We start from the raw sequence: 72,089 nt of genomic DNA, 5'->3' as shown, positions 1-72,089 counted from the left end.
GTACGATATTAACGTAACACGTTTTAACTGTAACTATCATTTTCGAGAATCTTGCTTGTATGTACATGTAATTGCGGCATTCCCACCTTATCGTCCTTGAAACTCAAGTTCATATTTATCCATGAAAGTGTCTCTTTCATGGGACCCTTTTACAAGATAACGTTCATTAGGCATAAGTACATGATTAGCTGGACATGGAAATATTTTCGTTTTCCCATTGAAGAGTGTCGGTTTGATCATAATTTGTGAGTTCTTTCGTTAATCATCTGTGTCAACTAAAACTCTCTAATTGTATGTAGCCATTGTTTTTTTGGGCAGTGTTTTAAAAACCGGGTCGGACCTATGGTCAGATTATAAATGTCGACCTGATTTAATGAAAACCAAAATACTGTAAAGAACTGATCGGTTTTTATAATGAATAAGGTTCAACCGTCCAACTCAATAGACTTAAGAACCGTTGGATGCTAAAAAGTAAAAAAAGTAGAATATCTAGACAACATCATCATTTATCTTGTTTTTTTCCGACAGGTGTCGGCCTTTTTTGTTTTTCTTTGAAGTTTGAACTTTAAACAACTTACAAAACATTAAGGTTGTGTTTGGAGTGAGAGAAGTGGAGAGAAGAGAAAATCAATTTCTCTCCATCATGTCTGGATTGGTAGGAGAGAACCTAGGACAACTTTAGAATTTTAAAATATCTTAAAAGAGATTTAGGGGTAGAGTTGGTATTATAAAATATTTTAAAAGGATTTCTCTCCATTTTTCTCCTCTTCTCTCTAATTCTTTTCTCTTCTCTCCTCACTTAACAATCCAAGCAGTAGAAATTGAGAGAAATTCATTTCTTTTCTCTCCATTTCTCTCAATCCAAACACAGCATAAATCATTAATATTTTTAAGGATATTTAAAAAAAAATCTTAAATTGAAGGATGAATTTAAAAACTATGAAAGGTTTTCTTACATAAATTGTAAGTTGCAAAAATATGAAATTATTAAATATTCTCTTTTCTTGATTGATGTCTATTATTTTTTAATCAATTGCTATTTATAAAATAATATTGAAAATTTTAAATCTTTATTTATTTTGATAAATTTAATTCTTTAATTCTTTGTTTTATTTATGAAATATATTACTATTTAATAAATAGAAATCAGTCCAATGGAATTTAACCCCGGTCAGACCTTGATTCGACCAATTAAGCAAAATTTCGATTTAATTATCGCTTCGGCTTTTAAAACATTGCATTTGGGTACGATTGGGGGACTATTTGCTCCACTTGCAACAGATGCTTCACCATCATTGAAATGTGTCTCTATCAACCTGTATACCATGTGGTCACAGTTACTTTTGGTACAAAGAAATTTTTTTTATTTTTTTTTGGTGGTAAGCTGGACTTAAACCACGACCTCAAAGTTAGTTTGCAAAGTGTCAGACCAAACATTGAGTCTAAACCATGGTACAAATAATTTTACTAGAGAGGTAAACTAAGCATTGAGTCCAATGGGTATTGGATTTCATGTGCCACACGTTTCCATATTGCAATTCAGTTTGAATGGATCCTAGCCAAGAAAAATAAAATTAGGATATTTCAGATTTGTGTTCGAGCTTGATGTATTAGGGGTCTTAATCGTTTTTTGAAGCCCATTGAAATATGGAAAAAAAATATATTAATATCTAGAAAAGTAGGCATTGAAATTTACTTCAATGAAAATAATAGAAATTGAACTCAATCAGAAATCAACTAAGTCTTAAAATAAAAAATAATTTCCTAATTTTTTTACTAACCAAATCAACCATCAATTTATAATTTACTTCAATGAAAATAACATAAATTAACTTGATTTTAGATGAATAACATTCCCTCGTATATATAAGCTAACATGGATTTCACAACCAAAAATGGATGTTTTAAAGATTATTAAAGGAAAAAAATTGGTGTCCCAAACAAATCCTTCTGAAGAACCACAATCAAATAGACCCAAACTCTATACCATAACCAGAAATTTCCAACCCCTATATATTTTCTTTTTCTCAATTTATCAAAAATCATTAAAACCCATCAATTTCTAATGGAAATAAACACCATCCTTAATTTTTAAAAACAACCCAATGTGACAGTAATATAATACTATAATTTTTCAATGAATTGCCCAACAGTCCTTCAAAATTCAGGGTTTCTAGAGTGTTTGAGATATTGAAATTTGAGGATTTTTGTTTTTGTTTTTTTTGTTTTTTTCATTTTCATAATCTAGGCAATATATGAGTTCTTTTCTCCTTTGCCTGTAGAGAAAATAGCTCCTCATTTAATCATAAATGATATAATTCATGAGCTGAAATAAAAGAATATCTCTCTCTAAATTAAGCTAAAATTTATACCTCATGAGAGCAAATCCAAAGAAAAAATTACTTGATTGCATAGGACTCCCCAAATCGATTTATAGTAAAATCAGTAATAAAAAGAGACAAATATAAAATTGATACCTTAATTGGTCGTTAATAGCGAAGAGTTGCGACAAAGGGAAAGATGAGAGAGGCAAGTTGCGACAGTCGATCGTTTGAGCGAGGCACTTGGAGATGAAGATGAGAAACGTAAAACGTCCCTCGATTTCTTAAAACGTGAGGGAAAGATGAGAGGGGAAAAGGAATCTCGACTGTAGATCGTTTGGACGAGGAACTTGCAGGAAATGAAGATGAGAGAGGCGAGAAGGATAGCGACAGTCGATCGTTTCGATTTAGGCTATATTTTGGTTGGAAATTTAATTAAAGGTGGGGGGCATTTAGGCAATTTCACTTGAATTGTTTTTCGGTGACTGGCTTCGCGCAAGAGCCTTACAAAGAAGTGGGTGTGAGGCGACTCAAAAAAATAGCTATTTTTTTTACTTTAATTAAAAGTTGTTGGAGTCAAAAAAGTCCAAACGAACATTATTGATCTGACTTTTTAGGCTTAAAAGCCAAAAAAGCTGACTTCAAAAGCCCAAACGAATAAGCCCTAAAATTCCCTTCATTTCACATGTTGCTAACATGGACGTGCACACACCACTATGAAAAGAGTCATGATTTTTGATGCCCCTGTAGACCTGTGAAGAGGAGAGTATAACAGAGTAGAGACAGTCTAAAGAGAAAAACTGAAATGAATTGAATAGAACTAACTTGATACATAAACAAGGAAACTGATCCTATTATATAGGATCTGATACAGACTCCTATTGTAACTAAACAGCTACAATTGTGGCTTAAAGATTGCCATGTTATTGGACTAGTTCAACTTGTACTCCTACTGACTTGTTCTTCCTGAATACTAGCTCAGACTCTAACAATACTAGCTCAGACTCTAACAACTGAATACCATTCTAATACCCTCCCTTAAACTGATGAGAAAAAAACACATTAGTTTACGAAGCCTTGACGCAAGACCCTCCCGTAAGTGTGCAAACACCTAGTAATGATTGAAGCTTCTCAAACACATTAATTTTCAGGGCTTTGGTGAAAATATCAGCCACCTGATCTTCACTCTTGCAGTATTGGAGAACTATTGTTCTATCTTTGACAAGATTGCTCAAGAAATGGTAGCGCACATCAATATGCTTGCTTCGTCCGTGTTCAACTGGATTTTTAGACAACTTTATCGCTGAGCTATTGTCACAATACACTGGAGTGCTCCCCTCTTGATGAAATTGCATCTCGCTTAGCATTCTTCGAAGCCATATAGCTTGACAAGCGCAATTGGCTGCAGCGATGTACTCAGATTCTGTGGTGGATAGGGAGACAATACTTTGTTTCTTTGACGACCAAGAGATAGCTCCTGTACCCAGCATAAAAGCATATCCGGAAGTGCTCTTCCTATCATCCAAATCTCCGGCATAATCACTATCTGAAAAACCAATCAAATCTGAAACGATTCCACTCTTGTATATAATACCAAGATCAGTAGTACCACGCAAGTAGCGCAGGATTCGCTTGGCTGCATTGAGATGAATTTCTTTCGGATGCTCCATATACCTACTGATGAGGCTAACAGCGTGCATAATATCTGGTCGAGTTGCAGACAAGTACATGAGACTTCCTACAAGCTGCTTGTACAAAGTGCTATCAACGGCATTTCCAGGAGGATCCTTTACCAATTTAACACCTATTTCAATTGGCGTTCGAACTGGATTGCAATTCTGCATCTCGAATCGCTCCAGTATCTCACGAGCATACTTCTTTTGTGAGATAAATATCCCTACATCAGATTGGATCACCTCAATACCAAGGAAATAATGCATTAAGCCCAGGTCTGACATTTCAAATTCCCCGATCATCGAACTTCGGAAATACTGGAACATGGAAGGGTCATTCCCCGTGTAAATCAAGTCATCTACGTACAAGCACACAAGTAGAAAACTCCCTCCTGATTCAGTTTTAACAAACAGAGTAGGCTCATATGGGCACTTCTGGAAACCAGCTTTGATGAAGTACGACTCTATACGGCTGTACCAAGCGCGTGGGGCTTGTTTCAGTCCATACAAGGCCTTACGGAGTCGATATACCTTCCCTTCATTCCCCTTCTTCACGAAGCCAGGGGGTTGATCAACGTAGACGGTCTCCTGGAGATCTCCGTGTAAGAACGCTGATTTGACATCCATCTGAAAAATTTGCCAAGAATTCTGGGCTGCTAAGGCTAGGATCATCCTTATAGTTTCTAGTCTTGCAACCGGGGCAAACACCTCTTCATAGTCAATGCCTTGCCGCTGCTTGTACCCTTTTGCGACCAACCTGGCTTTATACTTGTCCACGGTGCCTTCTGTGGTTAACTTGGTCTTGTATACCCACTTCACACCTATCGGTTTCTGATCACGTGGAAGATCGGTTAACTCCCATGTCTTGTTCTTCTCGATAGCATGAATTTCTTCATCCATTGCATCTTTCCATTTTGGATCTTGCACAGCCTGAGTGAAGGAGACCGGATCACAGTGTCCAAGTAAAGCTACTTGAGAGAGCATATCACCTGTGAGTGAGGCATCATGATTAGCTAAGAAAGCTACATGATCAACCGAGTCTACTTCAGCAAATTTTGACACTCTATAGTCTTGAAGCCATGCTGGTTGACGCTTGATACGCTGAGGGCGAGGCTGCTGTTCATTTGGAGTTTGATCCTCAACTCTAAGGGAGCTTTGCAAAGACGAAGATGGATTTGAGAGCTGGTCTGTATCAGAAGCACTTCTATTGCTTTGAGGGCTGGCTGTAGTAAGGCTTTGGGGCTGCAACTCCTCAGAAATATGGAGATCATTACCAATGGTTGTAACTGAACTTTCACCTTCATCCATATCAAAATCAGCAAGTATTTGCTGCCCCGAAGAAGTAATACCCCAAGGCCACATATGTGCTTCATCAAAAACGACATCTCGGCTGATGATACACTTCCGACTAATGGGACTGTACAACTTATAAGCTTTAGAGTGTTCACTAATGCCAAGAAAAATGCATTTCTCACCCTTGTTATCGAGCTTCTTCCGCTTTTCATCTGGAATATGGGCATAAGCAATACACCCAAATACTCGCAAGTCAGCAACGCTAGGCTTCCTTCCGCTCCATGCTTCTTGTGGAGTCATATTCCTTACAGCCTTAGTAGGACATACATTCAATAGATGAACACTCCATAGCACAACTTCAGGCCAGAAAGTTTTTGGAAGCTTTGATGTCCTCAACATGCTATGCACCATGTTGAGGATGGTGCGATTTTTCCTCTCGGCTACCCCATTCTGCTGAGGGGTGTAAGACGCCGTGAGCTGTCTACGAATGCCGTGCTGTGCACAAAAGCTCTTGAAGGCATGTGAGGTATATTCTCCTCCGTGGTCTGATCTGAGAATTTTGATTGGCAATCCAACCTCTTTTTCTACAAGGGCTTTAAATGTCTTAAAGATAGACAAAGCTTCCGATTTTGCCTGCAAGAAATATACCCAGGTTTTCCGCGTAAAATCATCAATGAAAGTGATGAAGTATCGATTTTTACCATTGGAATGAGGAGTAATCGGGCCACAGATGTCGGTATGAATCAGCTCCAAAGACTTTTTTGCTCTCCATGCTTTTCCTTTCGGAAACTTATCACGATGTTGTTTGCAAACAACACAGTCTTCACAAAATGATGGATGGTGGTCTATCTTTGGAAGGCCTTTCACCATGCCTTTGTGATAAAGAAGCTTCAAGGAACTGAAGTTAAGATGACCATATCGTAGATGCCATAACCAGGAATGATCATCAACGATACTAGCAAGACATGGAAGATCATCAGAGTCTAAATGCAAGGGAATCAAACGATTCTTGGTGATTTGGACCTGGGCAAGAAGACGTTCTTGTGGATCTTCTATCTGACAAAAGCCATTCTTAATGATGAAAACATACCCATCCTCTTGAAGCTGACCGATACTAAGCAAATTGGTCTTCAAATCTGGGACATAGAAAACACTCGAGATAGTTCGAGTACTGTGATCTTTAGCCCGAAGTTTCACATCGCCAAATCCCATAACAGAAACCTTTGAATGATCTCCAAACTTTACAGAAGTTCGAACGGTTTCATCCAAGTTTGAAAACAAGGATCTATCTCCGGACATGTGATTACTTGAACCGCTGTCTAAGTACCACATGTTTGAATGGCTATCTTCTACAGAATGATAAGCCATTAAAAGAGCAATTTCTTCTTCTTTTTCAGCAAAATTGGACTTCTCGCTTTTCTCTTTATATACCTTAGCCGTGCAAGTTGAACGGTAATGGCCATACCTGTGACACCGGTAGCACTTAATATTGGACTTATTGCTGGATTTCGATTCCTGGGCTCCTCCATTGGGATTATCACTGCCACGTCCAGCTCCATTGCCATGACTTGCACCTTTTTCTCGTCCCCGACTAGAACCTCTGCCTTTAGAATTTTTATGGCTCAAAAACAAGGCTTGTTCGGACGTCTCATGTTGGTTCATTCTCTGCTCATGAACCAGCATAGAACTCTCCAATTCATTGATGGAGAGGGTATCCAAATCATTGGATTCTTCAATGGAACACACCACATACTCAAACTTTGGAGTCATCGACCGCAAAATCTTCTCAATGATGACAATATCTGTCATTTTGTCACCATGTATACACATCTTGTTTGCAATAGCCATCGTTCTTGAGAAGTATCCTGGAATGGTCTCTCCAGATTGCATACGAAGAGTCTCAAATTCTGAACGAAGAGCTTGAAGATTCGCACGTTTCACCTTGGCTGTTCCACGATACTTCTTTTTCATCGAATCCCAGATTTCTTTAGAAGTATCTCTTGCTAGAATCGTCTCCAAGATCGACCGATCAATGGCTTGGAAAAGAAAATTCTTAGCCTTCAAGTCCTTCAGCCGTCTCTGCTCCAACTCAGTTTTCTGAGCATTTGTCATTGCTCCTAGTGCTTCTGCATTTACTGGTTCACCGACACCAGATTCAACAATGCTCCAATACTCCTTCGACCTCAGAAAATTCTCCATGAGCATACTCCAATGGTCATAGTGACCATCGAAACGAGGAATAGAGGCTTGCACAAAATACTCTCTCTCAGCCATTGAAACACAACAAGACCGGCTGAATAACAACTCTCCTGGCTTGCTGAAATCACCAAACAAGGCTCTGATACCAGTTGTAGACCTGTGAAGAGGAGAGTATAACAGAGTAGAGATAGTCTAAAGAGAAAAACTGAAATGAATTGAATAGAACTAACTTGATACATAAACAAGGAAACTGATCCTATTATATAGGATCTGATACAGACTCCTATTGTAACTAAACAGCTACAATTGTGGCTTAAAGATTGCCATGTTATTGGACTAGTTCAACTTGTACTCCTACTGACTTGTTCTTCCTGAATACTAGCTCAGACTCTAACAATACTAGCTCAGACTCTAACAACTGAATACCATTCTAATAGCCCCTCTAACATATGCTCCCTAATGTGGCGTGGGCTAGAACCATAAATTTCCTCGGGATGCACAATTGTACATCTCCATTAATATGTGGAGTTGTGTAACCCGAGACAAAATCTATGGTTCTAGCACATGTCACGTCAAGGAGTGCATGTCAAAGGGGATGTCAGAAAATTATTATTCTTATGAAAAACATCTATGGTTCTGTATTCACATCCACGTCAGCAATGTGTGAAACGATTTGAATTTAAGTCGTGCTGGGGTGACATGGGATTTATTGCAGTTTTTTACATTTTTAACGTGGAGGTGTGCACATAACCGTAGATGATGTTTCCTTGTGATATAAATAAACACATCTACAATTATGTGCACACTTACACGTCAGAAATGTAAAAATCACAGTAAATCCTATGTCACTCCAGCATTAGTGTTTGAATTTTATTGTCTCACCAGTATTTTCCTATTTTCATTAGAGACTAATAGTAACGGGTGACAATTCTGTAGGTTCAAAGTGAAATTGTTACTTTAAACTTGGGAAATAGCCAGTTTAAAAACCTTCAAATTTGTTATCATTCACATTTTGGTAATTAATATGAACATGGAGCTGGAATCGTAAATTCATCAAAAATTGATCACTTTTTCGCAAATATCTCAATCGTAATAGAAGGCCAAAGTCAAGGGGTATGTCATCAGGTTGAAAGCAAGTGGAGGGTTCTACTATTCACTTGCGTATGTCTAAATCCAGTTCATGTTCGGTTGAATCGTGACTCACTAATGTACTTATAATAAGAAGTGGATACAAAGTCCTTGCTCAGTGAGGGAACAGCGAAATACGGTTGCACTGTCAGCCTTTGTTGTTATTTCATTTGACCGAGTACTGTGTATTGTCAGCCTGCCTACTTCAAGGATCACGACAGCCATTAATGGTATATAAATGATGTGTTGCGTAAAATCTTTTGATTTCTTGTTAAGGTCAAGCATCTTGAACCATTTAGAGCAGAAAAACTCCACACTAACTTTCAGTAATGCCACACCAATTCCTGAATAAATCACCAAAAAATTGCATATTGTTGGTGTGGCGTTAGCAACTCTCAAAATTTACTCTACTCTATGACCTTAAGGGCATGTTTAACTGTAGAGAAAATATTGTCGGACAAATCATTTGTCTCACAAATCAAGCAAATCCTTTTCAACTGTTTAAGCACATCATGAAAATTTCGGGGAAAATTATTTTCTATTATTTGAGTGGCATAGAAAAACAACATAAAAATATATATTATATTCATTTGATTTTTATAACAAATATATAAAAATCATGATCAAACCATTTAAAATTGCATGGATTTTTTGTGATAAATTTAAAAGAATATCCTTTTCTAAAATGGCAAATCCAACACCACATCCCTCTAGATTTCTTGGAAAAAATCATATCCAAAAGCAATTGAAACCCACAAATCAATCCCAAGTTTTTGAAAACATGCACTGTTGATTTAGTTTTCCAAAATCTAAGGTTTTTAGGTTGTTAGAAAACCTTTACAGAAATCTAAGACTATTAGAAAAGTATAAAAATCTCCCTACCTTGGTTCCTGCATTGCTATGACAATGAATAGGGTTTTGAATCTTGAACTCCTTGGCTCAACTTGTTCCAATAAAAAACTTATTCTGTTCGGATTGAAGATCTCTTTGCCGTAGTTATATTTCTCTTCTTGTGATGTCTTGATTCTTGTTCATTGGCCTTTGAATCCTTTTCTGAAGTGATAAGGTCTTATTAGGGTTACACTTATTTCTTAGAGTAGCAAAGAATTAATATGAAAATTCTAAAAATTCTGACCTAAGTTTAGGACTTATACTATTAACCATTAGGCTTTTTCGAAATTGAAAGGGAGGCCAATAATATTAACATAAAACCCAAAATTTCTAGAGGTAACAGCTACATTAGCAACGGCGTTTGCAATTGTATTACTCTCTCTAAAAGTATGTTGAACTCTCCATGAAATCCTTTCGTTGCCACATATGGTTGATGTTTTGGAGTAATTGTAAGGACGCTGAGAATCCAGAAAGGTTCTTGCATTGCTATAATGATGAATAGAGTTTTCAGTCTAAGTTCTGTATTTTCCAAGTTCTCGGCATTTTTCTCAAGATACATTTAAAATTTTCAGAGTAGTATGCAAACCACTAAAACCAGACGAATCAAAAGATGCTTTAAAAATGAGTTTCGATCCCAGACTCAATTTTGAAACTTTGGGGTCTGATTTGACCAAATCAAACCAATTGGTTTTGTCCGGGTCTTAACCATTAATTAACAGTTAATTTTGTACTAGAGTATATACATATAAAAAATTAAAATATTATATATATAGTTAGATGTATGATTTTATAATAAAAATAAATAAGTATTTTATAAAATAAGAAGTTTAGGATGAAATTAGATCATTATTTTGATTAAAAATAGCATCAAACAATTTCAAACAACTTTGAAAGATACATGAATTTAAAACTTTTATAAAGTCTAAAAATCAATTGGATCCTATTAGGATGAAGCTTTTTCTTAGCCAACCTAAATCGAATGAGGGCTCAGTGTTGGTGTAAGTTATAACACACCTCTTTAGGATAAGCCCAGGAATCATTTAAACCTGACTGCATTGGCAGTCCTACATATATATACTTATCATTATTTGTCCTCCTTTATAAGAATCTAATTAATCTTTCCATGTCTTTTTTTTTACTTTTTTGTAGCTTGCTTATATCTTCTGTCTTAATAATTGTAGGAAATATCTAAACTGACTTCCTATAACACTACCCCAACAATGCGCTAATGTGGTGGTGTGCGCAGAACCTTAACCACTTTTCCTCGAGATGCAAGTGTTGAACATCTTAAGAAAATCCATGGTTTAGATTAGTCGAATCCACTGAAAATAAATCATCTCATCAGTTTATTTATCTTTTTGTCTTGATCCAATCAGCCATCTAAGATTGTTGGGTCGGAAGATTAACTCTATTAAACCCAACTAACAAATCCAAAATCTGTGATTAGACTTAATAAGATAAAGTCAAAAGACTAAATATAGTATCCCTAACAAAGCATGATTAAATTGAATTTATCTAAGCCTAAACCATCAAACTTTAGAAAACCAGAACTTAGATCTAACGATTCATACTTAATATATCATCATCACAACTAAAACTTAAAAGCAGATGCAAATAAATTATCTGAGATAAACTTGCTCAGGCTTCATCAGCCTCTCTAATGGAGGTCTATCCAAAAATCATAGCAAGTATAAAAAAAGTAGATATTAAAGAGAACATAAAAACCGAGAGAGAGAGAGAGAGAGAGAGAGAGAGAATAAAAAAAATGAATGTTTCTTATTGATCTTTGCATGAAACTTGTATTGTCTGCTTGATTACAAAGCTTGAATAATCTAAAACCTAAAAACTAAAAAATAGAAGAAAAGTAGAGAGAAAAGATAAGAGATATCTAAATAGAGACCAGATTAAGGTTTCTATATTTAGAACTTCCGTACATCTCAAAAGAATTTAAACCCTAATTAATCATTTAAGTAATCACGTTGACATCATCATGCATGAATCGCGAAGTTGGACACGTCGCCTTCACTGCATTGCCATAGGGGTCCATCGCGCCCCGACTCTAGTGGGCCCACTAGATTTGAAATTCAGTCAAATTCTTTGGCTGTGATTTTGGAATGTGATGAGCTTCTTGTAAATATTTTTCTTTGAGCTTTATATCTCTTGTCATGATTAAATAACCAAAATTATGTTAATAATTATAATAAATCCGAAAATAACAAAAACATGTATTATGAGTGCATTATCTTTAATTAAGAGATTTAACACTTATTTTATTCCTAAAGTCTTTGTAATTAGGGCTTAAAAATAGACTTTCTAGGCCCTGATCAATACTCACCCATACACCACTAACTTGGCATGTGCGATATATATATATATATAGGGTCCCTATCCGTGGCCAACAGTTTGGCAAACATTTTGGCAAACACTTTTTCAAAACATGGGTTAGAGGTCTTGGAATGGGCTGATTTTTGGTGAGGATGATCTCTACGGTGAGGAGATCATCCTCACCAAAAATCAGCTCATTCCAAAACTTCTAGCCCCATTTTACAAGTTGAAAAATCGTGAACCGTCCATTTTTTGTAAACCATTTTTGATGAGGTTAGAAGTTTTGGAATGGGCTGATTTTTGGTGATGATGATCTCCTCACCATAGAGATCATCCTCACCAAAAATCAGCCCATTCCAAGACCTCTAACCCATGTTTTGAAAAATGTGTTTGCCAAAATGTTGGCCATTGAACGCTACTCATATATATATATATATATATATATATATATATATATATATATATATATATATATATATATATATATATATGAACAGCGTTCCTAAGACTCATATTGGGACTCACATTGCGACACACCGTTTTGTCTTATATGGGCAAAAATATTTGGAATGGGCTGATTTTTTGTGAGGATGATCTCTATGGTGAGGAGATCATCCTTGCCAAAAATCAGCTCATTATGAAACTTCTAGACCGTCCAATTTTTGTTGAAAAATTATAAATCGTCCAATTTTTGTAAATCAATTTTGATGGGGTTAGAAGTTTTGGAATGGGATGATTTTTTGCCAGGATGATCCCCTCATCACAGAGATCATCCTCACAAAAAATCAGCTCATTCCAAACATTTTTGCCCATATAAGACAAAACGGTGTGTCGCAATGTGAGTCTCAATATGAGTCTTAGGAACGTGACCCTATATATATATATATATATATATATATATATATATTTGGGTATATACAATTACTCATATTTATGGGGATATGCAGTTGTGTATCCCAATGAAAAAATCTATGGTTCTAACGCATGCCACGTTATGGGGTGTATGAAGGAGTATGCCACGTGGGGGCGACATATTATCATTATTCAAGAAAAAAAAACTCAATTAAATATTACTTCTAATAAAAGTAATAACTTTTAAAATTTACTAAAACAAACCTTAAAAGGCCACTGAATGGCTGTTTTTGAAACAAGCCACTTCAATGGCCGTTTTGCTCCCTCTAATAGAGTTTTACTTAAATGCCCTTATCCACCTTTTGCCCACACTTAAACGGTTATTGAATTGTTTTTTGCAACACGCCACTTCAATGGTCATTTTTCTCTTCTATAATTAAATTTTGACAGATTTACTCGACAGTCCTAACTGTTGCATTTTTATTACAAGAACTCCCTTGAAGTTCTGACAAGTCTAGGCAAACCTTACTTTATGGAGTTTTTACTCATCAAACCTCATTTTATCTATTTCGTTATCCACCAAACCCTAGAGTGAGGATAATGTCATAATATTCAAATTTATAGGATTAATTTGTTACTTAACATACATTGGAGTGGATTCTTACCTCAGTAATTTGTACATCCAAAAACGTGATCCGATGACATAGGATTATAAAAGACAAAATTATAAATACTTTACAAAAAACATACAAAATAAAGAGTTGATTTTCACCATTAAATTTTAATTTTAATTTTAATTTTAAATTTGGGAGTTCGGTAACCATCGTTTTCAACATCTACGATCAAGCCCAAAAAGTTTTGTTTTTAAGATTTTGTTGTGTTTAATATGATTTTTTTCCATAAAACTTAGTAGATTATGTTGCTGGATTTTTAATCTGATAATTCATGTGCACCCAATGACCTTTAGTACGCATTTAAGACTTACTAAGCTTGGTCACAGTAGTATATGTTCAAGTCTTGTAGTTGTTGATTGCAGATATGAAATTGAACAAGTACTAAAAGAAACTTTGGTAAGTAAGATTCGTTTTACAATGACAATTGTGATACAACTTTTCCTTTGAATTGAAACCAAAACAAAATTTGAAAATAGATTCTTTAAAACAAAATAGAAAATTGCAGCTAAGAAATAAAATGAAATTGAAGCAAGAATAGAGATTGGAAACAATGTAAAAGAGCTTAGAAATATCAAATCAACCTTTGTAAGTCATCTTATTGTTGAATAATTCTAATTCTAACTCAATCTACGTAACAAATCATTATTTGTAGATTGGAAGATAAATCAATTAACTCTTGAAGGTAACTAGAAAATATCAATGTGAATCCTGAATTTAAAGGAGATTATCCAACTTACATATCAAATTCATCACAAAATATGATTAAGCTTGAACTCATCTAAACATAAATCATCAAAGTTAGAATAAAAGGTACAAATTGGATGATCTCACTGATCGATTGTAAAACTTATTGAATAAATGCAGAGATAGAGATGTGAACTAAGACTTTGGGCAAGTCGAATTCGTTCCACAGGGACAGTTTGGATTCAAAATCTCATTCGGATAAAAAGGGCAAAACAGAATTAGAAAACATATTGGTTTAAAAACAGAATTGATTTGTTGCAAATTAGAAAATGAAAATTAGCAATAGAAAAAAGAAATTGAAACTAGTGAGAAAGGGCTTAGAGAGCTCAAGTCTACCATTGCAAGTCATCCAAAATGCTAATTAATTCTAAATATGACTCAATCCACGTAGCAAGTCATTGCTCGTGGATCGGAAGATGATTCAATATATCCATTGATTGGAACCCAAAAGTATCAATGAAAATCTCTGATTTAGGCAAAATTATCCGACTTATGCTTCCATTCATCACAGAGCATGAGTGTTCTTGAACTTATCTAAGTAATACTCATCAAAGCTTGAGTTAAAAGCATGAGTTAGATGATCTTATCATGAAGAGATTCACAGATTTAACATTAAATACAGAAATATATAATTGAAATAACATGAGTAGAATGAACTTGCTCCGGCATCCTTGATCTCTCTAAAGAGGATCTAGCCGATCATCGCAAGGATCATATTGCAACAATAATAAAAGTAAGAAGATGATAGATGGAGAAGAGAAGGTAGAATAGTGTTGCAACTTGATTCCTTCCTTGATGATCTCTCAAAAGAGTTACAATAAAGCTAATGGATTACTCTTGATGTTCTCACTCCTCTCAAAAGCTCACCCAAAGGAAAATTACAGAGAATTCTAAAGCAAGAAAAATAAAAAATTATGGAAGAAGAGAAGGAGAGAAGAGACCAAGAGGGACCCAAGAAGGGACCCCTTCTTTGAAATCAACCCTCAAATTTATAATGTTCGTATTCGGGTAATCGGGGTGATTTGACGGATAATTCGATTCGAATGACCCAATCAGTTACAACCACCGAAGCTTCTAGAAGCTTCTGTAAAAATCTCGAGGACAAATTCCTCGAAATGACCGTGGCGCGGTCTTGGCTAGCCGCGACGCAGTGACGTGGTGCCCAAATTCCTTGAGATTTTGTAGGATGCTTCCTTTTTACTCGCATATTATAACAGTAATTGTTACACCTTTTGTTGGTTTCCAAATATACCCTTTTCACCTGAAATTAGTAAGAAACTATTGTTTAGCTATATTAATTTGGGATTTAATATAATTTATTATTATTTTAAGGAATTAGCATTTAAACGATGATAATCTTGATGAAATTAAGGTCCCAAAATGAGATTATTGGGACCTTATCACTCACCTTAAAAGGCTTCACAAGGACATAATTAAAGTAACAATGAATAGAATTAAAATAATAATATTAAGATGAGTTCGTTCCGGCGTCATTGACCTCTCTAAGGAGAGTCTAGCTGATCATTGTGAGGAGCAAGTTACAACAAAATGAAATAAAGCAAATGTGATGGAGAGGAAAGTGAGGTAATCTATGTTGCATTCAATTCCAAGCTTGATGATTTTACAATAGAGTTACAAATAGAAATCAAAGAAGAAAGATGAAAGAAATACTTTTAATGCTCTCATTATTACAAAAATTCTCTCTCTAAAAGAAAAATCACAAAAATGCAGAGAAATTAAGAAGAACAAGAGGGACCAATAGGACCCAAAAGGGACCCCTTCCTTTAGGGACAATCCCTCAATTTATAGTTTTTCTAAGTGGGTTATTAGGTCGGATTATTTTCTTGAGTTGATTCGAGAAGAACCTTCAATTACAACGACCAAAGCGTCTAGAATGTTCAGCTCGAATCTTGAAGCATAATTCATCGAGATTATCGGGGAGCACTAGGGGTTTACCATCGCACGGTGACGTGGCGAAGATTTGCTCCGAGATTTGGTTGGATGCTCCCTCTTGACTTGTATATTGTAACAAAAATTGTTTCAAAAATATTTACCTCCGAATTTTGCCCTTTTTACATATAAATAGTAAGAAAATCTATTAGTTTCAATAAGTTGGCAAATTAATACAATTTATGTTTATTTTGGACAAATAGCAATTAGGTGATGGTAATCCTTATGTAATTACGATCCCAAAAAATAGTTTTATGGGACCTTATCAGTATAATTCATAAAGTAAGGTTTGTTCTAATAACAAAGACAAAGGAAGGGAGTTTTTGTAATAAAATTGCATCACATAGGTTTGCTCGTAAATCTCTCTTAAATTTTTTGTAACAAAACTACTATATTTTATTGACTAAAAAATCTTAAAATAATGAAATATGTTCCCCTTCCATTATTTTTCAATTGTTTAAAAAAATTAAAATTCGAATTTTGAAACAAAATTATTATATTTTAATATCAAATAATAAATAACAACATTTGTATAGCTGTTTTTCATTGCAGTTTTTTTGGTAATTTATCAAAAATGGCTCGTAAAGTATAGATTTTCATGTTAATTTGAATAACGGCATTTGTATTACTATTTTTCATGGGCTTTTTAATAATTTGTCAAAAATGGCTTTTCAATGACCGCTCAAGATTCGTTTTTGCAATTTTGAAAAAATTATAACTTTTATTAAAAATAATATTAAATTTAGGTGCTTTTTTTTTTTTTTTATGAAAAAAAAATCCCCTTAATACTGTCATTTTCCAATTGAAGAGCCGAGAACATGGGTTTAGTGACCTCTTTTATCATTAGTCATCTCTCCCAACTAAAAATGTCTAGTTGTACCCCATGTTTTTAGTTTCTTTATTTAATTTTATATTAAATGAAGACCATGAGGACCATTTGAGCACAATTGCGCCCTTATCTGCTCCACTTGCAACACGTTCTTCACTAATTCCTATCTACCTGTGTACTAGCAACATGTGGGCCAACTGATGATGATGCCTGATATCTCAGCCCAAGAAAGAAGTAACAGAGAACCAGCGTCAACGTCCACGATCTCTGCTGACTCCCTGTCCCAACTTACCTTTCGTTCATACCAAAAAAAAAAAAAAAACAAAAAAGAGAGTTGCTATTGGCACCCCAACTTTTACTTCTTGTACCCCAATTAAAAAGGAAGAAAAGGGTGAATCTCCATTTCGTGCCCTGAATATGACAAAATTTCGAGTTGGTACACTGCTCATTTTAATTCCCAAAACATGCATGATTTCGTAAATATTAAAAGTGATGAACGAACTAATTTGTAGGTTATAGAAATGACGAATGCATGTTTTGAAAATTAAAATGAACAGTACCAAAATCAGAACTTAGACATAAGTTGCACACGTTTGGAATAAAATCCTTAAAAATAATAAGTAAATAATTGAGAATAAGTAAAAGTTGGGGGTGTCAATAGAATCTCTCCCTACCTCTATTTTTCGGTTTAGGAATTTATGAGTCTAATCATAATTGTAAACAAAGAACTGAAAATTGTTTGAACAAGTTTTATAATGGTTAGTATAAGTCTCTAGTTGTACCCCATGTTTTCAGTTTCTTTATTTAATTTTATATTGAACGAAGACCATGAGGACCATGAGTCACATTTGAGGACAATTGCTCACTTATCTGCTCCACTTGTAACACGTTCTTCACCATTTAATGTATTAATTCCTATCTACCTGTGTACTAGCAACATGTGTGCCAACTGATAATGGATTGGGTGAGGCCACACTACTAATTGTCAAGTCCACACTTATTTCATGCCCAAGATTAATGCTGGTTTTAGTCATCAATTGAATGAAAAACTTCTGTACAAACTTATTCCATGCCTATGGTAATTGGTACCCTCTTTATTGTACACTACCTTCACAGAACCATAGATACTTTTCTCAGCCCGTGCGAGCCAACCAACCAACGTCTAGCAACTGTGGGCCAACAGATAATAATGCCTGATGTCTCAGCCCAAGAAAGAAGTAAAAGCAACCAGCGTCAATGTCCACGTCCACGTTCTCTGCTGACTCCCAGTCCCACCTTACATTCCGTTCATACTAAAACAGAGAGTTGCTATTAGCACCCTAACTTTTACTTATTGCACCCTAATTTTTACTTATTGCACCCTAATTAAAAAGAAGAAAAGGGTGAATATCCATTTCTTGCCCTGAATATGAAAAAATTGCGAGTTGGTACGCTGTTCATTTTAATTCCCAAAACATGCATGATTTCGTAGATATTAAAAGTGATGAACAAACCAATTCGTAGGATGTAGAAATGACGAATGCATGTTTCGGAAATTAAAATGAATTGTACCAAAACCAGAATTTGTACATAAGCTGCACACGTTTAGGGAAAAATCTCTAAAAATAATAAGTGAATGGTTGAAAATAAGTAAAAGTTGCGGTTTCTCTCTCTCTCTCTCTGCCTCTATTTTTTGGTTTAGGAATTTATGAGTCTAATCATAATTGTAAACAAAGTACTGAAATTGTTTGAATAAGTTTTATAATGGTTTGTAACGTTGAGATTATAATTTGAGCCAAACCTTTGTAAATTTTGAAGGGTGTATTTTAATATTTAATTGGGGTGTAAGAAGTAAAAGTTGGGATGCCAATAGCAGCTCTCTACTATACAAAAATAATTAGACCCAAAGTTTGAGATACGTTGGTTAGGAGAGAATGAGAAGCTTCACTGGCATGCAGTTTCCCCTCATTTTATTAGTCACTTCACTCACATTTTTCTCAAATATTTCCAATACATCTTGTATCTTTACTCCCAAACAATCCATTAAAGATGGTGAGACGCTTGTATCGAAAGGAAATCTCTTTGAATTAGGATTCTTCAGTCCTGGAAAATCAAAGAACCGATATTTGGGAATATGGTACAAGAACATCGAAAGTGAAACTGTAGTTTGGGTTGCAAACAGAGACAACCCAATTACAGATTCATCCGGAGTTCTTAAGATGGACGAAGAAGGCAAGCTCGTTCTTTTAAACCAAGAGTCCAGAGTTACCTGGTCGACGAATAAGTCCAAGGCAGCAAACCCAATTGCACAGCTCTTAGACTCAGGAAATCTTGTTATTCAAGAAGAAAACAATAATGATCCTGAGAAGTATATATGGCAGAGTTTTGATTACCCGACCGATACATTATTACCCGGAATGAAGCTAGGGTTGGACTTAAAGACTGGTGTGAATCGATTTCTTACATCATGGAAGAATGCCGATGATCCTTCTACAGGTGACTATTCTTTCAATCTAGATCCTCATGGATATCCTGAATTTTTTTTGTATAAAGGACTGATCCGGGTGCACCGATGTGGGCCATGGGATGGGGTCATATTTAGTGGTGTCCCTACAATGCCACCCTTTAATGGCTTCAATTACAGTTTCATCGTCAACCAGGAGGAGATATATTACACATTTTCACTAGATATTGAATCTGTTGTTTTGAAGTTGTTTATGAATGGAATTGGCCAGCTTCAATATCGATTGATGGGCACGGCTGGTTATTGGAAAAGTGTGTGGTATACCCCAAAAGACCAATGTGACAATTACAGGAAGTGCGGTGCTTACAGCATATGCCACCCGATGAATAACAATTTTGTTTGCGATTGTGTGAAAGGGTTTGAGCCCAGGTACCAAAAGAATTGGAATTCGGGAGAGCGGTCAGGTGGATGTGTGCCAAAAATGAAATTCAAATGCAACAAGGACGATGAGTTCTTGGTTTTGAAGGGGATCAAAATGCCTGATACTTCAAGCTCGGTTTTTAACAACAGCATAAGTCTTAAGGAATGTGAAGCAGAATGCAGAAATAATTGCTCTTGTACAGCTTATGCGAATTCGGACATTCGTGGAGGAGGAATTGGTTGTATAGTATGGTTTGGTGATCTAATTGATCTCCGAAATGTTGAAGGTGGCCAAGATCTCTACGTACGGGTGGCCGCTTCGAAATTCGGTAAATCTCATTATTATTATTATTATTATTATTAATAGGAAAGTCCAACTTGAACTCACGACCTCAAAGTTGCACTACAATATGTCAACCAATTGAACTATGGGTCTAAGCCCAATTAGCTTCATTGATAATTATCAATTAGAGTCGTGCGGGATGACATAGGATTTACTGCGATTCTTACAGTTCTGACGTGGAGATGCATACATAACCACAGATGATTTTTACTCATATCACGAGGAAACACATCTATAGCTATTTGCAAATCCCACGTCGGACTTATGAGAATCGCAGTAAATAGCCTGTGTCATTCCAGCATTTTCCTATCAATTATGTACTAGGGTCATTAATTATGGCCCTACACCCCCAATGCTCCTTTGTAGATGAAATAACTTTGAAGCTATCTTTAAAATTTTGAAGGAATCCTGTTCATTGGATTACACGTGGCACTTACAATGAGGTATTCCAAATTCTGACAGAAATGAAGGGGTGTGAAATAAATTCAGAAAACCTACACAAAGAGGATTCCTTCAAAATTTTGGAGTGACCTGCTCGCATCTAAGTCAGACTCCTTTGTAGAAGCTTGACGATGACTTTCCTTAACAAAAAGACTCGTCTGCTTGGACCCTTCAGCTTTGCTGATATTTAATATATCTCTTTATATTTTCAAAGGATTAATGAGATGTCTCCTGCCTTTGTCCTCTTATTGACCGATGAAAAATAATTTAAACAACGGAGATTTATCTTTCAAAAGTCAAGTCATTTTGAACGTATTTACTAAGATGACGATGATTGTATATTTTTCTAGTCTTGCATGCCTTTAGACCTCGGTCTTATCTTGTAGACTAATAAAAATGACCCAAAAACCCACGAATCTTCTTCTCAAAACCGGTCATCTTCATCTTCATCCTCTTGACTAAGATGATGATGACGATGAAGATAGTCATGATGTGACGATGATAATGATGATGATGAGTCGATCACAATTATGACTATGATGATGAATCATGATCATCTTATCCAAATGGTTGAAGATAATTTACTTTGAGAGAATAATTAACCCCCCCCCCCCCCCCCCCCCCTTTCAAAAAAAAATTACCACTAAAAAGGAGCATGGGACTATTATTCCTTTTAAAATATTTATGAAACGAAGATCCTTCAAAAACAGTTTTGAATGACTGACTTTTTCAAAATTTTCAACCTTGGTTTTGTAAAAGTAATTCAGTATATCGTTTTCTATATTTATTTGTTTTTATTAGAACTGGACTTAGTCATATTTACAATTCTGCTTTTTTAAGCCTTATTGCTGACTTAAATAAAACACATATGCCTTTTAACAAATTATGAAAAGTGGTAACTAAGTTGAAAATAAGGGTATAGAGGTACATTCAGTTACATGGGTATCTTTTTAGAAAGATTCGTGATAATTTGACTACCCGACATGGCATACTCAATTGACTCTCCTAACGTGACAAATTCAGGAATCGTAAATCCATATGTTTCAAGATACACAATGCCCTCGGGATACACATTTTTATGGGAAATTACAGTTTTGTATCCCGAGGCATTTAGATCTATGGTTCTCAAACTAGTTATGTCAGGAGAGTTGATTGAGTGTGCCACTTGGGGTAGTTAGATTATCACGATTCTTTTAGAGAAAAAAACAATTTATTTCTATGGATTTTAAAAAATTGAGACAAACATGAAAGTAACTCAAGGTGGTTTACTCCCTCTATTCCTGTGTTTGAAATTATGTTTTGTTGCACGTTGGGAAACTTAGACACCGTTCCAATTTTACAGGAATGGGACACCATTTAGGATCCTAAATCATCAAGAAAAAGACAAAAACATAAGTAATATTTAGATAAGTTCTAGATCCCGCTCTATAACTATTGTCAGAATCTAGAGCGCTTCTTAACAAATAATTTATCTTTTGGATATGATCTTGATTTAGCCTTTAGTTTCTTATAAGAATCTGATTCTTATCAAAATAACATGTCTATAGGACCAAAGCACCATTATTAAAATTCAGCCATTGTTAATGTCACTCAAATTTTTTTTGTTTATCCTGTTGGAGGACTTAACGAGCACTTTTACTCGGATTTAGCCCCAACTTAACAATAAAAAAAATTCACTAATACAAGTTTTTCCCTTTGTCCTTATTTAACTGAGTTAGTCCTCGTCATTTACTTGCAGCCAATCCTCCACCATCGGAGATCAACTATTCACCTCCACCCACTGTCACCCCCCATATTACTGGTAAGTCTATTTATTTTAATTATCTTCACTAATATAATGAGGGAAGGCCGAGTAAAGTGGTTTGACTCCAAAATTTGGATTTTCTAAAATGCCACTATAATATAATTAATCTTATTAATTATTAAGGTTTATTTTGTCAAAGTCAATGATATTGCAAATCGACCACTTTGGCAATCACATGGGAGAGGAGGCCAAAATTTGGTTTTCCTGTGTATACAAATGACCTTACCAACAATTATGGTCTATTGGTTAGTTAATTTTTTTTTATATTTTAAATAGAAAATTAGGAGGGGTTTCTTTCTAAATAGTCTCTTATTTTCGAGCGGTATCTCAATAGTCCATTTAGTGAATTTTTCATATTTAAATGGTCCCTCAACCTCATGTCCCATGATCAAAATATTTTTTGGAGTAACCAAACTACCCATTTTTTTCATCTTCTTCACATATTTAGGTTTTCCAACTACGATTATAATCATTTCTGATGATTTTTTTATGGTGAATGACAAATGAAGAATGATATGCTCCTAATTTTAAACATTTAAATGTATTTTTCTTATCTATTTCGACGATCTATAACAAAAAATGACATATATTTGATTCTAAATTTTTTGAAGTTGGGATTCTAATATATATATATTTTTATAATATTTTATTCTAGCATCCCTTTCACCACAATAACATAAGTATTTTGGGTATTTCGAGAAGATGTTTTGAATGACAAGGTTGAAAAAATGAAAAATCTGAATCACAATCGTAGTGTTGAGTTCAACATTTTTATTGTTTAGATCAATAGTTGTAGTGCTGAGTTCAATACTTTTTTGGGGTAATTTAGGCAACCCCACTTAAGTTTTGATCAATATTAGAGATATGCCCCTATGTTTTCAAATTGATGACATACTCCCCTTGATTTAGGTTCTGCTTGGAATACTAACAGAAAATGACCTAAATGCCATTGTCTTCAACCTTCTGCTAATTTTCTCCCCAAAATCAATCATTTCAGTCTATACTTTTTCCCCAAAACCAGTCATCTTCAATAGATGAACTTTTTTTTTTTTTTTTTTTACATCTTTTTTAAGTTTGAGATTTTGTCTTCCTGAACCTTTAAATTGCAAGAATAAGACATGATTTTTGAAGATCGATGAAATTTTGGGTAGAAAAATCAAGAGTTTCTATAACCATTGACGATGAGGTTGAAGTGGTAAGAAATTGAGATTCTAGGGTTTATCAACTTGAAGATCGAAGATATTTAAATAGGATTATTGGAGAAATAGAAGATCAAAAGAATTTTTGAATGAAAAAATTTGATGAAGATGAGGTTGTGGATGAGCTCAAAAAGTTGAAAATGGTTAATTTTTCTCTGAGAAAAATGAAGAGGTTTTTGGATTGAGGTTGAAAACAATGGCATTTAGGTCATTTTTTGTTATTCTCCAAAATAAAACCTAGTTCAAAGGGGGTATGTCATCAGTTTGACAACATGGGGAGGTATCTCTAATATTGAACAAAATGTTGGGGGACATGTCTAAATCACCATTTTTTTTGCAATGTCAACTTCAACACTTTTTATTATTGACTTCAACCCTTTTTATTGTCGAGTTCAACATTTTTATTGTTGAGAACTCCATAATAAAAATGTTGGACTCAGCACTAAAATTGTTTATCTTAAAAAAAATGAAAAAAGTGTTGAGCTTGACACTATAAATATAATTTTATTTTTTTTCGACTTCAACACTAAATAGATCTTCTTGAAATACCTCAAAGGCATATATTATCTTCGAAATAGATCAAAAAATATATTAAATGTCAAAAATTAGAAGTATATCATTACCCATTCGTCATTCACCGTCAAAAAATCGACAAAAATTATTGCAACCGCCATTGAAGAACCCAAGCATGTGAAGATGAGAAAAGGATAATGTGGGTACTCCAAAAAATATTATAAGGCGATATGAGATATGAGGTTGAGGGACCATTTAGATATATTTACTCAAGGGACTATCAAGATACCACCCAAAGTCAGCAAATATTTAGCAAGAAACCCCTCCTACAATGTTACTTAAAGTAATTTTACCTTTTAGTTAAAATTACACAAATGTCTTATATTATGTTATTTTCAAAATCTCCTTAATTAATAATTTAAATTATAAAAAAGCCCTGAATATTTACACATGCCACCTTCTAGTAGATTATAAAGGTAAAATTACTTAATAAACCCTGTGGGAGGGGTTTCTATTTAGGTAGTCCCAAACTTTTGGGCAGTAGATTGATAATCCATTTAGTGAACTTTTTCTTTCTTGATGGTCCCTCAACCTCATCTCTTTTTATAATGTTTCAGGAATACCTAAATGACTGTTTTTCTCATCTTTTTAACACATATATGTTTTCCAATGTTGATTGCACTCATTTTCGACGATTGTTTTTATCGTGAATAACAAATGGAGAATGATATACTCCTCTATATATATATATATATATATATATATATATATATATATATATAGATATAGATATATAGTTTATTTTGATGATTTATATATATAAAAATAATAATTGAAGAACGAAGTTGAGTTTCTAAAATTTTCAAAGATTTTCTCATTACTTTTGATTAGAGTGTTCATTTCGCAGTTAAGGTATATGCATTTTGGGTATTTTGTGAAGATATATCCAATATCAAAATTGAAAAATGAAAAAAAAATTAAAAATTTTGGATCCATTTACAGTGTTGAGTACACCACTTTTTATTGTCGAGTTCACTATTTTTTAGGGTAAATTATACTTTGACCCCCTTGTGCAGGTATGGTTTAATTCCATGTTAACCCCCTAATATTTTGACAATTGCACTTACTTCCCCTTTACACACTGTGTTAAAGTTCAAATGCTATTTACCCTCACATTTTATCTTTTTTTTATACATAAAAAAATTTAAATTTTGGAACTATAAAAATGGCCCTGTCTAAACATAATTCACAAGGAGACTCATTTTGTTACAATGATATTTTTGTTTATAAAAAAGAATAATATTTAAAAAAGGGTGAAATGATCTTAATAAAAGGTAATAAAGCAGTATTTTTAATGTTTGGTTGATGGCAAGTAGAAGAAAGGGGGGTAAGTGAATCCATTAGATAAATATAGGGGAGGTAAGTGCAATTGTCAAAACGTTAGGGGGCCGACATATGATTATGCCAAATCAAAGGGGGTGAAAGTGTAGCTTACCCCACTTTTTATTGTGAAGTACAAGATTTTTATTGTTAAGTTCAAAAATAAAAATCTTGAACTCGACAATAAAAGGTACTGAACTCAATACTGTAAATGTGATCTAGATTTTTCATTTTTTTTCAACTTTGAAATTGGATGTATCTTCTCAAAGACTATTGATAATCTTACGCTCTTTTTTCTAACAATCCTTGTAAGTTTCCTGATGTGGTAGTTACAAAACCATAAATCTTTTTCTTGTGTATTCCGAAGCAAAGGATATACGATTATGTGATTGAGAGCATACAAAGAGTGTCAGATTATCACGACTACTTCTCAAAATACCCAAAATACATATATCATAGTTGCGAAATGAACATCGAATCAAAAGTTACTAAAAAATCTTCAAAATACTTAATGTTTAAAATTCAGAGTATATCATTCTACATTTGTCATTCACGATAAAAAAATTGTTGGAAATTATTGCAATCACTGTTGAGTAACCGAAGTATGTGAAGAAGATATGTAAAAAACCAAGATATCATTGTATATTCACTAAAAGACAAAATGGATGTCGGTATTACTGAAAAGTGAATTTGGTAAAGAATGTTAACATCCCCATGAGGTCTTGGATGTTAACATACCCCTATAAATATATGGATTAAATGTCGATACATAATATAAACTAATTACAATTTGAAACACATTCATCATCTCTTCCTAATTTGTTCTCAATTAGTCACCACTCACTCATATTATGTTTGATGGATTTATTTCTTTTTCAACACCTGCGAATTAACTCTTTAGCTATTTACCAAAGTAGAGAGATGCTTTTCATAATTAATTTTACCAGCCAAAATTGGTTATAATTCATTATGTTACTTATATTAAAAAGAAAAATACTAACATATCATATCCTCAACGTTTGATATGAGTCATAAGATGATGATGTTGAAAATGTTAAATTTAAATGTTAAGTTAGGTGTATTTTTGGAATCTAAATTTTGGTATTGAATCGCTTCTACTCCTCCTTCTTCCATTATAATAGTAAAGATTTATTAGTGGAAAAATTTAGTTCATGTAAATACAATTAATTTATTGAAACACTTCCTCATCACAAAGTGAAAAAAGCCTATATTTGACAGCCCAAGACCCTCAAATTTCATAAAATTTGATGAACCAAGTTGTCCATTTTATTTTGATGGACCGAAATCGTCAAATTAATGGAGAATGAGAGAAATTCAACTCTAAGCTAGCCGCCAAATCTGTTAAACATAAAAAATTTCAATGGGCTAAAATTTGTGGGCCTTAGCCTGTCAAATTTGCATGTCGAATTTTACAGTTTAGTGCCTTCTTATTCAAATTGCAGGTCGAAAGAAAAAAGTTCCAAGAGTCATTATCATACCAAGCATCATATTTGGTATAATTATATTGGCATCGTCAATATTTATCTTAAGCAGGTGGACAAAGAAAAGAAAAGGTAAATTCATCTAATAGCTATGAAAAACATTTATGATGTTATACTTCCTACAAAATAGGGTCAAATAATGAGACCCCCTTAAAATTTTAGAATTATGGCAAGCATTGTTGATAATTGTGAAATTCACACTTTTACACGGATATGAATGTTGAAATCCTCCGTGAGATGGACCCATATAGCTCTTCCAGTAGTTGATCATGAGATCAATGATAATACTTGAATTCTAAATACATGCAAATTGTGTGCGAACATGAGGTGCTTTCTTTTTTAAGGCTATGGAAATTTTTTCACAAACTCACATACATATTACATTAAATGGTTGGTGTGATGGCCAAGGCCACTCCCGAAGCGGAGGTCTGAAGTTCGAAACCCTCCTTCAGGCCACCCTTATCTATTTTTCCCAAAAATTACTTGTTGCGTGTGTAGAGGAGGGGATTGCACCTATCTTGAGGATTAGTTGGGTGTTTTAAGAGGCACGGATATCTTGCTTCCAAAAAATAAAAAAAGAGATTTACTACTATTCATCCATTCCACCCTATCTAGAGCATGTCATATGTTATTGAAAGCGTTTTCATATTCATTTACACTATCATTTTATTTTTAATTTATCATTTATTGAAGCCACCCCTATATTTTCTGAAATATGATCATTTTAGTTTTGTTTTTCCTAGTCTTTTCTACTATTCATATCCCATATCCTCCTCTCTATTGTGCTCAATTTGTTGATATGATAATATTTGACAGCCCAACATTACGCTCCATAAAGCATAGTCCATCATCTTCTCATGTTATAAAACCTCTTTTTAATTTCCTCGGCTTACGTCAATCACATGCACTTTAGCACGTCCTCTTTAACTGTCCAAATATGATCTTACGGACAATGAAAGCCATCTCTTTGAGTATTTATAATGAATCAACTTTTTACTGGATACCCCATCTTGTGTGTTTGTGATAAATTTACATTCCATGTACTTGATCTTGATTCTGCTTATTCTAAAGTATTTGTCCTGAGCTCCAGCATTTCTCTCCATAATTCTAGCTTTCGGCTGAATCTTCTAGTTTCATCAACAATCATTACATCATATGCAAACAACATATGCCAAGGTACATGCTCTTTAGCATGAGCATTTACTTCATCTATAATTAGAGCAAATAACTAAGGAGTCAAGGTCGATGATACAATCCAATTGTACATAAGTGGATACGCAATCATCACCTCTCCATTTACTCTCATACCAGTCAATTTAAGTTCTCTCTTATATAAACACAGAACTAATGAAACTTTTTTTAGTGCAATCATACCAATAAAGTGCAAGGTGAATTTTTAAGTGATACAGTGAAATGATACTCAGTCATCTGCAACTAGTTGGTCTCCATTTGGTTTTTTGCTTTAACCTTTGTTCAATCACTCTTTTCTATAGTTTCATCTTATGAATCATAAGTTCAACATAAATTGATAATTAGTGCAATTTTGTATTTCCCCTTTATTGTTATATATAGGTATTTTGATCCTTTTTCTCTTGTCATTTGACATCTTTTTAGTATATCGATCTAATCAACGAAAAATAGTGTTGTTTGTATGAAATGATAAATATTTTGATGTGGGGACACAAGCACTAGATATGCAAAATGTTGGTCAAGATGGCAGGTCTTACTCCTTCCCCAAGTATAGGGGGACATTCATATAGTTTTCCATGGATAGTACCGTGGAATGTCGATTATTTATTGAATTTCCAAACAACAGGGACAAAAAGAAAAATAGAGGATCTGTTTGATCTTAGTGGAACTACCGAAAATTGCAAAGACACCACTGAGGCAGAAATACAGATAGAGGGTTCGAAGCAAGGAAAAGCCCCACATCTACCAGTATTCGACTTTGAAGTAATTGCAAATGCTACATATAATTTTTCAAATGCAAATAAGCTTGGAATGGGGGGATTTGGCCCTGTTTACAAGGTGAGGTAGTCTTTTATTTAATAAAATTTGAGGAAGTTGGCAATTCAAAATAACTGATATGAATTTTCCGCCATCTCAGGGCACGCTACCAGGAGGTCAAGTAATAGCAGTGAAAAGACTTTCCAAAAGCTCTGGACAAGGCTTGAAGGAGTTCAAGAATGAGGTTATATTGATATCCAAACTTCAACACAGAAATCTAGTCAGGCTTTTAGGGTGTTGCATTGAAGGGGAAGAGAAGATGTTACTCTATGAATACATGCCTAACAAAAGCTTGGATTCCTTTCTTTTTGGTATGGTTACTATTTATGAATAATTTCCAAAATCATTTCAACTTCTGCTAATATAGCCTAATGGACAAAAAAAAAAAAAAAAAAAATGGATCAGATCCAACTAAACAAGGGCAACTAAACTGGCCTAGACGCTTCCACATTGTTGAAGGGATCGCTCGAGGTCTTCTCTATCTACACCGAGATTCAAGACTAAAAATTATTCATCGAGATTTGAAAGCCGGAAACATTCTATTGGATGATGAGATGAATCCCAAAATTTCAGACTTTGGCATGGCAAGGATTTTTGGAGGAAATCAAACTCTAGCAAATACTAACAGGGTTGTTGGAACATAGTAAGTACTAGTTTCTTGATAGCCTAAATTTCTCCTTTGTTGGTATTGTTATCCTTCTAATTAATTAATATAGAAATAAATCAAAAAGTGTGAAACTAATCGGTTTGAACAATTTTCATTTCCTTAATCTATCCACTGAGTCCTTAATGGTAAAATGCAGTGGCTATATGTCCCCAGAATATGCCATGGAAGGGAGATTCTCTGAGAAATCAGATGTCTTCAGCTTTGGAGTATTGCTTTTGGAGATCGTGAGCGGGAAGAGAATTAACCAGTTTTATCTTCATGAACAATCATTAAGCCTTGTGGGATTTGTAAGTACATAGTATTTCATAACTTGTAAGATCCTTTTATTTATTTATGAACTCATTTTAATTATCTTAGACGATGGGATCAATATTATTTCAGGCATGGCGACTATGGAACGAAGGTAAGGAAATAGAATTGATGGACCCAACATTAAGAGACTCGTACTCTGCCTCAGAAGTATTGAGATGCATTCGTATAGGTCTCTTATGTGTACAAGAACATGCAATGGAGCGACCAACAGTATCTACTGTAGTTCTAATGCTTGGCATGGATACCACGCATCTTCCTACTCCAAGACAGCCTGGGTTTACAATAGAATCTGATTTATCTTTAGCTGGCCCAGAAATGTGCTCAGTAAACAATGTCAGTATTACAGAAGAGAGTGGCAGGTAGCTAATAGCAAGTAATAATTGCAACATTCTTTTTTTTTTTTTTCCAGGAATGTATATATATTATTCAAGACTTTAAATTTTGAATTAGTATAAATAAATTATTTACTTGAATAGATGAAGTATTAAACAATGTCACTGTTACAGAAGAAAGTGACAGGTAGCTGGTGACAAGTAAATCCAACATTCTTTCTTGTTTTTTTTTTTCTAGGGATATAAATACGTGAATGCTAACATCTAAGACCACATGAGGATAGTAGTATTCTCCAACAATTTTTGTTTTCAATAATGCCCCTTCCCATTTTGTCTTTTAGTAAAAAAAATAAGGGTATATTAGTCTTTTATATAATAAATAAATACATTTAGTTTGATACCAAGTATGAGCATTAATTCCTCAAGGGTCACCCGCGAGGGCACATCCTCACTTACCTGGTGCGTGTGATGTGTGGGTGTTGCACGTGCCCTGGGACTAGGCTTTGGACAAGGCCATTGTCTATGGACTGGGTAAACCTAGATACTGGTTCGGTCCATTGTCTATAAGGAACCCGGTTATTAAAAAAAATAATAATAAATACATTTATTATGCCCTAAATAAATACATTTATTTGGCATTGTTTTCCAAAACATTTACTAAAAAAATATATATTTAAACCAACTAGTGTCAACTGGAACGTTTTCTGGTATGCCCCAAAAGACCAATGTGACAATTATAGAGAGTGTGGTCCTTATGGCATTTGCGACACGAATAACTCGCCTGTTTGCAATTGTGTTCAAGGGTTTGAGCCCAAGTACCCACAGAATTGGAATTTGAGAGATGGGTCCAGTGGATGTGTTCCAAAAAATGAAATTTGATTGCGATAAGGATGATGGGTTCATGCTTTTGAAGGGTATGATATTGCCTTATACTTCGAGCTCGTTTGTTAACAAGAGTATGAGTCTAATAGAATGTGAAGATGAATGCTGGAAGAATTGTTCTTCGTACAGCTTATGAGAATTCCGAAATAAACGTACAAGGGAGGGAGAGGATGTCTAGTTTGGTTTGGTGATCTAATCGATCTTCGAGAGTACTCTGGTGGTGGCCAAGATCTGTATGTAAGGATGGTGGCTTCCGAATTAGGTATGTTAAATTGTTTGTGAAATCTTTAATTGCTTCGGATTTTACTAATTAGTTATCAAATTATAAATCTTATGCATAAGATCAGTTCCTGTATAAAACATCCAAAAATCCCATAAAAATTCTTTCTTGACTAGACAAAAATTCTATGACGGCATCCAATCATGTATTTCATTCTTGTGGATCAAAATACATGATTGGATGCCATAGAATCTTAAATGCAAAATTTTAAGAATTGCAAAAGTTTATAAAAACATTAAAAGAAAATATAAACTTTCACCGTTGGATTTGAATTTTAAATTTGGAGTTCACTGATGGTCAATTTACAAAACTTTTGATAAAGTCATTTCTTTTTTCCACCTAATCCAGGCCATGAAAACTAAAAAGGGCTAGGTTATTATTATTCGACTTATGTGGCAATCAATGTAGACCCAACAAGTCATTGTAAGATTAGAAGCATGACTAAGTTAGCCACGTTAGCCTAATTCAATACCAATTAGGCAGGGATCAGTGTATATCTTATCATGATTAACCCATAAATCATTCTTCGGTTGCTTGTGAATGTAAGGTAAATTCCATATAAAAAGCAAGTCACTTTTTTTATATAAAAAATAACGAAAGAAGATTGAGAATGAGCAACCCACAGATAGATATAGTTGGCTTTTATAAAATATAATAAACAATATTAAAATAGATATTATAAAGATATCATTTAAAAGATCTCCAAAATCAGTAAAGTATATTAAATAATAGTATTTCAAACAATAGGACGTCTCAAGAAAAGAAAAGTTGTTGTGGGACACAAAATTATTTTTCTTATGAATTTTTCTAAGATGAAACGAAGTTTGAAGCTATTGGACTGTTGTAATGGGAGGAAAACCACAGCTTTCCTAGAATTTGGTAAGATTATCACTTTTGATAGTTTTTAATTAAAAATTTTAAAAATGTTTTTTCTTTTCTTTGTGGAAAATCTAGTACCCCAAATGTTAAAGTGTCCACTCCACAAGTGGTGCAAAGGCGGAAAATTCGGCAATTTCCCTGGACCCATCTAAGATTCCTTAGACGACCATCCATTATAAGTCTTCCAGAAGAATGTGGCTGAACCTTTCAATTTTTTATTTAGTGTGGCTGGTCTAGTGGATTTTTTAAGACAATCCATGCATGTGGGCTCAATAAACTTTTTATTTTTTCTTATTTTTTTGGTGACGTTGGGAGTATCCCCCCACATTGATGAGACTAAGTCTTTGGAAGTTGGTGGTAAGACCACCTAGACAATGGTTGATACAGGAGCTATGCACAACTTCATTACCCCTGTAGAGGCAAAGCGCCTCAATATCTGACTCGATAAAGATTCAAACCATATGAAAGTTGTAAATTTTCGGATCACTCCTATCCAAGGGTCGGCCAAGTCAGTGTCCATCAAGATAGGCACATGAAGGGGTAAGTTTGATTTGCTTGCAGTTCCTCTCGAGAAGGCTTAGTCTCATCAATGTGGGGGGGGGATACTCCCAACGTCACCAAAAAATTAAAAAAAAATAAAAAGTTTATTGGGCCCACATGCATGGATTGTCTTAAAAAATCTACTAGACCAACCATAGTAAATAAAAAATTGAAAGGTTTAGCCACATACTTTTGGAAGACTTGTAATGGACGGTGGTCTAAGGAATCTTAGATGGGTCCAGGGAAATTGCCGAATTTTCCACCTTTTCACCACTTGTGGATTGGACACTTTAACATTTGGGGTACTAGATTTTCCAAAAAGAAAAGAAAAACATTTTTAGAAATTTTAATTAAAAACTATCAAAAGTGATAATCTTACCAAATTCTAGGAAAGCTAGGAAAGCTGTCATTTTCCTCCCATCACAACAGTCCAATAGCTTCAGACTTCGTTTCATCTTAGAAAATAATCTAAGTCATAAAAGTCTGATGACACTTTATAGTAAATAAAGTTCTTAAGGAAAATAATTTTGTGTAGGAGTGCACATGGTTCGGATTTTGATAAAATTGGAACCGAACCAAACATGATCGGTTCTACAAACTTGGAACCGAACCAATCCAATTACCCTATAGAACCGAACCAATCCAAACCAACCTTGGTTCGGATCGGTTCTCGGTTCTCATACTTTCAAAATAGAAAAACTAGTATTTTTTCTTTCAAAAGAGGAACCCTTTGGATCAGATCATAAATAATGCCTATTTTTAAAATGAAAATGATTTTATAATTAAATTTTAACTGAAATTTGTATAAATTAAAAATTAGAGGAAGCTCAATGAGACTTTAAAAAAAAATTACAATTTTAAAATTGGTATTTTAGATGGATTAGTAAGGAAACTAATCCATAAATAGTAGATTAACGAATCCAAGTCCATATTCATATAGTATATTTCATCTAACAAACATGGCATAAAGGTTATCATAAAAAAAAATCAGGAATCAAACTCTTTGAAAAAGTTTTTTCATAAATGGGTTGATCCATTTAAGAGTTGTGAGAGAGATTTATGTACATTTTTTATAAGTTTTTGTTAGAAAAAAATAGAGGAGATGAAGTTGAAGACTTTGATGAGTTACCTCTTCATAACATACTAACACAGTTGAGAAAAAGAAATAATTAATAGAAACACGAAACTAAGAAAGGGTATATATATATATATATACATACTTCGTATTAGTTCGATTCTCGGATTAGTACGGTTCTATTATATCCTTAATCCAGAACCGAACCAAATCAATCGGATTTTTTTATATACAATTCGCACCCGAACCAAAGCATGCTCAATCCGAACCAATCCAATCCAAAAGACTTCGAATTGGCTCGGTTCTCGGATTTACCCAATCCAATGTGCACCCCTAATTTTGTGTGTCCCACAACAACCTTTTCTTTTCTTGAGATGTAAATCCCTAAAATTTATAGATCTACATCACTATGGCATTCGCTCATAAATTGTCACGTTTTCGTAAAATGCTTGTCGGGCAAGGTGATTGCTTTATACATAAGCTTTTGAGTTGCAATTTTCCCAAGCCTAAAATCAAGAAGTGCATCACACCAAGTTGACATTTGGTGCAATATTATATCAAAGCATTGTGCCCACTGGATCCTATCAAAACTTTATAGTTAAACATACTTAGGCGAGAGTAATATTAGGATGGGTGATCTCCATGGGAAGTCCTCGTGTTGCACCCCATCCTTTAAAGCAGGTGTGAGTTAACTTTTTTTTTATATCGATAAGATGAGGTTATGAAGGGCCCCACCTTAATATATTAAAAAAAGACAAAAGTTAAAAAAAAAAAAAAAAAAAAAAAAACATTCAAATCCTCCAAGAAGATATTATACAGATCCACAGGAACATTCGAAGAATCTATAAAACTTAAATAATCATAAAATGTTTCACTCCTTGCTAACCAATTGACTGTTTTGTTAGATTCTCGCCACAAAAACTCCAACACTACCAATTAAACCTCGCATAGTAGATTTGATCTCTCTGAAGCTTTATGTATCATTGCTTTGAAGCTTGTTTATGTTCGTAAATGGATTTCTTATGTCTGCAAGCTAGATTTTTATTTCTCTTTTCTGTAAATCTTTCAGGTTGTTCCATATAGATTTCTTCATCTAAACTCCCATTTAAGAAAATTATTTTCACATCCATCTAGTGTAACTCTAAATCATAATGAGCCACCAATGCCATAATGATTTTAAATGAGTCATTCTTTGAAACTGAAGAGAAAGTCTAAGTGTAATCAATGCCTTCCTTTTGAGTAAAACCTTTGGCTACAAGTCTGACTTTAAATCGTTCGACATTGCGTTTTGCATCGTGTTTGATTTTAAAGATCCACTTACAACTGACTCTCTTACGTTTCGGAGACAATTCACCAAGTTTCATCCAATCAATCTAGATTCCGTGCTATCCTTTGTTCGTTCATGTTTGTCTCAACGACTTGTGTCCTAGTAGTAGGGACTTGAATTTTAGTAGGGATGATGGCTTATGTCCCATATGCCAACACAAACGGTGTCAGCTGGGTAGCTCTTTTGGGTGTTGTTCAGTATGCGCACAACACGTTATGCAGATCTTCCAACCATTTTCCTTTATGTTCAACTAGTATTTTCTTCAAGTTGTCTAGGATAATCTTGTTGAAGGTTTCTGCCTGTCTGTTTCCTTGTGGATATCTCGGAGATGAATGGAGTGAACGAATCCCATACTCCATGTAATACAACTGTGCTAGGCCTCCCTTAAACTGTGTTCTATTGTTTGAAATTAGTACGTAAGGGATTCCGAAGTGAGTTATGATATGTTCCCATGTAAACTTGATAACCTCTTCCTCCCTGATCCGAGTAAGGGGATTAGCTTCTACCTACTTGGTGAAATAGTCTGTTGCCACCAAGATAAACAATTTACCCCTTTTTCCCTGAGGTAGGAATCCGATAATATCCATTCTCCAAGTGGAGAAAGGCTTGGGACCTTTATTGGGTGAAGCTCGTTAGTAGGTTGCAGATTCAAACGGGCTTACTTCTAGCACTTGTCACATATCCTGACATACTTCTTGCAATCCTCCTACAACCTCGCCCAAAAGTAGCATTGAGTTACTACTTTGTTTGCAAATGACCGCCCTCCTAAATGATTTCTGCATATTCCTTCGTGTATTTCTACCATCACAAGCTTGGATTCTTCAAGAGGGTCACCCACATGATATCTTTTTTAGTTCCCCCTTAACGAGTGTATACCTTCCGATCTTATAAAGGAGATTTATACCCTTTTTCTTGTCCAAAGGAAAAATCTTTGTTAAGAGGTATTCTACGTATTTCTACATCCATCCTAATGACCTACTGAATTGCAAACACTCTTTATCCTGGCAGTCAATACATGCCCTTTGCTGGTATTCCACTAGAATCGTTCGTATTTTTGAATTTTCGAGCATCGAGGCGATAAATGCTAATAAATCTACATGCCTATTTTTATCCCTTGGAATCCTATTTATTTTTACCTCGATGAACCAACTACACTCTTTTCTTACCGTTTCCAAGTGCTTCGCCATCTGCTCATCCTTTGCGTCATAGTTTCCGTTGCATTGATTTGTGACTAGCTGCGAGTCTGTAAACACCACTAGTCTGCTGATCTTGAGGTCTTACATCATTTTGAGCCCGTTTATGATAGCTTCATATTCTACTTCATTGTTTGATGCCCCATACTCGAGTTTTAATACTTTCTCGATTCTGTTATTGCTCGGGGTTACCAGTACAATCCCAACACCTGAACCGAAGTAATTTGATGATCCGTCAATGAACATCATCCACCTTGCTTCTTTACTCCATGCCTCTACCTCCTCTACCATTTTATATTCTTCTTCCTCCTCTTCCCAACCCGGATATTTGATCGAGAAGTTTATTAGGAAATCTACCAGCACCTGTCCCTTCAAAGTTGTTCGTCCCTCGAACTGCAAATCGTATTCCCCAAGAGTTATTGTCCATCTTGCCATCTGCTTGGATTTATCCGACTTATACATTATATCCTTCAAGGGATGCTCAGTTATCACTTGGATTCGGTGTGACAAAAAATAAGGTTAGAGCTTGTGGGCTGAGTAAACTAATGACAAGCCGACCTTCTCGGTATTCGTATACCTAACGTCTGATGGGCAAGCGTCTAACTGACATAATAGATAGGGTATTCTCGTCCGGGGTCTACCTTGAAAAGCACCTAGCTTATGGACAATGTAGTGGATGTCAAGTAGATTACCAACTCCTCCCCTTCTTTTGGAGTGCTGAGGATGGGTGTCTATCCCAAGTGTTTCTTCAAGTTGCAGAAGGCTACCTCGCACACTTCATTCCATACAAATCCCTTTCCCCTTTTCAATAAGTTGAACAACGGATGGCATCTGTTTGAAACTAGAGAAATGAACCGGTTCAAGACGGTTATCCTTCCTGCTAAAGTTTGCCCTTATTTCAGACTTTTTGGATTCAACATCTCAACCAAAGATTGGACTTGGTCAAAGTTTGCTTCAATGCCTCTCTTGGTAACAATATGCCCGAGGAACTTCCCAGAAGATACCCCGAATACATACTTCTTTGGGTTTAGCTTCATCTGATACCCTCTTCGGCGCTCGAACGTCTCCTCGACGTCCTTTAGGTGGTCATCTGCTCTTTTGCTCTTAACTAATAGGTCATCGATGTATACTTCAACCGTCCTTTCGATCATATCCTTGAACATTTTTGTTACTAGCCTCTGATAGGTCACTTCTACATTCTTTAGACCAAATGGAATAATTTTGAAGTAGAACAACCCTTATTCGGTCATGAATGCCGTTCTTTCTTGGTCCTATGTTGCCTAAGCGATTTGGTTATACCCTGAACATCCATCCATGAATGATATTCTCTCATGTCCTGAGGTGGCATCTACCAGTCTATTGATCCTCGACAAGGGGAAGTTGTCTTTTGGGCAGGCTTTATTAAGGTGAGTGAAATCAATGCAAACTCTGACCCTTTCGTCCTTTTTTGGCACGGCGACTATATTTGCTACCTACTCAAGGTACTCAACTTCTCTGATGAACCCTACTTTTAAGAGTTTGCTAATTTCCTCATTCACCTTCTGCCTTAGGAGTAGTGACAATCTCTTTGGCTTCTGCTGAACTGGCTAGAACGTTTAAATGGTGACACGTGACAAAGGGATCTATTCCAAACATTTCCTCAAAAGACCACACAAACATGTCCTTGTTAGCTCTCAACAACTATATCGGCATATCCCGTTTGGGTTGCAGTAACATTGCTCCGATGTTAACAAATCATTCTGATGAGTAGGTTTTATACCTACGAATTAACCACTTTTAAATATAATATTTTGTTAATTTTAGAGTCTTTTAGTTGTTTTTATTTAAGTTTAGCTAGTTTTATACTTTTTATGTGATTATATGTTTTTATTTGATTTTTATGCTTATTTTACAGATTAGGAACAATATGGAACATTGGGATAGGTGCATACGTTTAGGAGAAATTCTGACTCCAAATTGGTTCACTCTCGGAAGAAGGAAGCTAAGCATACAAGCTAAAAAGTCTTCAAGCCGCAGCTTGATAGAAAATGAGGCCGCGGCGGGAATTCAAGAATGGCATAACAGAAATATAAAAGTACAAGCCGCGGCATGATATATTGGGAGGCCATGGCCTGCTTACGTTTCCAGCTTTACACGTTAATTTGTGGTGACCGAATTAGAGACGGATTTTGGGACTCTTAAACCCTAATGACTCCATATCTATAAATAGGAAAGTTTAACCCTTATTTGGGGACAGAAGTTTTGGGGTTTTTCTTGGAGGCAGAAGATTGAGAAGGAGGACGGGAATTGGAGATCGGCTCTTGAGTTTTATCTTCTTTAATTTTAACTCTTCTCTTAATTTTGTAATCTAAGAATGACTAAATACTTTTGTGATTTTGTTTTTCTTTTCAATGAAGAACTAATTTCTATTCTAGGGTTATAATGGAACCCATTCATGATATTTGATTAGTTTTCTTTCTTTCTTCTATGATCCCACATGTGATTGTTTATTCTATCCAATGTTTAATGCGATTTGATTAACTGATCATTGATTGAATTGATTTGGTGAACCTAATAATATCGACAGAGTTATTTTGTGTTCATGACCTAGATAGATTAACATATGCTAATTTGAGATAGGAATATACTCAGGTTGCATGTGCATTCCTTATGAGAACTTATTCTTAATGAATTCTTCTTGATTTGATTCTCATAGGCATATAGGGAATTAGTCTAGAAGGGTATTTTTACATGACCATCGAAAGAGGCTTGTAGAGAATTTAGTGTTCTTGGATGACAATCATAGTGGATTAATTTATCATAGAGGGAAGGAGAATTAAATCAAGTGGATTGTTTGGGGGAAATTATAAACCTAGATTTTATCACTCATTGATTTTAAATCTGCAAGTTTATTTTCTCTGTTAGTTTTCTCGTTTAGTCTTAAATCCTATTTTTACTTTTGTTTGAATAAAATTAGATTGAGATAAATTGGTAATTAATAATAGATTGTAATTTAGTCTCTGTGGGAACGATACTTTCTTATCACTTTATTACTTGTTTCGATACGTATACTTGCGTGCGTAAATTTAGACAACAAGTTTTTGGCGCCGCTGCCGGGGACTAATTTATTAATCTTTTTGTTAATATTAATTCAATCATATTTGATTTTAGACCAATTTTTTTTTTATTTTGTAGGTGTTTGGCTAGTGTATGCGTAGTACAGGGAATTCAGAGCTTGTTCCTTTGGATTTTGAGATCGAGAAAACTTGTCGAAGAAATAGAAAGAATAAGCGAGAAGCTTCTCAACACCATACAATGGCCGACCAAACTAATGGTAATGAAGGTCCTAAGTCTATGCGGGACTATGCTGTTCCATTAATGGATGGGATTCACACTAGTATTCGTCGTCCAACGATACAAGCCAACAATTTTGAACTCAAGCCGGCTACTATTCAGATGGTACAAGTATCTCAGTTTGGGGGTTCACAGGTTGAAGACCCCAATGCACATTTAGCTAATTTTCTAGAGATATGTGCTACGTTTAAGTATAACGGTGTTGATGATGATGCCATCCGACTGCGATTATTTCCATTCTCATTGAGGGACATGGCAAAGAATTGGTTGAACTCATTGCCAAGGGAATCTATTACCACTTGGGATGACTTGGCGAAAAAGTTCCTTGCTAAATATTTTCCACCGTCAAAAACTGCAAAGTTGAGGAATGATATCACTACTTTCGTGCAGTCGGACAGTGAATCTCTTTATGAAGCTTGGGAGAGGTACAAAGATTTACTTCGGAGATGTCCTCATCATGCTTTACTGGAATGGTTGATCATCCAAATTTTCTACAATGGGTTGGTTGGATCTATTAGAACGATTGTTGATGCTGCAGCAGGTGGATCTCTTATGGCGAAGACATTTGAGGATGGGTATAATTTATTGGAGGAGATGGCCTCTAACAACTTCCAACACCATACAGAGAGGATGAATCCAAGAAGAACAGCAGGAGTGCATGAATTAGATATTCTTACGGCTTTGACTGCTCAAGTGGCATCCCTATCTAAGAAAATTGATTCATTTGGAGTTCATGCTATTCAAACTCCTACCGTTACATGCGAGATTTGTGGAGACAATCATTCGGGAGATATGTGCCCTAATAATCCAGAATCTCTCAATTTTGTTGGTAGTAGGCAGAATAACTCATACTCTAACTATTACAATCCGGGCTGGAAAAATTATCCGAATTTCTCATGGAGTAATAATAATCAAGTTGAGGCCTCTTCATCTGCAAAGCCCATGTTTCAACCAAGTTATCATCCTAAAGCTCTCCCTAGAAAAAATAAGCCTTCTTTGGAAGATCTAGTACATCAGATGGGAGCCAACACTAATCAGTTCATGACAAACACTAATCAATTTATGACAGAGACTAGAACTCAACTCCAAAGCCAAGCAGCTTCTATTCAGAATATAGAAATTCAGTTGGGTTAGCTTGCTTCAACAATTAATAACCGTCCTCAAGGAACCTTACCTAGCAATACAGAGACTAATCCAAAAAGAGATGGTAAGGAGCACTGCAATGCTATCACATTGAGGAGTGGAAAAGAGTTGAATGATGTTGTCAAGGAACCAGATGTTTTAGTGGCAGAAGAAACAGTCTCTAAAGAGAAGGGTGAGCAAGAGAAAGAAACTACAAACCAAGATCATAACAAGCCGGGCTTAAAAATATTACTCATTACAACCCACCCCCACCATTTCCTCAACGTTTCAAGAAACAAAAACATGACGAGCAGTTTGCAAAATTTCTAAATATCTTCAAGAAGTTGCATATTAATATCCCATTCGCTGAAGCTTTAGAGCAAATGCCAAGTTATGCCAAGTTTTTGAAAGATATCTTAACTAAAAAGAGGCGATTGAGTGAATTTGAAACAGTGGGTTTGACTGAAGAGTGCAGTGCTATCATTCAAAGGAAACTTCCAGCAAAGCTTAAGGATCCAGGGAGCTTCACTATACCATGCACAATAGGTAACCACTTCTCTGGTAGAGCTTTGTGTGATTTGGGAGCTAGTATTAATCTAATGCCACTGTCTATATTTCAAAAATTGGGATTGGGAGAAGCCAGGCCTACTACTGTAACACTCCAATTAGCGGATAGATCACTAAAGTATCCAAGGGGAAAAATTGAAGATGTGCTTGTTAAGGTTGACAAATTTATATTCCCTGTGGATTTTATTGTTCTTGATATGGAGGAGGATAAGGATGTTCCAATCATTCTTGGCAGACCATTCTTAGCCACAGGCAGAACTCTTATTGATGTGCAAAAAGGAGAGCTTACTATGAGAGTTCAAGATCAAGAGGTGACGTTTAATGTTTTCAAAGCTACAAAGTTTCCCACTGAAGAGCCTGACGATTGCTATAGAATTGATGCAGTGGACACATGTGTTCGACATGACCATGAAAAAATACTCCCATTTAACCAGCTTGAATTAGCAATCATTAATACTTACAATGAGAAAGATTTTAAGTATTTTGAGTTGGTAAAATACTTGGAGGCTGCACCAAAATTCTCTCGTTCTAAACCAGAATTTGAGTTGTTAGAAGTATCACCATTATGTTCTCATTTGAAGCTGTCAACTCAAGAATCATCATCATTAGAGCTCAAGTATCTTCCTAGCCATATAAGGGAGTTGCGAGATTACAAGAAAGCATTGGGATGGTCCATAACGGATATTAAGGGGATTTATCCTTCTACCAGCATGCAGAAAATCCGTATGGAGGAATATCATAAGCCTTTTATTGAGTACCAACGTCGACTTAACCCAACCATGAAGGAGGTGGAGATCTATGATGTGTGGAGAATTGATCGTCAAAAATTCACCATCACTCTAGCAAATTTGACGTGATTTCAGAGAAAGTCAGGCTGAAGACTTTAAAACAAGCGTTTCTTGGGAGGCAACCCAAGTGTTCTAAACTCTTTCTCCATTTATTTTGATTTTCATTATTCTTCGTTAATTTTTGTTTATTTCAAAAAAAAAAAAAAAAAAAAAAAGTTATTTAGTTTGCTTTTATATTTAGAATTCTTCTTAATTTTATTATGTTGTGTTGAAACATGTTGGGAGTATCTAAGCAAATCAACCACATTAGCAACATGGCACAAGTCATTGGCAGCACATATTTTAATAGCAGAAGCCTTTCTTCAATCCCAATTGCTACATCTAAAACAGACAGCAGTTCTGATCTTACAGTTCGAAGATGCCATGGCTTAACTCTTTTTAGGCCAAGGCATTAGTCCGTGGCAGAACTGATCAGAAATATTAAAATGGAGGCCATGGCTTAACTCTTCTCAGGCCAAGGCATTAGTCCGTGACAGAACTGATCAGCAACATAAAAAGGCGGGCCACGGCATGATATTCTAACAGACCTCGGCCCGAACTCATACCCACATAGAAAAGGGTTATACTTGCCCTACTATTTCTATTATTACCCAATTTCACAACCAACAGTCTCTTCGTGCCTCAACGATAGAAAACTCTTCATCTTTCTCTCTCTCTTCTCCAGCATTATTCTTATATCTCCCTCTCAATATCCAAGGGTGGCTAAAGAGAGATCAAATCCATGAGTACGACTTCACCAAATTTGAACGGATCTTCCAACTACTCTCTTTGCCAATTTGACCAAATCAAGTGAAGCACCATCAGGTTTTGTCTGTAAGTCTTACATTCAATTAACCTATGTTGCATATTGTGAATAAATATTTGATTATTTGGATTGAAAAATTCAAGTTTTGATTACACTTGTGGTTGTTTGAGAGTGTTTGATGGATTTAATCGATGATTGATGTTGAGTGATTGATGTTGGAATGGGTGTGTGGATTGTTTGATTGGTGGAGTACTATGTGCTGCAATATGTACGGTCCTTTGTGACAGTAGCTGGTATTACTAAATTTTGGAGAGATCATTAAATTTTTGTGCATACCAGGTGTTTGTGAAAAATTCAATGACAATAAGAGAGGTTGGGAAGGTTAAGTTGCTGAAAAGTTTGGGGGTTGTTTTATATACATGGTGCTTGCTGGATATAATTGAGTGTAGTTGCTATACTTGTCACTTCGACTGTGGGTGATTGGGTTACTATTACTTATTGTGGAGTCGTGATTTTTAACCACCGATTGAGAAAAGTAACAGAACACGAACTTCAACATTTCATCACTACCACCAGGACTGCATGATAATAACAATGAAGATGGCGCGGATGATGCTGATGACTCCTGACCGCCAATAAATATTTCAGGGAAGTTCTTTCACCTACCTTTTGATTCTAATTGATTACATTGGGGACAATGCAATAACTAAGTTTGGGGGTGTGCATAGTATTTTTCTGAAAATTTTTCTTTAATTTTTGTGTTTGCTTTCATGTGTTTAAGTTTAGGTTTGGCGTGTTTAAGTTTAGGTTTGGCATGTTTAAGTTAGTTTTAATTTCTATTCTTAAAAAAAAAAATAAAAATTTATTTTGTGATGACTTTTGCTTGATAATCTGCAGCCAATGATAATGATTTTGATTTAGTACATACATGATTCTTAGAAAATGATGGAGGTTTAACTTGTCTGTGTGCTTAACTCTGATGAAATTCATCCTTATTTTGAACTCTTTTACATTGAGTTTATAATCTTGATGCACTTGGTTGTTTGATACACTTGGAGAATGTTTATGCTTTTGAAAGTAATCCATGATCTCAATGAACTCTAGAACTTATTTGATTGTTACTCGAGGCGAAATCCTAGGTTGCACTTGATTAGGGACATGATTTAGGCCATTCTTGGATCGATTGAGCCTTTTAAGCTTACCTATGTTGATTTTATCACAAGTCTTCCCCATTGAGCCTTGTTTCCAATTTTCTTTGGCACCCACAACTCTAACCAAGCCTTTTTGTCTAATTTTTCCAAGATTTGACCCATCACCTCTTAGGCATATTGATTGCTACTGGATAATTTTGAGCTATGCAAATAAGGGTTGAAGGTGAAGTTCATGGAATGTGGAAGGCAAAGTTTCAAGAATATTTAGTTGAGGGTTCGGAAATACTTATGTTGAAAAAAAAAAAAAAAAAAAATTTATTACTACATCCCTTCTTGTAAAAGAATGCATTGAATCAGATAAGTTTGGGGGTGCAGTGGCTATATAAAAAAAAATGGTGAATAAAAGGTTGTCAAGGGAATGAAGTGAGAATGAAGTGAAACAAGATTGAAATGCGGAGTGACTTGATGTTGAAATGTAAGTTTGTGCTCTGTGAGAATCCTAAGAGATTGATGTGTTTAAGGGGTGATCTAGCCACAAAATTTTCTTTTATCCTACCTTTAACCTAGCCATACATTACAAGCCGAGTTAAAGTCCTATTGATTCTTGATTGAGTGACAACCTACATTAGTGGAGAATAGCATGAAAAGTAAGCCTATGGAGTTCATCAATTTCAATATCTAGAGATCATCTGTGTTTACTCTTGATTGCATAAACTGATTTGAGTTGAAAACTGATTAAGTGATAAGGGGTTATTTGCACATATGTGGATGGTTCAAGGTGAGGTTGAATGACATTTGGGTTGAAAATCTAGACTGTTTCAATTTCTAAAGTTTTCTTTTGAATTGTGAAATTTGTACAATCTTTGATGCAAGTGTGGAGAATCAACCTATTATCATCACTTGTGTTTTCTTTATTTTAGATTTCTTTCCCTTAGTTAGTTTTTTTTCTTTGTTTTTGTTTTGCTCGAGGACTAGCAAAATGTTAAGTTTGGAGGTATTTGATGAGTAGGTTTTATACTTACGAATTAACCACTTTTAAATATAATATTTTGTTAATTTTAGAGTCTTTTAGTTGTTTTTATTTAAGTTTAGCTAGTTTTATACTTTTTATGTGATTATATGTTTTTATTTGATTTTTATGCTTATTTTACAGATTAGGAACAATATGGAACATTGGGATAGGTGCATACGTTTAGGAGAAATTCTGACTCCAAATTGGTTCACTCTCGGAAGAAGGAAGCTAAGCATACAAGCTAAAAAGTCTTCAAGCCGCAGCTTGATAGAAAACGAGGCCGCGGCGGGAATTCAAGAATGGCATAACAGAAATATAAAAGTACAAGCCGCGGCATGATATATTGGGAGGCCATGGCCTGCTTACGTTTCCAGCTTTACACGTTAATTTGTGGTGACCGAATTAGAGACGGATTTTGGGACTCTTAAACCCTAATGACTCTATATCTATAAATAGGAAAGTTTAACCCTTAGTTGGAGACAGAAGTTTTGGGGTTTTTCTTGGAGGCAGAAGATTGAGAAGGAGGACGGGAATTGGAGATCGGCTCTTGAGTTTTATCTTCTTTAACTTTAACTCTTCTCTTAATTTTGTAATCTAAGAATGACTAAATACTTTTGTGATTTTGTTTTCTTTTCAATGAAGAACTAATTTCTATTCTAGGGTTATAATGGAACCATTCATGATATTTGATTAGTTTTCTTTCTTTCTTCTATGATCCCACATGTGATTGTTTATTATATCCAATGTTTAATACGATTTGATTAACTGATCATTAATTGAATTGATTTGGTGAACCCTAATAATATCAGCAGAGTTATTTTGTGTTCATGACCTAGATAGATTAACATATGCTAATTTGAGATAGGAATATACTCAGGTTGCATGTGCATTCCTTATGAGAACTTATTCTTAATGAATTCTTCTTGATTTGATTCTCATAGGCATATAGGGAATTAGTCTAGAAGGGTATTTTTACATGACCATCGGAAGAGGCTTGTAGAGAATTTAGTGTTCTTGGATGACAACCATAGTGGATTAATTTATCATAGAGAGAAGGAGAATTAAATCAAGTGGATTGTTTGGGGGAAATTATAAACCTAGATTTTATCACTCATTGATTTTAAATCTGCAAGTTTATTTTCTCTGTTAGTTTTCTCGTTTAGTCTTAAATCCTATTTTTACTTTTGTTTGGATAAAATTAGATTGAGATAAATTGGTAATTAATAATAGATTGGTATTTAGTCTCTGTGGGAACGATACTTTCTTATCACTTTATTACTTGTTTCGATACGTATACTTGCGTGCGTAAATTTAGACAACACATTCCCTGTTGGTGTCGAGGTCTACTTGTTTTACTTCTTCGACTTCTATTGCCCGTTCTCCCCGTGGTTCATTCTGTAATTGCTATAACTGCTCCTCTTCGACGGATGGCTCATTTCTCTTCTTCTAGGACTCAGTTTCGTGACACTTTCCTGGTTTTAGTGCCAAGTTAAAACACCTTTGTGCCATTTTCTAGTTGTATCGAATTTCTATCACACCATTTTTGCTCGGGAACCGAATTGTCTTATGGTAAGTTGACGGAACGACCTTCATCTCGTATATCCATCTCCTCCAAAGAGTGGCATTATACATCGAATCTGCCTCGATTACTATGAACCTCTTCATGACCACCTTTGTTCCCACTACTACAGGGAGAATGATTTCTCCTACGGAGCTGCTTGGAGAACCATTGAATCCGAACACGGTTGACTAGGTTGGAGATAGACTCTCCGAGATTCTCATCTTCTTTACCGGAACTAGGAAAAGGATGTCTACCACGCTCCCAATGTCTACTAGAATTCTTCTTAGGTCTACGTTTTCGATCGAGAGCACTATGATGAGCGCATCTTGATGAGGCATAGCCGTCCCTTGCATGTCGTCCTTTGTGAAATCTATCGCCTACTCCCTCGTTGTTGGGTTCAACCTCCTCGCCATACTCACTCTCAAGGTAACCTGGTTTACACCAACTTCGCGGATCTTCATTACTCTCACCCTGGCTCGATGCCTAGACTATCTATCTGACTCGTGTACCCCCATGATAGTGTGCACCACTCTGCGTCCCTCATGTTCGTGTTGTCTTTCTCCTCCAGTCTGTTGAGGTGGTGGTTTTTTAGTCTCTTCCCTCTGGGTCTTTAACCATCCTCTGCCTGTAGAGGCCACATACCTCCTGAGCTTCCCGTCCTCGACCATATCTTGTATGATATGTCGCATTCTGTAGCAATCCTTGGTAGGATGGTCTTTTGCTCCATGGTATTCACAGTAAGGTTTTCCCGACTTCCCTCGATAGTCTTGAGATGGCTATATGAAGTCGGGATCATTGCATATGTGCCTCAATATCACCTACAATTTTTTTCGTTGAGTAGTGTATATACTCATCTTCTTTTCCATCTCGACTGTTCCTTCGGATCCTATCATCTTTTCTTGCTACCCCCATCTCTTAGGTCCATTGTCACTTTCGGGGTATCCTGTCCTCCTGTGCTGTTAGCAACTGTCTTGTGCTTCCTATCCTCTACTTTTCATTGACTCTTCCACCAAGATGTACTTATCTACTTTCACATAGAGATTCTCAAGTCATGAGGGGTCAAATTTTATCAACGACTCATGCAACCATGTCCCAGGGATGATTACTGTTATGTAAGATGGACAAGCAGTCTCCTCATCCATTCCTTCAACGGTTATTGCCTTTGTTCGGAATTGGGTAACAAAGGAGCGTATATTTTCACCGACTTCTTACCGCAAATTGAAAAACGTATTTACTCTGACTCTCTTCTTACGCAAATGGACAAATTGCTCAATGAATATTTCCTCTAGCTCAGAAAAACTTTCTATCGACCCAACTTTTAGTCTTTGGAACCATGACATAACCCCGTGCCTTAGAAAGGGCGGGAAGAGTTTGTAGAGTAAAGAATCATCGTTTTGGTACAAGACCATTTGACTCCTATAGTGGAGGATATGGTCCATGGGATCTCTCATTCCATTGTAAGTCTAGAACTTTGGTGAGGGAAATGCTCTCGGAAGGTTGGAATTCATTATCGCTGGCGAGAACAACATACCCCTCAGTTCCCGAATTGCATTCTGAGCCTTTTGACCAAGGGCCCTCCCTTGAGCGAGTTCCTCATCCATTTTTCTCAACATCTTTTCAACTTTTTACCTAGTCATAGGATCCCAAGCTTCGGAACTTCCTTGTCGTGTTCTTACTGTAGCAGAATCCAAAGTGTAATCAGCCTCAATTTTCCTTGTTGTACGGAACGTATGTCTCTGACTTCTTTCCCCCTCTGAGCCTCCTCCCGTTTCAGTTCCCTTGCCCAGCCTCTATTTGAGATCTTCGTTTTCCTTTCATATTACTGTAATCTCGTTATCCTGTTTCTCCAATCCTCTGCGCATCTCCTCCCTCATTTCTAGTAACAAATGATACATCACAAGCATTGGATCATGCGATGATGGAGGTGGATCTGCTGGTAAGGGATTTGATGATTCTCCAAATCCTTCTCCTCTATCCCTTACCATGTTGGTCATTTTTCTCCTTGAAAGATTCTCACAAACGGCGTCAAATTGTAGATGTAGATTTTAGCTCTACTTCAAGATCTTCCTAAGGAACTCCCAGCTTGGTGGACGGCCTGCAATGAGACCACTCCGACAATCAAGTTAGAATTAGTGTCAAGCTAATAAGAAGTTCTCTGGGAAGAGTTTTTCTAATCTTTATTGGGATGTGCAACTAAAAAACCCCCTTGATCCGCGGGTTGCGGATCCCTTTTTTTGGGTTTGGGAGTCGCCACCTAGTTTTTAGGTTTATGAACCTAATCATGACTCTAAAAAAATAAATAACACTAATTTACGAAAATGAAATTACGGGTCCCGGGATCACGTTACGGGGTTGGAAGGTGTTAGGCACCAATCCCGTCCGACAAACGCCGGTCTCTACTTTATCCCAAATTACACTACATTGCAAAATAAACCTAAAAATTAAGATAAAAAAGAAATAAAAATAATTACCTGGTGGATTACGATGGTTCCTTCAATACTAGCGGAGAGTGTCCTTGCTATTCCTCTATCACTGGATCTGTTTCTGATCTCCAAGTTGAAGTATCTTTTTTCTAGATCTGAGTGTTTTTTATGTTTTCTAAAGATTTTTTATATGTTTTTGAAAGGTTTATGAGAGTTTTTTCAAATAAAAACTTGGGTTTGGATGATAGGGTTAGGACTTCAAAATTAGGGTTTAGAGAAGGGTAGAGAGACTTTTTGATCTACTTTTTCTAGGATTTATTTTAACCTACAAGATTGGATTGTGGATGTTTCTATTTATAGATTTTTTGGAAGAGTTGGTGTTTAATTAGGTTTCTTTTAGATAAGGTGAATTAGGATTTTGACTTAAATCTTATTTGATTGACTAGGTTTATTTAGATTAGGGTTTTAATTAGGGTTTTGATTTAAGTCTTATTTGATTGATTAGGTTTCTTTAGATTATGATTTTAATTCTTATGTACAATTAAAGAATATATTTTTAATTTTTGCATAACCCCCCTTAATTGTATTTTAATTCTTTAGGCCCTCAGATGGAGTGATCTTTTAATAAATATCAGGGGCTCCACTTGAATAAGTAGGCAACCATCAACAATTTTGCTTGAGGGCTTGATTGATTAATTTTCTTAGTTCAGATTTTTAAATTAATTTTACTAAGATTTCACTTTACGTTAATTAATATTTTATTTATTAATTTAGAAATTTAAAATTTTTTAAATTGAAAAATTATCGTTTTGCCCCTGAAGAGATCTTTTGCATTTCAGGTCGTTTTTCGATGTTCTGGGATGTTTTGGAATCGATTTTTCGTAAGAAATTTGATGGGATTATCGGTTTGTATTACTTATGAAATTTTTGTATGAAATAATTGTGAGTCTTATGAGGGGCATTTTCGTAATTTTATCGAATTTGGTGAAAATTGACGAAATTATTTATTTGATTTCAACTTGTTATTTTATGTGTTTGAAAGGATTTTTCTAAGCGTAATGTGGGCTCTAAGGATGTTTTGATGTTGGGGGTATTTTGGTAATTTGGTCATTTTTAGTGATTTTTATCGTAAAGCTTCTTTTTGTCTGAAAATGATGATTTCTATGTTTTTGGGATCATATCTTCCTATCGTAGCGTGGTTTCTACAATTTTGTTGATTTAAGATATCTCATCTGAATTTTTGAAACATATCTAACAACAAATAAAACATTGGAATAATCATCCATTAGTAGGAATCGTCGCAATCGGGTTGACTAGTTGATTAGTCAGACGAGTGCAAAAATGAGGTGTCTACAGTAACCTGGTATTTATAAAATTCTTGATCTGTGGATTCCCCAAGATCTTTCCAATGATTCCTGTCAGAGTAGTTGCGCTTGCTCCCTGGTTTGTCAACTATAGGAGTTGGTATACCTGCCTTGTCAAGGCAAGGGCAATTTCAACCGTTCTATCAGGTTGGGGGTTGTCACATCTATCCATCAGTGATAGAACTGTTATGCCTAACCTGTTAGGCTCCAAGTGTACCCGACCTGCATTTAAGATTTTGTTTGATGTAACTCGATATACTTTCCAATTGATTTGGTGAGTTGGTTACGATCTCGAGAAGTGGCCACGTGTCAATAGCCACGAGAAATACCCTCCACAGCTAGCTTGCTTGGACACCATGTTTGACGAATTTGTGCACGAGCTTCGTGTATTAGGGCTTTAATCACAATTTGAGCACATTGAAACTATTGTTTTAATTGGTTCAACTGCCTGGATGCTTCTAGAGATCCAACCCACAAAAATATATATATCTAGAAAATATGTATTGATCTCTAAAACAAACAAGTAGTGATCTCTAGGAAATTTGTGGCATTTGTTTTCTTCCTTTTTATCTTAAATCTTTGTTTGATCTGCAAAAGTCCTTAAATTATGGATGGGGCGAGGTCACATTACTAATTGTTAAGTCTAAAAAGTTGTACAAACTTATTCCATGGCGAGGTAGGTGGGGGCAAAGAGTGCTTGAACCTCAAGAGTACCCTCAAGACCTACAAGATATCAACTAGGATGACAGGAGAGCAAACTTATTCCATGGCAAGGTAGACTAGTTTTTTATCGTGCTTTCGTATTGATGTTTCTTCTTGTTGTCTTCCTAAGAGTTATTACATTTAATTTCCTTTTTGTATGGTCTCGTTTTTCTCTTCAATTTAGTTAGCCAGGGGGCAGCTTATCCTGATTGACAACCCTAATTTGATGGACCTACAATCCTAAAATCTGCTAGATTAGCTGATTTTGGTTTGTGGATCAAAGTCCTGCAACATGTGCGCCAACCGATAATGATGCCTGATGTCTCAACGCAAGAAAAAAGTAACACAGAACTAGGGTCAATGTCAACGTTCTTGCTGACTCCCAGTCCCACCCCATTTGACATTCATACTTCATACTAAAAATAGTAAAATACAAAATAAATATACCAAGTGTTTGAGATACTTTGTTTATGAGAGTGTTTAAGCCCAATCTGAAACTTCTAACATTATCAAAAGTTATTTACAAATTAACGATAAAAATTGACGGTCCACAATTCTTCAACTTTCTAAATCACTTTTGATGGGGTTAGAAATTTCAAATTAGGCTAATTTTTTGTGAGGATGATCTCTTTGCCATAGAGATCATCCTCACAAAAACTCAGCCCAATACGAAACTTTTAAACTATATAGAACAAATTTTTGTTTCCCAACATTATCCCCTTAAGATTGTTTGCTGAACGCTCCCCTATATATATAGGGGAATGCTAATGTCCAAAATCCAATTTTTTTTTTTTATTATCAATAATACCTTTACACATTTTATCTTTTCGTGAAAAATATAAGGATATATCAATCTTTTTACATAATAAATGTTTATTTACATTATAAATTTTAAGAGCATTTAATCTTTAGAATTAAGTGTTTTGTAGTAATAAATAATTTGACAATTAATGCAAATAAACAATTATTGGGAAAAAAACCAAGATACCCCTATTTTTTTCACAAAGAAAAAAAATGAATAAGGCTATTATTTGAGAAAAAGTGTTGAACGATGCTACATCCTCATGAAGTCTATATATATATATATATATGGGTCCCATTCATCACCCAACAATTTGCCCAACATTTTGCCCAACGTGCTTTGTCCTATATGGATTAGAAGTTTTGGAATGAACTGATTTTTGGTGAGGATGATCTCTATGGTGAGGAGATTATTCTCACCAAAAATCAGTCCATTCCAAAACTTCTAATCCCATCACAAATGGTTTACAAAAAATAGACGGTTCACGACTTTTCAACTTGTAAACATAGGGTTAGAAGTTTTGGAATGAGCTGATTTTTTGTGAGGATGATCTCTACACCATAGAGATCGTCCTCACCAAAATCTAGCCCATTCCAAAACTTTTAACCCATGTAGGACAAAACATTTTGGGCAAATGGTGACTTATATCATCTTGACTTCTAAGAATCTTTCCTAGTCTTTTTATTTTTGTTTCGTTAATAGCTGGCTTATGTCATCTGTTTCGATGATTGTAAGAAAAAAAAAGAAAAAAAAGGAAAATGCTAAACTTGCCTATAGTGCTGACGTGGTGGTGTACACAGAACCATGCATGCTTTTCCACGAGATAGGAGTGTTGTACATTCTAGGAAAATCAATGGTTCTATGTAGAAACAGTGCTGTAGAGTGTTGTATCATGTCAGTGTAACATGACTTAACTTGTTACTGTCATTTTGCTGTCAAGTACATGTAACTGCGACATTCCCACCTTAATTATCGTACTTGAAAAGGCCATATTTATGTGGAAAATGCTCCCACGAAAGGATCCCTTCACAAGAGAATGTTCGTTAGGCATACATACTTTATTGTCTGGAAATGGAAATATTTTCATTTTCCCATTGAAGACAGTGGATTTGGTCATCCGTGTCAACTAAAAGTCTCTAATTGTAGCCAATGTTTAAAAGTTTCTTCATTTTCATACTAAATGAAGCCGATGAGGATCATGAATCACATCGGCCCCACTTGAAGTCTCTAATTTTGGCGCAATTGTAGCCAATGTTTTTGGTTCTTTGTTTCCATACTAAATAAAGCTAATGAGCATCATGAGTCACATTTTGGCACAATTTGGCGTCCATCTGCTCCACTTGAAACACATGCTTCACTATCATTGAAATGTTTCCCTACCTACCTGTGTACCATTAAATCACAGTTACTTTTGGTACAAAGAATATTACTAGACAGGCAAACTGAGAATTGAATCCAATGGGTATTGGATTTCATGTGCCACACGTTTCCATGTTGCAATTCAGTTTGAATGGATCCTATCTAAGAAAAATAATACTAAGATATTTGTGTTTGAGTTTGATTGTTAGGGCCTTAACCATTTTTTGAAGCCCATTGAAATAATGAAAATAATACCCAGAACTCCATCAAACAAATGGTTAAGATGGGTGAGTGGAAAAAATATATTAATATCTTGAAAAATAGTATTAATCTCTAGAAAATTTATGTTTTTCTAATTTATCTTAACCATATGTTTGATGGAGAGTCTCAAACTGTTGTATGTGTTTTGAAAAGTATTTAAAATAATGGAGAGGTCACATTAGGAACTATGTTATCTAAAACCTTACTCCTGGCCCAAAATTAATGTTGACTTGAAGATTTAGGGACCATTTGATGGACCTACACTCCCAAAATCAGCTTGATTTGCTAATTTTGATTAGTGGGTCAACTTCCACCAACAGGTGGGCCAAGCTCAAGGTCTATCCCAAGCCTAGGCCTGCCTTTTTCAAAATTGTGTTGCAGCAAATTTGAAAAATGATGACTCAAAGAAGGAAGAAACAAAAAGACTTAAAGGCAACATTCTCCGCAGACTCTGACCTCAAGAGTCAAGACCCCACGTACCTTTCAAATTTAAAAGAACCATGATAAGATAATATGACAACTCCCCTCTAACCAACGCTTCGCTGCAACCCCATCACACAATCGTAGATAATTCACCTTGGGATGCACAAGGAAAAGATTTATGTTTCAGCGTATCCCGAGATAAATGATTTATGATTTTGCCGGGGGCGTTTGTTAGAAAAGGGATCATATTAAAATAGTGAAGGAAAAAAAAAAACATAAATAAATAAAAAATGAATCGTATGATGTCCCTTTCTTGCACATCCCTTACCCCGTCTCAGAACAGTAAATCAGTTGCCTCGGGATATATAAAAAAATATTTATAAGTATACACATCCCGAGGCAAATGATCTATGGGTCTATGACAAGGACGTAGAGGGGCGTGTGTTAGAGGGAGACGTCGAGAAATCATTACACAATAAATATACCCAGTGTTTGATATACTTCTCTTACGAGAAAATGGGAAGCATTACAGACATACAGTTTCGTCTCATTTTCTACTTCATTTCACTCACATTTTTTGCAAATATTCCCATTGCTTCCCCTACCCTATCTCCAAAACAATCCATTAAAGACGGTGAGACTCTTGTTTCAGATCAAAATCTTTTCGAATTAGGATTCTTCAGTCCTAGAAACAATTCAAAGAACCGATATTTGGGAATATGGTACTTCGAAAGTAAAACTGTAGTTTGGGTTGCAAACAGAGACAACCCAATTAGAGATTCATCCGGATGTCTTAAAATGGGAGAAGAAGGCCAGCTCGTTCTCCTAAATAAAGATTCCAGAATTATGTGGTCGACGAATCAGTCCAAGGCAGAAAACCCAATTGCAAAGCTTTTAGATTCAGGAAATCTTGTTATTTTACAAGAAAGCAATGAGAAGTATCTATGGCAGAGTTTCGATTACCCAACTAATACATATTTACCTGGAATGAAGCTAGGGCGGGAATTCAAGACCGGTATTAATCGAGTTCTGACATCATGGAAGAATACTAATGACCCATCTACAGGTGACTTTTCTTGTAGTGTAGATCCTCATGGATTTCCAGAATTTATTATTTCGAACCGACTGATCTTGCGGTACCGAACTGGACCTTGGAATGGTGTCCAATTTAGTGGTATCCCCGAAATGAAGGCCCTTAATGGCTTTAATTTCAGTTTCATCGACAATCAGGATGAGTTATATTTCATATTCGTAATTAACAGTGATTCTATTGTGCCAAGGCTGATTTTGAATGAAACTGGTGTGGTTCAACTTCAATTGACCGGCAAGAATCTTACCTGGAACACTTTATGGTCCGCCCCAAATGATCAATGTGACAATTACAGCAAGTGCGGTGCTTATGGCATATGTGACATGAATAGCTCGCCTGTTTGCAATTGTGTTAAAGGGTTTGAGCCCAAGAACCAAAAGAATTGGCATTTGAAAGATGGCTCAGGTGGATGTGTTCCGAAAGCGAAATTTGACTGCAATAAGGATGATGAGTTCTTTGAATTGAAGGGGATGAAACTGCCCGATACTTCGAGCTCGATTGTTAACAATAGCATGAGTCTTAGGGAATGTGAAGTAGAATGCAGGAACAATTGTTCTTGTACAGCTTATGCGAATTCTGCCATTAACGAAGGAGGGAAGGGTTGTGTAGTATGGTTTGGTGATTTGATCGATCTCCGAGATAATTCTGAAGGTGGACAAAATCTTTATGTACGGGTACCAACTTCGAAATTAGGTATGTCTCATTGTTGCAAAACCTTTGATTGTTGCGGGAAATACAATTCAGATCTCCGAGCTTCTATTGCCACAACAACTTGTGCACCCCACAACATGGGACATCATAAAGAATTAACACATCCTGGAGTGTTCCAAGTAAATTTTGGTGTGGCAATAGAAGCTCATTATTCATTTTAATTGCAAAAATGTTAAATTCCGAAAATGGAATTAAAACATTTTGGTTAATGTGGGGAACAAATTTACTGTTTTGTACAGTGAAAACTTTTCAACAGTTTAAATGAAAATAAAATGGGAATTTTTATAAAATAGAATTTTTTTCCACTGCAGCCGGAATGTTTTAATTGAGAAAAAGGTAATTCACCGGTTTCAGAATTAAAATGAATAATATACTATTTGGGGACTTCCCCAAGTTTTCTTTACTTTTTTGGGAATTTTACCTTTTTATAATTATTCGTGTTTACTGAAATGTGCCACGATCATATTTGTGATTTTAAAATTCAAAAACTCAATTAGACTAAAATGTTCACCAGGTTAAGTTAAGTAAAAAACTCAAGTGTCGACTTCGCTGAATAAAATTAAAATAATTAGTCACTTAAACTATCATCATTTTCAACTTCTGGATGAATTCCTTTCATTTTTCATCCAAAACTTATCATCTTAAGGTCTACTTCTCCTTTTAAACCTTAAGATATATCTTTCATCTTCAAGCTTAAGATATATCTCATACAACCTTTCTAACTAATAAATAATATAAGATTCCTGTTGACGCAGGAGATGATGAATTTTTAGGTTTAAAAGAAATTTTCTTAGGTGGTTGAAGTTAATCATGGACCGAATGTAAGGTTGAATGGGTTTAAGAACTTGAAAATGATATCACATTTTCACAAGAATAATAAAGGGTTTTATTCTAGAGGTTGAAGTCCGTGGATTGAAAACCAAGTTGAATGGGTTAAAGAGCTTCAAGATGATTGATTTTTGATAAAAAAAAATTAGGTTTTTAAATGGATTTTCTTATAAAAAAAGGATTTTTAGCAATGCATTTTCAATATTTGACTCGGTGAATCTAACTTAATTGAGGTTCAACTTGTCTGAATGATCGAGTTGACTCGATGAGTTGATTCCTTCAAGTTTTGTGACGGATTCACCATGAATTCCAATTGGATCAAGTCGAATTGACAAAATTTCAAGTTGATTTGACAAGTTTTAAACCATAATTTTACTTCATTTTTTTTTTTGTTTCTTGTGAACCTCAAATAAATCCCTATTTAACCGACCAAGGGTTAGTTTAAATGGTAAGATAGATTGGGTTTGTTTCTCAGGTCATGACTTCTAATCTCTATGTGCCCTTCCCCCAAAAAAGTGACTATTTAATTGTTGTACACATGTTGGGTGGGATGGTATGCGCAGTGTGCCAAAGTAAAGAAAAAAAAAATCACTATGTTTTTAACAAAATTATGTAAGGCCATAATTAAGTTGAAAATAAAGGTGCATTGGTAAACTCAATTATATGGGTATCTTTTGGAATATAAAAAAAGTTCTTAAATAAATTAAAAAAGAATCAAATAAAAACATAAAAAGTACCACCACCAAGGGGTTAGTGGTAAAACTAGCGACTGAGATTTGCTTCCTCTTATCGTGTGTACAAAATTGGGTAACCTTATGACTTACTCTATTGCATGTTGAGAAACTTCCGTGGGATGGCGACAGTAGGGGCTAGTTACTAACTAGTTATTCTAAGATCTTTATGAGCATACATAATATCAGATTTTCAATCATTCCATTATTATGTGGATTTATATCCATAAAGTTAGGAAAAAGAATTACACCAAGGACTGGATTCTGATATGGTTCACTAACTAAGTCATTGATCATGGAATTGGTAGATTGGCTTCCACTACATGACTCTTGTGGGAGTCTAAAGTGCTCTTGAATAAACAGTCCAGCGTTTTGAGATAATCTAGATTCAGTTTTTATCTTCTTACAAGAGCTAGAAGAACGCCAGAGTGGAGTGGTCGAAATCCATCTTTGTGATTTTCACGCTCTTACAAGAGTTTGATTCCTGTAAAAATAATAGGCTTATAGACCTAATTTCCCCAATTATAATTTACTAATATTGTAAATGGTAAGTTTATTTATTTACTTTAAAATTCACTAATGTCATTCACTTACAGCAAATCCTCCACCACCGAATATCAACGATTTGCCTCCACCGACTGTCATTAATGGTAAGTTTATTTGTTTATTTATTTATTTAAAATAATAGCTTTGTCACGATCATGATCGACGAATTATGTTTTTGATCAACCATTCAAGAATCCCTTGAAAAAATAGTGTTTAAAATTTTTTCAATGATCACAGATCTTAATCATTGGTTCATAGTTTGTTCTCAATTGGCCACTCACTCATATAATATATTTTGTTGGACTTATTTCTGTTTCAATGCCTACCAAATTATCTCTTTAAGTATTTTGTCATATGATTTCTTTAAGTCAATAAAAGTCATATAAATATTCTTCATTTTTTCTTTTACCTTGCTAAAATTTTTCATTATTCGTCTAAGTAGAGAGAATGCTCCATGTGAAAAAGCCCAAAATTCGATGGACCAAGGCATCAAATTTTTCATTGTCGAATAATTTTTTTTTGACAAGCCAAAATTGTCAAATTAATGGTGGATGGAAGAAATTTGACACCTCTAAGCCGTCAAATCTTGGGAACATCAAAATTTCAACAGCCCAAGTTCGACAAAATTCAGTTTCTAAAATTCGTAGGCCTTGGCGTTGAATATTCTAGTTTTCATGTAGTGATGGTTTAATTATAATCAATATTCCTAGTATTGAGATGGGCATAAGATAATTATGATGATATTTCACCTAGTATTTACTTTGTATCAGTTACAGTGGTTATTATCCTTAGTTTAGAAATGAATATTATCAAGATCTACCACGGTTTAGCCCTAATTATATTTGTTTTTATTGGTGGATAAATTTAGTTCATGTGGATACACTTAATTTCCTGATGAGAAATGTTTCATTTGAATTGCAGGTCGAAAGAAACAAGTTCCAATGTTCGTTCTCATACCAAGCATAATATTTGGCATAATTGTATTGGCATCCTTGATATTTATTTTAAGAAGGTGGACCAAGACAAGAAAAGGTAAATTTACCTAATAGCTAACAAAAACATGTTTGTTATACATGATCCTCATGTCCTCCAAGGCCCATGATCTTTATGCCCTCACTAGAAATCGGTATTAGGCGATCTACAGCTAGTTGGTCTCATTGTTATAATTATTATTATTATTTTGCTTTAAGCTTAATTTTTTTAAGAGTCGTGCTAGAGTGACCTCAGCGGGGTACACACGGGGGACACCTTGATGTGGTGGAGCGCGCATGTCCGTAGATGCATTTAACTCGTATCTCTGCGAAAACGCATATATGGGCATGCGTTCACCACGTCAAGATATCCCTTGTGTGTCCCCTACCAAGGTCACTACAACATTAATCCCTTTTTAATCACTTTTTTCCATAGTTTCATGTTATAACTCGTAAGTTCAATATAAATTTATATTAGTGCAGATTTCTATCTCTCGTTTATGGGTTTTATTTATTTTTCATAGTTTTCGGGAAGAAAAATATTAATAAATTTTGATTATATATTTTGTTGAATTTTTGAATTAAAAATCAAATTTTGTTTTATTAGTTGGAAGTAACTTAATAAGTTACATTCTTACCATGGGATCAACCCCTAAGAAGTTATAATTTCGTGTAACTCTTCCAACGTCTTCTTGTTTGGGATGTCCTTTTCAACCAATGTGTTGGTTCTTATTTTGCCTATTGGCACTCCAATTTTTAATACCACTTCTTCACACCTCTTTGAAACAGTGGGAACTCTTCATTATTTATTTATTGGAGTTAATCTAAGGAGATCAAAAATTCATTTTTCCGATTCTTTTTAAAAGAATATTGTGAGATACTTGAATCTAAAATCATGTGTTCGATTATGCTTAAATTATTTTCATTATTTATTATTTGTGAGATATATTAAAAAAAGAGTATCGAATATTTCCGGGTTCGTCATAAACAAAGATTGGAGTGTTACCCTCTCTATTATAAATCATTGTATCCTGCAAGACAGACGTCTACGAAATGTTAGCACCTGTCCTAAGGACATCACGTTCAACGTGAAGCTTTGATCTTAATTTGTTTATTCAAATTGATAAGTTCTTTTAATTATATATATATTTTTAATTTTCTCTCATATATTTATTTTAGATTCAATTTAACGTCTCATTCAATTATGTACTTGATTTATTTTTTTAATGAAATTGATTTGCACCCAACAATCTTAAGACAGATTTCTTTTTGAAGTGTAAATTAGTTTATTTGGAAAATTTGGTAATAGTGACTTTAAAAGATGGCAACAGAAAATGTTGTTCCATCTTACTACCTTGAATTTTGTTCATCTTCTTAAAAATGACCCTCATATTCCTAATGAGAATGTGGGAGATGGAACTACAGTTGTTGCATTAGAAGCTTGGAATCATTCAAATTTCTTATGTAGAAACTATATTTTGAATGGGTTAGATAATGTTGTACACAGTGTACTCACAGATTCAAACCGTGAAATTGCTTTGGGAATCCTTAGACCAAAAATACAAAACGAAAGATGCCGGAACAAAGAAATTTGTTGTTGGTAGATTTTTAGATTTTAGAATGGTGGATTCTAAAATAATCAAAAATCAAATCCAAGATCTCCAAATTTTAATTCATGAGATTCATGTCGAAGGTATGTCAAGTAGTGAATCTTTTCAAGTTGCATCTATAATTGAAAAACTTCTACCAACTTTAAAGATTTCATAAATTACCTTAAGCATAAACGTAAAGAGATGTCTATAGAGGATTTGATTGTGAGGTTAAGAATCGAAAAAGATAATAGAAATAATGAAAAGAAAGATATGATTTCATCCATAAAATCCAAATCAAATATTGTGGAAGAAGATTCAATCAAACTCAAACCCAATTCCAATAAAAATAAAAAATAGAAAAACAATGGTCCTAAAAATAAAAATTTCAAGAAAATATTAGGCAAATGCTTTGTGTGTGGGAAACCCAAACATCAAACAAAAGATTGTCGAAAGTGCAAGGGACATGATTCTTTCAAAATTAACAAGCCTATTCAAGTGGATGTGACCGAACATAAAATTTTGTAGCAATTATTTTAGAAGCAAACTTTGTGAATGAAAACAAAGATTGGTGAGTGGATACTGGGGTCACTAGACACATATGCTCTGATAAAAATTTATTTTCTACATATCATAAAATAGATAATAGAGAACAATTGTACATGAAAAACTCTTCTGCGTCCTCAATTGCAAGACATGGAAAGATTGTGCTAGAGTTTACTTTAGGAAAAATTCTCACATTGAATGATGTTCTACACGTATCAGAGATTCGAAATAATCTAGTGTCTAAGTCACTACTGAGTAAAAAAGACTTTAAGTTGGTGTTTGAGTCAAACAAATTTGTCTTGACCAAGAATGAGATATTTGTAGAAAAGGGATATTTGAGTGATGGATTGTTCAAACTAAATGTATGTGTTAAAATAAATAATAAAGTTGTTTCTTTTACTTATATTCATAAGTTATTTAATATTTGACATGCTAGACTAGGACATGTAAATTTTAGATCTTTGAAAAGAATGATTAATTTAGGACTTTTACCTAAGTTTTAAGTAGATAGAAACATAAATGTGAAATTTGCATAGAATCAAAATTTCAAAGAAAATCTTTTTATTCTATTGAAAGAACTAGCGAACCTCTTGAATTAATTCATAGTGATTTATGTGATTTTAAATTTACTCAAACTAGAGATAGTAAAAAATACATTATTATATTTATTAATAATAGCACTAGATGTTGTTATATTTATTTATTAAGTAGTAAACATGAAGTACTATATAAATTTCGAATTTATAAGAATGAAGTAGAAAGTCAACTTTCTAAAAAAATTAAAATTCTTCGATCAAATAGGGGTAGAGAATATGACTCCAATTCTGTAAATAAATTTTGTGAAAATCATAGAATAATTCATCAAACTTCTGCACTTTATACTCCCCAACAAAATGAAATAGTAGAAAGAAAAAATATAATTCTTGAAAACATAGTTAATTTAATGTTAAATAGTTCATGACTTTTTCAAAAAATTTGGAGTGAAGTTTTTTCAATAAATTATCTTTTGAATAAATTTTTTTTTTATAGAAATTAGATAAAACACCTAAAACTAGAGATGCTTAGCAAAAGTTATAATCCCATTACCTAAAAAAATTAAACTTGGACCTAAAACTATTGATTGTGTATTTATAGGTTATGCTAACAATGGTAATACTTACAAATTTCTTATTTTCAAGTCTAATGTTTTAGGTGTTGAGAAAAATATCATTCTTGAATCTAGAGATACTGAATTTTTTTAAGATAATTTTAGACTTGTTCTTAAAAGAAAATTAGAAGAAAGTTCAAGTAGCAATCAAAATAATTTAGAAAATGACTTAAAACTTAGAAGGAGTAAAATTATTAGAATAAAAACTTCATTCGAGCCTGATTTTTTAACTTACTTAATTGAGAATGAACCCCAAACATTTAAAGAAGTTATGTTTAACTCAGAAACTCCTTATTGGAAATAAGCCATTAATAGTGAAATTGAATCTATAACGCTAATAATTTTTAAGAATTAGTAAATTTACCTCTTGATAATAAAATAATTTGATATAAATGAATTTTTAAAAAGAAATTAAAATTAGATAGGTCTATTGATAAATATAAGGCTAGACTAGTAGCTAAAAGTCATAGACAAAAGGAAAGACTAGATTTCTTTGACACCTATCCACCAGTGACTAGAATAATATCAATTAGAATGTTAATAGTAATAGCGGTATTCTATAATTTAGAAATTCATCAAATGGATGTTAAAATCACTTTCTTAAACAATGAATTACATGAAGAAATATACATGGATCAACCTGAAGGATTTGTAACTAAAGGTCAAGAACATAAAATTTGTAGACTAATTAAATCTTTGTATGGTCTAAAACAAGCTCCTAAATAATGGCATGAAAAGTTTGATAATGTAATGTTAACTAATAATTTTAGAATAAATGAGTGTGATAAATGTATATATGTAAAAAGTATAAATAATTTACATATGATTGTGTGTTTATATGTAGATGACATGTTAATAATGGGAACTAACCTTAATATTATTAAATTTACTAAAAGAATTTTATTAAATAATTTTGATATGAAAGATTTAAGCCTTGCATATATAATTTTAGGTATTAAAATATTTAGAAATATTGATGGTCTTGTTTTATTACAATTTCATTATATTGAAAAAATTCTTAGCAAATTTAATCAATTTGATTGTAAATCTGTAGAACTCCTTTTGATGCAAATTGTAATCTTAAGAAAAATATTGGAAATACTGTATCACAATTAGCATATTCTCGTGTAATTAGTAGCTTAATGTATATTATGAGTTGCACTTGTCTTGATATAGTTTATTCTGTTAATAGATTAAGTAGATACACTAGTAACTCAAGATATGATCATTGGAAACCTTTAATAAGAGTATTAAGATATTTAAAACATACTCTTGATTATGGTTTACATTATTCGAGGTATCCCATTGTAATTCAAAGTTACAGTGATGCTAACTGGATATCAGACTTAGAAGAGTCTAAATCCACTAATAGGTATGTATTTTACTCTTGGAAGTGTAGCTGTCTTTTGAAAATCTTTCAAACAGACTTGTATTGCTCGATCCACTATAGAATTAGAGTTTATTGCACTAGATAAGACTGATGAAGAAACTGAATGGTTGTGGCATCTTTTAGAGGGTATCCCTCTTTGACCAAGTATAATACCTGCAATCTGTAGACATTGTGATTGTCAAGTACCAATCGTTAGAGCACAGAATAAAGTATATAATGGAAAGTCTTTACATATACGTCAAAGACATAATACTATGAAACAATTACTCTCCAATGGAATCATTTCTATTGATTTTGTGAGATCTCAAGATAACTTAACAGATTTTTTTACTAAAGGATTGTCTAGAGAGTAAATTTATAATATATCGAGGGAAATGAGTTTAAAGTCTATAAATAAATTATCTTAATGAAAACCTAACCTAGTTGATTGTAGAACCCAAGATCTAGGTTCAATAGGACAACTAAGTTATGAGTAATTCAAATATAGTACTAAATCTATACCCAAATTCTATGATGTAAAAGTGTGACTTGCAATTATGTAAGGTTAATACTGGGTATTTTAATGATGCCTATATGTTATTAATTTAAGTGGAGTATAACACGATACTCCTAATAGGTGTCACCTATATAAGTAAATAAGTGTGGTCATTTCTATGAGAATTATTTCTTAAAAGTTAAAATTCTCTAAAGTACTTATGAATCCAGGAGTTGTTCAGGACCGTAAGAACCCGTTGTATTGGAAAAGACTTTGTATAAAACCTATTGTCTTGATTTACAAAAACGATTAGTCAATTCAAAACATCATATTCACTGAATAACCAAGTAAATCCTTCAGTAGGAAAGGTTCAAGTTCAAAAGATACCTATATATATATAGGGTCAGGTTCAAGGGCCATATGAGAAAACATATGTAAAAACTTTCGTTTTTAATAAAATTTTAAAATATGGGTTAGAAAATTTGGATTGAGCTGATTTTTTGTGAGGATGATCTCTATGAAGGGAAGATCATCCAAAAAAAAAAAAAATTTAGCCCAATCTGAAACTTCTAACCCCATTAAAATTGATTTAGAATGTGGACCGTCGATTTTTTACCATTTTTTATCACTAATTTGTAAATCACTTTTGATGGATTTAGAAGTTTCTGATTGAGCTGATTTTTTGTGAGAATGATCTTTTCATCATAGTGACCATCCTTGCAAAAAATCAGCTCAATCCAAAACCTCTAACTCTTATTTTGAAAAACGAAAGTTTTTTCATATGTTTTCTCATATGGCCCTTGAACCGCCCCCATACCTATGCTTTACCCTACACCATACCAAACGTGTTTTGTCCTCCATGGGTTAGAAGTTTTGGAATAGGCTGATTTTTGGTGAGGATGATCTCCATCCTCACCAAAAATCAGCCTATTCCAAAATTTCTAACCTCACCAAAAATCAGCCTATTCCAAAACTTCTAACCCTATAAAAATGGTTTACAAAAAGTGGACAGTCCACGATTTTTCAACTTCTAAACATGGGCTAGAAATTTTGGAATGGGCTGATTTTTGGTGAGAAGGATCTTCTAATCATAGAGATCATCCTCATCAAAAATCAGCCCATTCCAAAACTTCTAACCCATGTAGGACAAAACACGTTTGGTAAAGCGTAGGGTAAAGTGTAGGGTGTTGAACATTTCCCTATATATATAATTTTATTGATATTTTATTTTCTACATTCATGTAGGGGATTGTTGAATTTTTGAATTAGAAAATCAAATTTTGTTTTATTGGTTGGAAGTAACTTAATAAGTTACATTCTTACCATGGGATCCCCTAAGAAGTTATAACTAGGGGTGCACATTGGATTGGGTAAATCCGAGAACCGAACCAATCCGAAGTATTTTGGATTGGATTGGTTCGGATTGAGCATGGTTTGGTTCGGGTACGGATTGTATATATAAAAATCCGATTGATTTGGTTCTGTTTCGAATTAGGGGTATAATAAAACCGAACCAATTCGAGAACCCAACTAATCCGAAGTATCTATTATAATATATAACGAAGAAGTAACTCATCAAAGTCTTCAACTTTATCTCTTTTATTTTTTTTCTAACAAAAACTTATAAAAAATGTACACAAATCTCTCTCTCAACTCTCAAATAAATTAATCAATTTATGAAAAAACATTTTCAAAGAGTTTGATTCCTTGTTTTTTTTACAGGAACTTTATGCCATGTTTGTTAGATGAAATATACTATACGAACCTAGGCTTGGATTCGTTAATATACCATTTATGGATTAGTTTTCTTATTAATCCATCAAAAATACCAATTTTAAAATTGTAATTTTTTTTTTTTTAGTCTCATTGAGCTTCCTCTAATTTTTAATTTATATAGATTTCAGTTAGAATTTAATCATAAAATCATTTTCATTTTAAAAATAGGCATTGTTTATTATTTGATCCAAAGGGTTCCTCTTTTGAAAGAAAAAATACTAGTTTTTCTATTTTGAAAGTATAAGAATCGAGAACCGATCCGAACCAATCCGAAATAAGGTTGGTTTGGATTGGTTCGGTTCCAAATTTGTAGAACCGATCATATTTGATTCGGTTTCAATTTTGCCAAAATCCGAACCATGTGCACCCCTAGTTATAACTTCTTGTTACTCTTCCAACGTCTTATTGTTTGAGACGTCATCTTCAACCAATGTGTTGGTTCTTATTTTGCCTATTGGCACACCAATTTTTAATATCACTTCTTCACACCTCTTTGAAATTATGGGAACTCCTCATTGTTTATTTATTGGAGTTAATCAAAAGTGATCAAAATTTCTTTTAAAAATATATATATATATATATATATATATATTATGAGATTCTTGAGTCTAAAATCATTTATTCGATTACGCTTAAATTGTTCTCATTATTTATTATTTGTGAGATACATTAAAAAGAGAGTACCAAATATTTTCGGGTTTGTCTTAAGTAAAGATTGAAGTGCTACCCTCTCTGTTATAGATCATTGTATCCTGAGAGATAGATGTTTACGAGCTATTGGCATCGAAGCGAGGACAAAATCTGTCTTAAGGACATCGCATTCAACGTGAAGCCTTGATCTTAATTTGCTTATACAAACTGATGAGTACTTTTAATTTTATATATATTTTTAATTTTCTCTCATAATATTTATTTTTGATTCAACTTAAATTCTTATTTAATTATGTACTTGATTTATTTTCTTAATAAAATTGATTTGTACCCAACATATTTAACTCCTAAAAAACAGGAACAAAAAGAAAAATACAAGATTTATTTGATCTGACTACATCTACAAAGACTCACAAAGACACCACAGAAGCTGAAATATGGGATTCAGAGAAAACAAAGCTCCCAGATTTACCATTATTTGACTATGAAGTAATTGCAAATGCTACAAATAATTTCACAGATGCAAATAAGCTTGGAAAGGGAGGATTCGGAAATGTTTACAAGGTAATGCTATATTATAATTAACAAAATTTAAGGAAGTAGACACTTCGAAATAACATACATAAATTTGTTATCATCTCAGGGTACACTACCAAGAGGACAAGTAATAGCAGTGAAAAGACTTTCCAAAAGCTCTGGACAAGGCTTTAAGGAGTTCAAGAATGAGGTTATGTTAATATCCAAACTTCAACACAGGAATCTAGTTAAGATCTTTGGGTGCTGCATCGAAGGAGAAGAGAAGATGTTGCTCTATGAATACATGCCCAACAAAAGCTTGGATTACTTTCTATTTGGTGTGTTTATTGTTTATGAATAATTTTGTTCACGTGCCATTAAAAAACCATCAACTTTTGCTAATATAGTATGCTGGATCAAATTGACCAGATCCAACTAAACAAGGAAACTTGACGTGGGTTAAACGCTTCAACATTGTTGAAGGCATCGCTCGAGGTCTTCTCTATCTTCACCGAGATTCAAGATTAAAAATTATTCATCGAGATTTGAAAGCCAGCAACATTCTATTGGATGATGAGATGAATCCCAAAATTTCAGACTTTGGAATGGCAAGGATTTTGGGAGGAAATCAAACTCTAGAAAATACTAAAAGGGTTGTCGGAACATAGTAAGTATATACTAGCTGCTTGACATCCTAAATTTCCCTTTGGTTGGGATTTTGATCCTTTTAACTAACCAATGAGTCCTTAATGGTAAAATGTAGTGGTTACATGGCCCCAGAGTATGCCATGGGAGGGAGATTTTCTGAGAAATCTGATGTTTTCAGCTTTGGGGTAATGCTTTTAGAGATTGTGAGCGGAAAGAGAATTAACCAATTTGATGAACAATCACTAAGCCTTGCGGAGTTTGTAAGTATATAGTATTACGAAATCTGTGTTTTTTATTTTCTTACAAGAATTACTTTTTATTAATAACCTTACAAGATGAGATTGATATTATTTCAGGCATGGCGTCTATGGAACGAAGGTAAGGAAATAGAATTAATGGACCCAACAATAATAGACTCATACTCTGCCTCAGAAGTATTAAGATGCATTCATGTAGGGCTTTTATGTTTACAAGAACATGCAACAGAGCGGCCAACAATGTCTAATGTAGTTCTAATGCTTGGCATGGATACCACACATCTTCCTACACCAAGAAAACCTGGGTTTGCCATCAAACCTACTTTGTCTTTAGCTAACACAGAAATGGGCTCTGTAAATAATGTCACTATTACAGTGGAAAGTGGCCGGTAGCAAGTTATAATGTCTTAAAAATCTATTTAGTATTTCGAGGTAATTGATTGATATATTATGTGTATCTCTAGGGATTTGTAATAAACATTTTGAACCAATTTTATAAAAATACTAACGGATGCCCGTGCCTAGGCCATGGGTCATTTCGTGCATCTGTTCCTTACACATTGAATATTCTATACGCATTGAAAACCCTTACACATTGAATATTCTGTACATATGTTTAAGTTAAAGAGGTACTATTGGCACCCCAAATTTTACTTATTAGACCCTAATTTCTAAAATTAATTATCACACTCCAATTAAAAATTAAAACGGACTCTTCAAACATTACATAGATTTGGCTCAAATTATTATTTCTACTTCACCAAACATTATATCACACGTTCAAACAATTTCAGTAGTTGTTTATAATTATGATTAAGCTTGTATAAAACCCAAAACCAAAAATTTATAAATCTATCAAAATAAATGAGAGAACTTCTATTGACATCCCAACTTTGAAAAAAATTAAGATTTTGAAAAAAAAAAAAAACCACTTTCCTTACTAACTTAGTAAGATTTTAAATCTTACAAAGGGTTGTTTCGCTCAAATGATTACCACATTGGCTATCCAGCACATGGTTCTAAAACTCGGTTTCACGTCTCGTCTCGTCCATGCTAGATATTTAAGAGCTTTTCGATACGTTTAAGAAATCTCATTCAAAATTTTGAAAGATGAACACGGGATTTTAAATCTCTTCCATCCATCCATTCTTTTCCTAATATCGATATGACTTGGGTGATACGTCTCTTTGAGAGTTTTGAAACAATCATCCAACACCATAACCCTCTATGTTTCATGTAAAACTAAGATCCAAAAACAAATACATAAGTTTAAAAAGAAAAAAAATGATTGGGCTTGATCCAAGGATTTGAAAATGGACAGCTTTTGAACTCCTATATTTAAATTTTAAATTCAACAGTGAAAAATAACTTTAAAAAAAAATTATTTTCAATGTAGCACGGCTATAATTTTAACTATCAATTTTCAAGAATCTTGTTTTCTAAGTACATGTAAATGCGACATTCATTTTACCGTCTTTGAAACACAATCGCATATTATCCCAATTCCACATTTATATGCTCACATGGAAGGAGGTATCATCAAAATATCGTTTCTCATCAGAATTACAAGGGAACGTTCCATAGACATGAGTACTTGATTGCCTAACATCGAAATTAATAGAGTTGTGATAATTTGAAACCCCCACATGGGATACTTGTTCGTCACAAATTATCACATAAAATAAAAAGAGAACAAAATAATAAAAATCTTGGCAAAGAAGGGTTGATCCACAAAAACAACGTTGATCCAAAATTTCTACTTAAAATGATTAGATTTAAAATAATTAAAATGAATTGGAAAATGTTTGAAATTAAAATAATAAAAAAAAAAACCAGCAAGAGAAATATGACATAAGATTACAATGTAAAATATTAGATTTATGGCGCCCTACCAAATGCTAATACAAAGCCCCATGTCAAATCTCAAGGCATTAGATGGCGTCTCGAAATTTCGGCAAGGTCTTCTCTATTTATGTAAGAATTCCAAGGCGTTCAACCTGCACCTAATAGACGACATACATAATTTTGCTTATATACATATAAAATATAATACTAGAAGAAGCCTATATACATCTCATAACGTACAAAGTCAAAGTACGAAAAGATAAATAAAATACTAGATTATACAAAAATTTCTCACTCTAACAAAAGTCCTAACACTCAATATAGAATCCATAATACTTCTAGACAAATTGACACCCCTAGGGGATATAGCCCTAGTACTCACCAAGTAACGAACTCTGATCGTCTATCTGACCTATTAGATAGTTCTAACTCGTGTTCTACACCTACTTCGTCAAGTTTCGGATCTGAAACTAAAAAAAATAGAGAAGGAAAGGTGAGTAACAATGGTTACTTAGTACGGAAATAAACAATTTCTATAAATAACATCTCCTAACATGAATGAATAATCATACTAAATCATTTTAACATATGCAAAGTTTTACAGAAGAAATTACGATTAACTGGTACATATAGCTATGGATGAGCAACTAAATATCTTAAAACTCACATTACATTCATTAGCAGCACTCACTAATATTTTCTTTTTATACAAATCTAATTAACCAAATGAAAACATTAAACATGCATTTCATTTTATATATCAAAATAAGATAACAAATACATAATACACAATGATGGAGTAGTGAAATTAAAGATTTAGGATTCACGATTGGATTTCTCTTAGTCGGGACATGATGTTACAATTTCTTACTAGCTTTTAGTTCTTAATTTTGTGGTCGATCGCTGCACTTACCACGCTTGGTTGATCATTTATTCGACTTAAACTGATCGTTTGACGTGATCGTAAGTAATGGGTCTCTTTTTTGTGTCAGAACGTTCGACTACTATAGATTGTTAGTGATCACTTACTAATCATTGTCGTCTGTGCCTATCAGGTGTGCATATGATTCCCAATTATACAAACCATTCGTATACGATCACCTTTACAATATAAGTTCACTGATAAAGATAGAGAGAAATAAACCCAGATTCTAGTTGTAACTCTACTCTCATATGCATCCCATACCATGTATGAGTTTGGTGATCCCAACCGTACATCCCAGGATAGTAAACCACTCCGGATGATATGACGTACTATCCCTTCAGGCATTCACAGACTCTTTAACAGCTCATAAAATAGTTATATATATATATATATATATATATATATATATTATTTTCATTTGAAAATAAAAGAGAAATTAACAATACAAGATTGAAAATGGAAATCTAGTTTCCTACCATGCAACTATGGCACGCGGTCTAAAATAAAAATGAAACGAAAAAGTAAACAGCGCCTCGTGCTAACAAAAAGTAAATAAACATGCAACCAGTAACATTATCTCTGGATATCCGTTCACCAACCTACACACAACACAACAATGTAAAATGTATACACCCCTTAGGTGTGACTCTGACATTTTACTGTTTCATACATTTTTTTTTCAATTTTTTACAGTTTTCAATCTCTCAAATAAAATATCTACTTTCGAATATTCATCAACTCAATATGAATTCATTGAATATCAAATCAATTTTTCAATTATGAAATTCATTATTATCAATAACATTGACAAAGTACAAAACTTAAATCAAAATGAAGTCCAAATGGTGCACATGACCCAACTAACGGAACTGACACAGTAAAATATCATACACACATATAATTTGTTATAAAATACAATTAAACATATCAAGTATGCAATTTCTAGTGTAAATTTGAAACAACGAAAAAGAATTCTATATTTTGAAAATATATAACAAATTTTCAATAAAATCCTAAATGTAATTTTCATAAATCTACGATTACCGATAGAGATTGAAATTACTTACAATCTCTGTGCGAGATGATTGAAGCGCATACACGAAAATCAAGAAGGATCAAATTTTGAGATGACTAATTTTTGAATTTGGCCTAGTGATTTCGAAGATCTCAATACCGTCATCCTTTCTCCCTTCTGTGGTGGAGGACGGGTTGACCCCAAAACAAATGAAATCCGAGATCGAAGTTACGAATCCCTCGTATATATATATATAGCTGATTTTTGATGATACGAGGTGAAAAAGAAGATGAAACGAAAAGAAATTAGGTGGATTTTGTAGATGTTGAGGCTGTAGACTT

The 72,089-nt window shown here is 34.3% G+C and overlaps 2 protein-coding genes and 1 non-coding gene across 4 annotated transcripts; 2 read left to right on the top strand and 1 right to left on the bottom strand.

Annotated features, from left to right (window-relative positions):
• Nucleotides 1-18,786: 18,786 nt before the first annotated feature.
• LOC147387386 (G-type lectin S-receptor-like serine/threonine-protein kinase At4g27290) lies at nt 18,787-30,556 on the top strand. 2 transcript variants are annotated; one of them, XM_086421285.1, is made up of 8 exons: nt 18,787-20,071; nt 22,265-22,327; nt 26,886-26,996; nt 28,741-28,952; nt 29,032-29,242; nt 29,391-29,574; nt 29,735-29,885; nt 29,980-30,556. In XM_086421285.1, exons 1-8 carry the CDS (start codon nt 18,793-18,795, stop codon nt 30,271-30,273), a joined length of 2,505 nt encoding a protein of 834 aa, XP_086277411.1. In that variant the 5' UTR covers nt 18,787-18,792; the 3' UTR covers nt 30,274-30,556. The 2 variants fall into 2 exon arrangements, with proteins under 2 accessions (XP_086277411.1, XP_086277410.1); XM_086421284.1 differs by having other exon boundaries at nt 29,337-29,574; nt 29,980-30,554.
• A 9,552-nt stretch (nt 30,557-40,108) lies between these two features.
• Nucleotides 40,109-40,215, bottom strand: LOC147387385 (small nucleolar RNA R71). Its single transcript, XR_015171622.1, has one exon. It is a non-coding gene; the product is annotated as a small nucleolar RNA R71 (small nucleolar RNA).
• Nucleotides 40,216-54,607: 14,392 nt separating this feature from the next.
• Nucleotides 54,608-68,361, top strand: LOC147387384 (G-type lectin S-receptor-like serine/threonine-protein kinase At4g27290). The gene is made up of 8 exons (XM_086421572.1): nt 54,608-55,874; nt 58,048-58,101; nt 58,919-59,034; nt 66,951-67,106; nt 67,186-67,396; nt 67,488-67,725; nt 67,822-67,966; nt 68,063-68,361. The coding sequence occupies exons 1-8, from the start codon at nt 54,608-54,610 to the stop codon at nt 68,354-68,356; spliced, it is 2,481 nt and encodes an 826-aa protein (XP_086277698.1). The 3' UTR covers nt 68,357-68,361.
• The last annotated feature ends 3,728 nt before the right edge of the window (nt 68,362-72,089 follow it).

This window comes from Akebia trifoliata, chromosome 13 (assembly GCF_017979445.1).
Source record: "Akebia trifoliata isolate Shusen 1 chromosome 13, ASM1797944v1, whole genome shotgun sequence".
Lineage (NCBI taxonomy): Eukaryota > Viridiplantae > Streptophyta > Magnoliopsida > Ranunculales > Lardizabalaceae > Akebia > Akebia trifoliata.
Note: the sequence above shows the minus strand (reverse complement) of the source record. Positions and strands in the feature narration are given on the sequence as shown.

Excerpts from the sequence above, each read along its gene's own strand:
- LOC147387386 (XM_086421284.1), top strand. The coding sequence starts at position 18,793 with ATGAGAAGCTTCACTGGCATGCAGTTTCCCCTCATTTTATTAGTCACT. Across the intron at positions 20,072-22,264 it reads GGTGGCCGCTTCGAAATTCG|CCAATCCTCCACCATCGGAG; the intron begins GTAAATCTCATT and ends ATTTACTTGCAG. Across the intron at positions 29,243-29,336 it reads CTTGGATTCCTTTCTTTTTG|ATCCAACTAAACAAGGGCAA; the intron begins GTATGGTTACTA and ends AAAATGGATCAG.
- LOC147387384 (XM_086421572.1), top strand. The coding sequence starts at position 54,608 with ATGGGAAGCATTACAGACATACAGTTTCGTCTCATTTTCTACTTCATT. Across the intron at positions 55,875-58,047 it reads GGTACCAACTTCGAAATTAG|CAAATCCTCCACCACCGAAT; the intron begins GTATGTCTCATT and ends ATTCACTTACAG. Across the intron at positions 59,035-66,950 it reads CCAAGACAAGAAAAGGTAAA|ACTCACAAAGACACCACAGA; the intron begins TTTACCTAATAG and ends ACATCTACAAAG.